Source organism: Eretmochelys imbricata, chromosome 4, assembly GCF_965152235.1.
Source record: "Eretmochelys imbricata isolate rEreImb1 chromosome 4, rEreImb1.hap1, whole genome shotgun sequence".
Taxonomy (NCBI): Eukaryota; Metazoa; Chordata; order Testudines; family Cheloniidae; genus Eretmochelys; species Eretmochelys imbricata.
In genome coordinates this window covers 143872890-143943916 of record NC_135575.1, presented here as the reverse complement: position 1 = coordinate 143943916, position 71027 = coordinate 143872890, and the positions used below count along the sequence as shown (strand labels likewise).

General features: G+C 49.0%; 1 protein-coding gene across 2 annotated transcripts; it reads right to left on the bottom strand.

Moving 5' to 3' along the window:
- Nucleotides 1-38855: 38855 nt before the first annotated feature.
- Nucleotides 38856-59100, bottom strand: LOC144263746 (C-type lectin domain family 4 member F-like). 2 transcript variants are annotated; one of them, XM_077814722.1, is made up of 8 exons: nucleotides 59019-59100; nucleotides 52499-52650; nucleotides 49986-50105; nucleotides 43396-43503; nucleotides 42116-42256; nucleotides 41208-41359; nucleotides 40185-40303; nucleotides 38856-39298 (listed from the first exon to the last, which is right to left on the bottom strand). In XM_077814722.1, the coding sequence occupies exons 2-8, from the start codon at nucleotides 52557-52559 to the stop codon at nucleotides 39148-39150; spliced, it is 852 nt and encodes a 283-aa protein (XP_077670848.1). In that variant the 5' UTR covers nucleotides 52560-52650; nucleotides 59019-59100; the 3' UTR covers nucleotides 38856-39147. The 2 variants fall into 2 exon arrangements, with proteins under 2 accessions (XP_077670848.1, XP_077670849.1); XM_077814723.1 differs by lacking the exon at nucleotides 59019-59100 and having other exon boundaries at nucleotides 52499-52780.
- Between the last annotated feature and the right edge of the window lie 11927 nt (nucleotides 59101-71027).

The window sequence follows — 71027 nt, the reverse complement described above, 5'->3', positions numbered from 1 at the left end:
ACTCAGCTGACTGGAGGAATCCACTTGCATGACTCGTCTTCACGGAGAGGGGATGGGGATAGCAGAGCAACTAAGTCCTTTGTGCTCTTTAATATCCCACTATTGTCTGTCTGGTGTCAATGGACCTTCCCTGTTGGCCAGGACATAACACCTTCTACTGGAGACCAGCCTTTCATACTAAGTAATGTCGCTTTCTTGTCTGGTGATTTACACAGTCACAGGGGCTCACAATACAGCCACTCAAATATTACATAAGAATATAAGAATGGCCATACTGGGTCAAATCAAAGGTCCATCTACAGTATCCTGTCTTCGGGCAGTGGCCGATGCCAGGTGCCCCAGAGGGAATGAACAGAACAGGTGATCATCAAGCAATCCATCCCCTGTCGCCCATTCCCAGCTTCTGGCAAACAGAGGCTAGGGACACCAACCCTGCCCATCCTGGCTAATCGCCATTGATGGACCTATCCTCCATGAATTTATCTAGTTCTTTTTTGAACTCTGTTATAGTTTTGGCCTTGACAACATCCTCTGGCAAAGAGTTCCACAGGTTGACTGTGTTGTGGTAAGAAATCCTTCCTTTTGTGTGTTTTAAACCTGCTGCCTATTAATTTCACTTGATGATTCCTAGTTCTTGTGTTATGGGAAGGAGTCAATGACACTTCCCTATTCACTTTCTCCATCCCAGTCATGATTTTATAGACCTCAATCATATCCCCCCTTAGTCGTCTCTTTTCCAAGCTGAGAAGTCCCAGTTTATTAATCTATCCTCAAATGGAAGCTGTTCCTTACCCCAATCATTTTTGTTGCCCTTTTCTGTACTTTACAATGTGGGATACAGATACTATAAGAGAGATGAATGCCGGCAGCAAATCAAGTATTCAATAAAATCTAAACACCAAACACATTCTTATAATTCTAACACCTATTTTAAAAACACTGACACACAGGTGAGCCAGACTTATTCCAACCAGGAATTTGTCAGTGTTTCATTGAGGGATGGGGACCTTCGCATGAGCTGGCACCTGGTCTGCGAGCATCACACCTGGCACAGTGGGTCCCCAATTCTGCTTGGGGCCTCTGGAATAGGCAACCGAGTGCCTTGAAAGCCGATGGTGCAAGCACCAACCAGTTGATTCACTATGACTCGTGCTGCAGCATCATGAGTCTAGGAAATCCAGTTCTCGAGCGACCATCTTTGCCACAAATAGTGCAGGTATACGGCACAGGACCAGAGGAGGAAGTGGGTGTATTACTAGCTCTTGAGCCCTTTCCTCTTCTCTCTCTTTGCTTCCCTCTCTCTTAACCACCTCTCGCCAGCCTCTTTGATTCCATAGTGCAGTGCAGCCCTCCAGCACGGCCTTTTGCTAACTGCCGCTTCCTAGCTTACCAGGTCAGTGTTGAAAGTTTTCAGGTCCTTGGGGCATTCACAAGTTTTCCATACTGGAGACCCTTTGGAGTGTGTCCATCGTTCATCCAGAGCAGTAATTAAGACAACAATGAAGAAATCTGTGTTTAGTGATGAAATTTGGGGGTTTTGCTTTCTCAAGTTCTTTGTTGCCAGTAAGTTTGGTTTCCAACTTGATATTTAGAAGATGGTGATGACAGCAGGTGTGGATGGAGTTTAGCTTTCTGTTGTGCCTCCTATAGGTGGTCCATCTCTCACCACCATATAGCAGCATGCTCAGAACACTCATCTGGTAGACCCACATTTTGGTGTTCAGAGTTAGTTTCCTGTTATCACACACACACTTGGCCAGTTGGCCGAATGTGCTAGCTGCCTTTCCAATGCAAGAATTAAGCTCATCGGTGATCGAGACAAAGTTATTTGATACAATTGATCCTAGGAAGAAGAACTTGTGTCCAACTTCTAGTGTGGCGTTACCCATTGAAGCATCTGGTGCAGTCAACACACCTTGTGCCAAAATCATTTTCTTCTTTAGATTAACGGTTAGTCCAAAGTCACTGCAAGCTAGCACAAACCTATCGCAAAGTTGCTGGAGCACCTCTTCACTGTGTGCAACAAATGGCCTCTGGACTACCAATTAATTAATTAATAATAATAACAATAACTACAATCGTAATAATTAATTAATTAATAGTTTCCCCTGCTGTTCTATTACCTCATAAAGATGATGAATTTGGGGAGATGGACTGCATGTGAGGAAGACAAGCAGGGTTTAGTCCAGAGGTGGGCAAACTACAGCCCCGGGGCTGCATCCGGCCCTTCAGACCTTTTAATCCAGGTCTCGAGCTCCCGCTGGGGAGCAGGGTCCAGGGCTTGCCCCACTCCAGTGCTCCAACCAGGGAGTGCGGTCGGGGGCTTGCCCCACTCCACACATGCTGTGGCTCCGCGTGGCTCCTGGAAGCAGTGGCATGTCCCCCTTCCGGCTCCTACATGTAGGGGCAGTCATGAGGCCCCAACTCCACCTCTGCAGCTCCCATTGGCCGGGAACTGCAGCCAATGGGAACTGCAGGGGCGGCGCCTGCAGACGAGGCGCAGAACTGCCTGGCCGTGCCTCCACGTAGGAGCCGGAGCGGGGACATGCCGCTGCTTCTGGGAGCTGCTTGAGGTAAGCGCCACCTGGAGCCTACATCCCTGACCCCCTCCCGTGTCCCAACCCTCTGCCCCAGTCCTGATCCCCCTCCCACCCTCCAAACCCCTTGGTCCCAGCCCGGAGCACCCCCAACCCCACCCCACCCCAGAGCCCGCACCCTCAGATGGAGCCACACCCCACTCCACACCCCAACCCCCACCCAAGTCTGAGCCCCCTCCCACACCCTGAAAGCCTCCTTTCTGGCTCCACCCCAGAGCCCACACCCCCCAACTGGAGCCCTCACCCCCTCCCACATCCCAACCCCCAATTTTGTGAGCAGTCATGGCCCGCCACACAATTTCCATTCCCAGATGCAGCCCTGGGGCCAAAAAGTTTGCCCACCCCTGGCTTAGTCCCTGGTGCTGCAATTATAGAGGTTTCCTCTAGTTTTCTGCGAGTAGCCCAAAGCAAGTGGGGATCAGAAGGTTATCTGAGCTGCCTGTTGACTCTTCGTGTTGGTGAAAGCAGCTGGATTGGCATCCCTTGCAAGTAAAGTCCACTTTAGCCACAGACCAGATATAGCACAGCGCTAGCTTCCCCCACACCAATCTAGCTCCCTTTGAGCGTTCTTCGCCTACTAGCTCTTGTCCTTTCTGCACAGTCCATGGCGGGTCTCCTGAACAATTGTGGCAGGTTTTGTGATCTGAACACTTGCCTGTGGAACTGGCCTGTGTCAGTTCGTGCCATAGTTTGTGGCTAACTTGCAGCCTGGCTGATCCCCCTTATCTCTCCCTACACCTGCAGTCGCTCAAAGATCACAGCGGTGTCTGACTTGGCACTCTGTGGTCTGAGCCATTTTGGTTTTGTTGTCCTTGAGACTTTGTAGATCTCATTTCCCATTTTTATTTCTCAGTCACACATTTGGGTGAGAGAGACATTCACAAACCAGTCAGGAAGACCACCTGACATGGACCAGCTGCGAAGTTTTCCACTCACAAAGTGGGCAGGAAAAGAGGAAAATACCTATCAGAATGTGACCAGAGTAATTCCGAGTCGGCAACTTGGGGAAGGTAAGATGCATTCGATCTTTTATTTCATCTTTCCTGGGCTTCCTTTTCTCTGCAGTTCAGCTTTGCTGAGTGGCAGTCACTGGTGGGTATAGAATCATGGAATATCAGGGTTGGAAGAGACCTCAGGAGGTCGTCCAGTCCAACCCCTGCTCAAAGCAGGGTATGGGACGCACAGCCTGCTCTGACAGCTTGAGCTGCACAAGTGGTGCTCAGTCTGTTTCTGAATTTTTCCTCCACCTCAGAGGGGCCAAAGAAAACAACCCCGGCTTGTGTTATGCAGGAGGTCAGCTGGATGGTCCTGATGCTTCTTTCTGGCCCTATGAATCTGTCTGTACAGAAAGACAGCTTGACCAGTTTTTTAAAAGAAAATGATCAGATTTGAGGGGAAGATTCTTATTTTATCTGAATTGGTTCAGCCACTTCCTGCCAGAACTAATTTTTGGAATTTCCAAAATTTCTAGATATTCCCCTTCTCCTGGGGTCTAGTTTGTGTAGTTCATACAGCTTCCCCAAAAGACATCAGACTCTCCCAAAAGCTTAAAGGGACATGCCATGCAATCAGGGTAGGCTAAACACTAGCCACCACTACCTTTAAAGGGACAGACTCTCCCCCTCCCCCACAGCCATATAATTATAGGCCTGCCTGCCTGATGTTGATCCAAAGCAAAATAAAGGGGTGGTTGATATGGGACTCAAATAATAAAGAATTAAAGGAAGTTTATACAATTAATGCCAATCAACATGTGTTTACGTAAAATAGATCTTGTCAAACTAACTTGCTATCTTTCTTGGATGAGATTACAAGTTTGGTTGATCATGGTAATAGTACTGATGTAATATAATTGCAATCTGTAAGGCATTTGACATGGTACCGCCAGGGCCAGATTAATCATTTGTGGGCCCCAGCGCCAGGACCGTAGCCCCGCCTCCCACTTCTCCTGCGCTCTGCCCCAGGCCCCACCCGCACTTGGCCTCTTCCCCCCGAGGCCCTGCGCCCGCTTGGCCTCTTCCCCACAAGAGCCTGCCCCCAATCAGCTTTTCCCCCCTAGGGGGAGGGGTGGAGAGGAGCAAACGGTGGGTGGTGCCTCAGGGGGAAGAGGCCGAGCAGGGGCGGGGCCTCAGGGCAGAGCAGGGGGTGGGGACACAGTCTGGGTGCCCGGGCTCCTTCTGAGTGTGGGCCCGGTGCCACGGCATCATTGGCGCCATTGCAAACCAGGCACTGGTTAAGAAACTAGAATCATTCAACATCAACATGGCCCACATTAAATGGATTTAAAACTGGCTAACTAATTGTAACTGTATATGGGGAATCTCAGAGAACAGGTGTGTTTTTAGTGGTATCCTGCAGGGATCAGTTCTTGTTTTCCTGGAAGAAAACATAAAATCATCACTGACACAATTTGCAGGTGACACAAAGATGGGGGAGTGGCAAATAGTGAAGAGAATGGGTCAGTGAACGAGCTAGACCACTTGGTGAGCTGGGCACAAGCAAACAATTTGCATTTCAATACAGCCAAATGTACAGCCATACATCTAGGAACAAAGAATGGAGCCACACTTACAGGATGGGGGACTCTGTCCTGGGTAGCAGGGACTCTGAAAAAGACATGGGACTCACGGTAATAAACTGAATATGAGCTCCCAGGGAAATGCTGAGGCCACATGGGCTAATGTGATCCTGGGAGGCATAACCAGGGTTTCTTGAGTAGGAGTGAAGAGGGTGTATTACTTTTATGTTGGTCACTGGTGCTACTGCTGCTGGATACTGTGTCCAGCTCCTGCGTCTGCACTTCAAGAAGGATGTTGATAAATTTCAGAGGGTTCAGGAAAGTGCCACCAGAATTATTAAAGTATTAGAAAACCTGTATTACTGAATCATAGAAATGTAGGGCTTGAAGGGACCTCGAGTGGTCATCTAGTCCAGCCCCCTGTGCTGAGGCAGGACCACGTAAACCTAGACCAGCTCTGACAGATGTTTGTCCAACCTGTTCTTAAAAACCTCCAATGACGGTGTGACGGGTTCTCTGGGGTGCAACCTGGAACTGGGATACCGCTGAGCCCTCTGACATACCAACCTGGGCTCCCTCTCACACTGTGATGCTGTGATAAGCTGCAAACCTCTCCAGGTTCTGCACTTACACAGCCATCCACAGGCAGGGACACACGCAGCTGAGTTACATGAATGTTTTCACCAGCCACTCACGAACTAACAATAGAGAGGCTCCAGACTAGGACCCCAAGGCTGTACCCTCCTGCCCTGTTCAGAAGCCTGACCAGTGTAAATTTATTACGCAGTCTGCCCCTCCCTCAACGTGGAGAGGGCATGCACCAGCTTTTGTACAGTGGGCAGATTTCCCAAGCATTTCAACCAAACCACACTGTTTAAGGTAAAATATAAAACAGATTTATTAACTACAGAAAGATAGATTTTAAGGGATTATAAGTAGTAAGAGTACAGTTCAAAGTTGGTTACCTAAGAAATAGAAGTAAAATCACAATCTGAGTTCTATTAACTAGACAGGATTTGAATCAAGCAGTGTCTCATCCTGATGATATAGTTCCTTACTACACAAGCTGGGATTCTCCTTTCCAGGCTGGGACCACCTTCCCCTTGTCAGTCTTTGTTCTCCTTATGTGCTTCCAGGTGTTGAGTTGTGAGGGGAATGTGAGGCCAAGTAATGATGTCACTTCCCCTCTTTTGTGGTTTCTTCCAGCCTGCTGGAAACATCTATGCTTGTGACATGGGTCAAGCAGTCTCCATTGCCTGTGTTCTCTCTGGGAAGTCTCCATTGTACAGGTTCCTGGAACAGTCCTTGTGAGTGTGGATTCCCTTTAATGGGCCATCAGCATGTCTGGCTCCTCCATTGTTGTACCTGATAGGCTGGTTGTGGGTGTTCCCAACCTCACAACATATTTCAGTAATATACACACACACACAGAGCAAAACTTCATAACTCCACATACAATAAGAGCACATAAAATCCAACAGGATATTAATGTTCAACAGATCAAGCCTTTTAAAGTGATACTTCTCAAGGCATACTTTGTACAAAACATATCATAAATATATCACCATGGTAGATGTGGGGGTGCCAGGGTACTGCTTTGGAGCACTGAGTGCCACATACGGGAACTCCGCAACCTCCGTTGGACACCTATTCCGGAGCTTAACTACCCTTAGAGTTAGAAAGTTTTTCTCAATATCTAACCTACATCTCCCTTGCTGCGAACTAAGCTGGTCACTTCTTGTTCTATCTTCAGTGGATATGGAGAACTTATCACCATCCTCTTTATAACAGCCTTTAACATATTTGAAGACTGTTATCAGCTCCCCCTTCAGCCTTCTCTTCTCTAGATTAAAAAAGCCCAATTCTTTCAACCTTTCTTCATCAGTCAGTATAGCAGGATGACCACGTATATAGTGACCCCTCCTGGCCAGGGATGTGTCTGCAGGCTCCTCACCACTGAGTTTTTTTCTTATAAGGGCCCTTTAAGAATTTACAGGGGCTTTCTCTGATTAATAACGCTCTTACCTGGGGCTAGTTTAGTACAGAACCAGTTTACAACAACCCAGAGTCCTAAACGAAAGCCAGTTCCAACCACACAAAGTCCTTGAGTTTTCTCTTGCCCCCAGGGCTCTTCTTCAGGCCCAGTCTGATCTCCCAGGCAGCTCGCCCAGCACTCCCTTGCTGGGACTCTGACATTCAGTCTCAAACACAGTCAGGGTTTCCTGCACCCCAGCTGCCTCCCACTCACTGAGCTATACCCTCCATGCTCTGTGGTGCCGTGGTCCTGCAGCACCCCTTTTTCTCCCTGCAGTATCCTTCAGCATAGCTGCAGCTCCTTGTGCTTCCCTCTTTTCCTGCTCTTTGTAGAGAACTGCCTTATCCCCCTCAGGTAGGGCTCATTCCGTATTCGAGTTGGCTTAGCCCCAGGCTCTCCAGCTGGCAGGGCAAGGCACCCTGTTACAGTCAGGTTTTCTCTTATCATTTTTGTTTTCCTCTGGACTCTCTCCAATTTGTCCACATCTTTCTTAAAGTGCGGTGCCCAGAATTGGACACAAGCCTCCGGAGGAGGCCTCACCAGTGCTGAGCAGAGTGGGACAATTACCTCCTGTGTCTTACATATGACATTCCTGTTAATACAACTCAGAATGACATTTGTCTTTTTCGCAACTGCATCATGTTCGTGACTCATATTCAATTTGTGATCCTCTATAAGCCCCAGATCCTTGTCAGCTGTACGGCTGCCTAACCACTCCCCCCCCATTTTGTGTTTGTCACATTTTTCCTTTCTAAGTGTAGTACTCCACACTGATCTTTATTGAATTTCATCTTATTGATTTCAGACCAATTCTCCAATTTGTCAAGATCATTTTGAACTCTAATCCTATCCTCCAAAGTTCTTGCACTTCCCACTTTGGCGTCATCTGCAAATTTTATAAGCATGCTCTCCACTACACCATCCAAGTCGTTAATGAAAATATTGAATAGTACCAAACTCAGAAAGACCCTTGTGGGACCCTACTGGATACATCCTCCTGGTTTGACAGTGAATCATTGATAACTATTCTTTGAGAATGGTCTTTTAACCAATTGGGCACGCACCTTATAGTAATTTCATCTACACCACATTTCCCTAGTTTGCTTAGGTTGGGATATTAGGAAAAACTTTTTCACTAGGAGGGTGGTGAAACACTGGAATGTGTTATCTAGGGAGGTGGTGGAATTTCCTCCCTTAGATATTTTTAAAACAAGGCTTGACAGAGCCCTGGCTGGGATGATTTAGTTGGGGATTGGTCCTGCTTTGAGCAGGGGGTTGGACTAGATGACCTCCTGAGGTCCCTTCCAACCCTGATACTCTATGATTCTATGATTCTATGAATATCATGTTGGACTGTGTCAAAAGCCCCAATAAAGTGCAGATATATCACATCTACTTCTTCCCTGCTATCCACTAGTAAGAAACTCAAGGAGCTAGTCTATTTAGCTTATGAAAGAGCGGTTAAAGGATGGCTTGATCACAGTTTATAAGTAGCTACATGGGGAACCCAAATTTAATAATACAGGGTTCTTCGGTTTAGCAGACAAAGGCATAACAGTGGTTATGTCTTTGTCAACCTTTTTTCAGTTGTGGACTCCTAAAATTATTGAATGAAGGTGCAAACCCCTTTGGAAATCTTAGATATAGTCTGTGGACCCCCAGTAATGTGTGGACCACAGGTTGAAAACCACTGTTCTGTGGTAACAACAACCTTTCATCGACGTCTTAGACATAGTCTGCAGAGCCCCAGGGATCCACAGACCATAGGTTGAAAACCACTAGTATAACACAATCCCGTGGCTGCAAGTTGAAGCTAGACAAATTCAGACTAGAAATGAGGCACAGATTTTTAGCAGTGAGGGTACTTAATCATTGGAACAACTTATCAAAGGCTGTGGTGGATTCCCCATCACTGGAAATTTAAAAATCAAGACTGGATGTTTTTCCGAAAGGTACACTCTACATCAACCACATTTATTGAACTTGAAGTAGGAATTATCTCAGGGCAGTCCTTTGTCCTGTGTTATGCAGGAAATCAGACTAGATGATCACAATGGTACCTCTGGACTAGAAATCTATGAATCTATGAATTTCTAATGTACACAACCACTTAATAAATTTAAATATTTATAAGACTCTGTGTGTGTGTATTATTTTTATTGTATTAGTATATGATTTTATCTTTATTATAATTAATAGCATTTCAGCCCTTGCAATACAGCTGTAACATTTCCTCTTCTCCTTCAAGGAAGACTACCTGAGACATCTCAGAAGAGAGGGGTCATCATCCGTGCTGTACTTACGCTGCTGAGTCTTTCCCTCAGTGCTTCTTTTGTTACTATGACCATTATGTGTAAGTTCAACTATAGCTATAAACTCAACATTTATGTGAGTTTTGGGGGGTGGAGGTGGGAGGAGGGTAGCAAAAAACTGTTAAGTGTTGAAGGCTGGAATGCCGTTGCCTCGGTAATACTGTTCAGGCTGCTTGAGCCGTTCCAGCTGCTCAGTTCTTCTGTTCTTGGAGCTCCAGTGTTATCTGCAGTGTTACTAGCAGAGAGTGCAGCCTGCTAATTCAACAGACCTTGATGTTACTCATAAAGAAAGACCACTGGCACAGTTCGCTGACAAAGGCACTCGGCCAGGTTTATTGCCCTCAAGGCACATTCCTAGTGTCCCCAAGATGCTACAGATACACTAACACGAGTCCCCCATTGCAAGGAATGGCTCAGTCAGCAGTGGGAATTTCTGCTGTCCCCTCGGCCACACACAGGATTAAGGCGAGGTACCCTGACATTTATAGTCTGAGACAAACAATTTATCTACCCACCTTATGTGTCTCATGACATCTGCTTGTTACCTTGCTCCAGATGTCCTGGGCAAAACATCCCTCTTCCTCATTTCTGTCAAACCCTCTTATCTTGTGCTACGTCAGGATGTATCTGGGCTGATCTTTTGGAATGTGTTCACATACATACCCAGTATCTGTTGCTTCTTAGGAGTGCCTGTGTTTTAGCAAGGCAGTGCCCTTGCCAAGTTCATATATCGGACAGTGAATGTGTAAGCATCTGCTTTCATACATGGCTTGACTTTGCTGACTATGGTTCAGACCTTAGCTCTTACACCAGGCCCAGTGCTCCAGGCTCGCTCACTCTCTGACAAAAAACATCCATTTAATGATAGGGTTTTTTAATATTTAGCTATGTTACAAAAAGAACTTGAAGGTTGCAAGTAGGACCATTCAAAAGTCAGAAAATTCCAAAATTAAATTTGTCCCAAAAACCCTTAAGTCTTCCCCCCCACTTTGACATTGGTTACAAACAGTTTATAAGTACAGGATCACATTTTCTTTGTTCTGCTGGCTCCTTGTCTCATCCAGTGTGAAGGCTGGACAGTGTGCAGGAAATGAGGAATTTGTTCAATATGTATTTTTGTCCTCTCTCGCCCTTGAGGGGATGCCTGCCTAATTTATTACACATCCCTCACTCATTCAGTGACAGCAGTGTCCATTCAGATATATACCATGGTAATTGCCAATAGAATTTGACCAAAAATAAGGCATAGATCCATAAATTTCAGCCCAAAACATGAAAGCTAACAAACGCCTAATCAACTGAAAAGATCCTTTAGAATGGAAATATTGAGGAATTGTAATTATGCCACGTGCCCTATGTCACTCTGTATTCAAACTACAATATATGGAAGGAAGATTTAGGAAAATACCACAGAGTGATCCAGGCTTCCTGCAGCATCAGCATAGACATTCTCTGGCGTGTGCTATGCAGGAGGGCAGACTAGCTGATCTTATGGTCTCTTCTGGCTTTAAAATCTATTAACCTAAGCTTGCAGCGTCTCCTTCAGATGATTTAGTTAAACAGGTGTAATGTCTGTGTGTGAACACTCTTATTTCAGTTTGAGTGTGTTACACTGAAATTGACTTTAAGTGAATCAGTCTGAGGCATTCAGAAACTAAACTATGAGGCTCCCCACAAGGAAGTTGCACCCGTTTAACCAAATCGGTTTATAAACCAATTTAATTTTCTCATGTAGACAAACCCTTAGCACCCACCGGCGTGGGGGAGGGCATTGCAATCCAATTTCTTCTTTCTCCTCTGAAGACAGGGGGCAAAGTGTCGACTCTCCAGTTATTTCTCCCTCCTGTCATCTCTTGTAGATCACCAGGAGCTCAGGAAGAAACACCAAGTTGCAGAAGCGATTCAGAGAATCAAAGACTTTTTGAAGCTTGGCAATGCATCTTATTCACCAGCCCTGGAACAAAATGGCAAGTATTATTATTATATTAGAAAGTATTAGAATCTTGTCTGCTGGCTTTACTGGGGCAAGATTCTAATACTTTCTAATACTTTCTAATACTGGGGCACTGGGCACAAAGAACATTGCGCCCTCAGGGTGTGGGGAGCCCAGGCGGGCCAGAATCAGGGAAGGCATGGGGCCATGCCCCCCCCACACTTTTAAAAGTGGGAGAGCCATGCCCACCCACTTCTTAACATGGGCGTAGTAGCCTCAGGCAGGTGTGGAGAGGCAGTGGCATGAGCTTAGTTTGGGGGCTGCCAAAATCTTAACAACGGGTTCCCTCCTCACCCCACGAGGGGGTCGTTGCCCACCCCGCCCCGGTGGGACTCCTGCCCCATCCAACCCTCTGCGTTCCTTGACGCCCCCCCCCCAGGATCCCTGCTCCATTCACCCCCCTCCCCTGTCCCCTGACTGCCTCCAGAACTGGGCAGGAGGGTCTCAAGGGCCACCGTAGTGGGTGCCCACCTAAGAGCCAGAGGGACCTGCCGGGGGGCGAGGTGGGGAGTCCCGGCGATGCTTACCTAGGGCAGCTCCCAGGAAGCATCCGGCAGGTCCCTCTGGCTCCTAGGGGCAGGGGAGCGTAGCTGTGGGGGAGCAGGGGAGCGGCTGCTCACCCACAGATCACATCAAAAATGGCTCCTTAGGCTCTGACTCCCTGGGTGCTCCGGGGCTGGAGCACCCACGGGGAAAATTTGATGGGTGCAGAGCCCCCACCAGCAGCTCCCCGCCCTGTGCCCGGCCCCAGCTCACCTCCGCTCCGCCTCCGCCCTGAGCGCGCCGCCCCGTGCCCCCCCGTGCCCCCTTCTCTGTGCCCCCCCGGCTTCCCACGAATCAGCTGTTCGTGCAGGAAGCCTGGGAGGGCTGAGAAGCAGGCAGCGGCTTCACACTCAGGCTGAGGGTGGCGAGGGGAGGTGGGGCGGGGAGCAGTTCCCCTGTGCCCCCCTTACCTTCTGTGGCACGGGCGGCCCTCCTCGCGCCCCCCCCTCCAGTATTTCCTGTGCATTACCACGATCACAGTCTTCTTTAGCCGGAAACATTTAATGGCATTACATACTTGGATCCCAGTGGCCCTCACTGTGGCATTTCCAACTTGAAAATGATTCCAGAGCGTCATGGCTGCTCTTTCCTCCGCTGTCCATGCTGCTCTCACTTCGGTGTCCTTGCACTGGAGGGCAGGGGCAGAGCCCTGGGAAATTGGCCTTTCGCAGCCAGGAGTTCGGCAACCACTGCTCATCGTCCCAAACGTGTATTATGACAGGTTTCAGAGTAGCAGCTGGGTTAGTCTGTATTCGCAAAAAGAAAAGGAGTACTTGTGGCACCTTAGAGACTAACCAATTTATTTGAGCATGAGCTTTCGTGAGCTACAGCTCACTTCATCCGATGAAGTACTCCTTTTCTTTTTGTGTATTATGATGTGATCCCACCAGTCAGTGCCCATTTCTCAAGCCCAGAAAAAACAAATTGGTAAAGAAATGATTTCTACTGCTTATGAAAGTCACATAGTAACTACCATAACCAACTCGTTAGAGAACATTTAAAAGAGAGAGAGAAAATTGCCTGACCTAATTACTACGAAACAGGTAACTGGCATTGCCCTCAGTGTGTAACAAAAGCAGTGTGAGCTGGAAATGCGTCAGATTGTAGAGAAAAATTCCCTGTTAGCACCAGTCATGATTTGGGGTCAGTGACAGCAAGTCATAACTGAGTCACACGTTATTCAAAACAGTGTCTGGTTACCAATATTGAATCCTGACACAACAATATTTAATAAATTGGTAACTGTCTATTCAGCAGGTTATCTGGAAGACAGCATCTGTAAGAAACACCTGGATCTATGTCAGCTAGTGATGTATCACAGAGCAACGCAAACCTAAAGAGCATCGCATCATGGCTTGTATGCCAGACATGTTGTTGACTCCGCAACGCTAGTGGGTGGCCAAAATAATTGAGGGTGATCCAAAGGAACAGAGAAGTGAGTCGCTCCTGTCTCCTGCCCAGCTAAGCTTCCCAGATGGTGACAACCAGCAGTAAGGGTTGTGGAACACACTGTAATAATGCCTCTTCCAGTATTTCAGAAAAACTCTTCAGACTGCACCTCTCAACTAAAGTCCTAACATTCCCAGGACCATTGGATGGGACTAAGAGCAATCAGAAAAAGGAAACTGTCCCCAGGTCGTACGAGGGAATGTGCAGACCGTTAGATACTTGGTGCATAAATGTACGGATAGATAAAACAAAATGGCCAAGAAACATTATTTAGCTCGCTGAGTCGTTTTCATTTCATACATTATGCTTTTCCAGGATGATGGAAAAACATCCTAACCATAAAAAGACAAAAAGCAGGGAATCATGAGCTAGGACTGCTCCTGGCTTAGATAAAAGCGGTGTATTCTTCTTAAGTGTGGTGCTTGTTCCAGGGGCTAACTCTCACCCCCTAACACACCCCAGGGAAGGAAGGTTAGTGTTTGTGTCGAGGCATGTGGCTGGGACCCGGGACTTGAGACCCCTTCCCCAGCTCTGGGTATCCCTCCCATCTGACACTCTGTTCTATTACTTACACAATTTAGGGCTCCCGCCCCCTAGGCCTGGGGTGCAATGTCCCCCTAAACTCTCAAGGGTACTCAGGGCATAAGGGACCCACCTCTATGGGTCTGCAGGATTTTTTCCCAGTGAAAGAGCCTTGCACAGTAATATCCTTAACCTATATTTATTAACAATTAATTAACAGAATACACTTGCTAAGCATACAATGCTCACCACGCCCAATAAGGCAGACGAGCTTCTCCCAATGGCCAATCAGAATCAGATCTTCTGGGGGCTCTGGTTTCAGCTTCTGCATGGAATGGTTATGCAGATTATCGAGTTCTGGCAGCTTTGACTTTGGACTGTGTCCTGGAGTTAGGTTCCAAAGAACTTCCTTTTAAACCCCAGATTATATAGCTAAACTTAGGACCTGTTTATCTGTACTTTAACCAACCATTTTTACTAAAGTATTACAGAACAATTCTTTAACCAATCCTAGCACATTACCTTCTACATACAAGAGTCAATTCAGATGCTGTGAAGCCAGTTACTCAAGAGACAGAAATAACGAAAGACCAGACAGAAACAAATGAAGGTAAAATGAGAAGTATATATATTTATATATATTCCTCACCTGAAACTGCTCATAAGGGGTTTTTCCAGAGAGAGTGTTATCTTGCAAAGTTTTCCTTTAAACATCTTAATGTCTGTCTGTTGATCTGATCACTGTTGGTGTTACACTTCCTTAGGGCTGGAATGCTTTCTTAACAACCTCATATTCTACTCTTTTGTACAATTTAGGTGTGACGTGACTCCGCACTTTTAGGTAATGGCTGCTGCTGCTACTTTTTACTGCAAAAAGTCCTCAGTCCACAATTCCCCTCCTTAATTCCCCACCTTAATCATGGAGCAGGTCCTCAAGGAATCAATTCTGAAGCACTTAGAGGAGAGGAAAGTGATCAGAAACAGTCAGCCTGGATTCACCAAGGGCAAGTCATGCCTGACTAATCTAATTGCCTTCTATGATGAGATAACTGGCTCTGTGGATGAGGGGAAAGCAGTGGACGTGTTGTTCCTTGACTTTAGCAAAGCTTTTGACACGATCTCCCACAGTATTCTTGCCAGCAAGTTAAAGAAGTATGGGCTGGATGAAAGGATGATAAGTTGGCTAGATCGTTGGGCTCCGTGGGTAGTGATCAATGGCTCCATGTCTAGTTGGCAGCCGGTATCAAGTGGAGTGCCCCAAGGGTCGGTCCTGGGGCCGATTTTGTTCAATATCTTCATTAATGATCTGGAGGATGAGGTTCAACAAGGACAAGTGCAGAGTCCTGCACTAAGGACGGAAGAATCCCAGGCACCGCTACAGACTAGGGACCGAATGGCTCGGCAGCAGTTCTGCAGAAAAGGACCTAGATGTTACAGTGGACGAGAAGCTGGATAGGAGTCAACAGTGTGCCCTTGTTGCCAGGAAGGCTAAGGGCATTTTGGGATGTATAAGTAGGGGCATTGCCAGCAAATCGAGGGACGTGATCGTTTCCCTCTATTTGACATTGGTGAGGCCTCATCTGGAGTCCTGTGTCCAGTTTGGGGCCCCACACTACAAGGAGGATGTGGAAAAATTGGAAAGTGTCCAGCGGAGGGCAAGAAAAATGATTAGGTGACTGGAGCACATGACTTATGAGGAGAGGCTGAGGGAAGTGGGATTGTTTAGTCTGCAGAAGAGAAGAATGAGGGGGGATTTGATAGCTGCTTTCCACTACCTGAAAGGGGGTTCCAAAGAGGATGGATCTAGACTGTTCTCAGTGGTAGCAGATGACAGAACAAGGTGTAATGGTCTCAAGTTGCAGTGGGGGAGTTTTAGGTTGGATATTAGGAAAAACTTTTTCACTAGGAGGGTGGTGAAACACTGGAATGCATTACCTAGGGAGGTGGTGGAATCTCCTTCCTTTGAGATTTTTAAGGTCAGGCTTGACAAAGCCCTGGCTAGAATGATTTAGTTGGGGATTGGTCCTGCTTTGAGAAGGGGGTTGGACTAGATGACCTCCTGAGGTCCCTTCCAACCCTGATATTCTATGAATGACACTTTAACCAAAGTCGTGGTTACTATTACAGGAGTCCAATACTCGGACCTTCTCAGACAGTAAGATTAACAAGGGCTTATTTGACATTGTATGTCAGCCTCCTGTATTTTCTGAACAGTTCTTTTCATCCAGCAAGCAAAGCTATCCTACCTACCAGTAAAGCAAATCGGATTCCAATGATCACCACAGTGAGGTGAGTCATTATGTTTAGCATTCCAGTCACAGAAGGCGACCACCCTAATAGTTTTTCCCACCAAGAGTGATGTCCTGTGTCTGAAATAGTTTTCAGCACTTGGGTGATTTCTGCATTACCGTGTGGTACTTCAGTACGTATTTGCTCTCCTGTCTGAGAAATATATTGTAGATGCGTGATGGGGCGTCCGCCCCACACTGGCAGAGAAGGGGTTATAAGCAGCCTAAAGAGGCTGTGCAGGGAGCAGCCCATCTGACAGAGGATGCGAGAAGCAGACAATCAGGGCCCAGCAGGCCCATATAAAAGAGCTGCAGGGGCAGAGGTGGTCAGTTGCTGCAGGGATCCCAGGAAAGAGGACGGGGTTCCTAGAGGGCTGCAGGAGGGCAGCACCTCAGACAGGGCAGCTGCTAGCAGGGACGGAAGGATCTAGAGAGAGCTCCTGGCTGGCTACTGGGGCTTGCAGGCTCAAGGCCCTGGGAATAGGGTGAAGAAAGTGCTGGGGCTGCAGGGAAATGGCCCAGGGAATTTGAAGCAGCACTGATGAGAAATTAAAGAGCTGCAGGGTCCAGGCCTGGACCCAGAGTAGTGGGCAGGGCTGGGACCCGGAGTAAGGGGCAGGCTCAGGTCTCTTAATGCTCAGTCCAGCTGAACCAGGCAGCCCCTGGGAAGCTCCTCAAGGTGTTCCGCTAGCGTAGGCTCAGATGTGAAAAGCCCGTGAAAGTTCATCAGCTGTTGCAAGAAGTCTGAAAAGGAAGCGCAGTGGTGGGTCTCTACCTTTCCACACCATCTCCATTTTGGCAGCTTTCCATCCGCCCCCTTTTGCATAATGTCCAGCAATTCAGTTTCATTTTCACAGGTGTACTGTTGTGGCAGGGTGTCCATTGCGAAATTGTTTCCTTTCTTTTATTTTTGGCTGGGGAGCATTAGGACTGTGTGTGTGCGCTGTGACAGGGTCAGGCCAGATGGCTACAGGAGAGTGATCGAAGGCAGATATATTAGCCCCAGGTTAAGTAGGTCCCTTTTCCTTGGGTAAGATAACAGGGAAGGTTCCAGAACAATCAGGAACTTTCTGGAAACAATTAAGGCAGACAGGCTGATTAGAACACCTGCAGCCAATCAAGAAGCTGCCAGAATCAATTAAGACAGGCAGGCTAATCAGGGCACCTGGGTTTAAAAAGCTCACTTCACTTTGTGGTGTGCATGCGAGGAGCTGGGAGCAAGATGCGCAAGAAGCTGAGAGTGAGAAGGCATACGACTGGAAGATTGAGAAGTATAAGCAATATCAGACATCAGGAGGAAGGTCCTGTGGTGAGGATAAAGAAGGTGTTGGGAGGAGGCCATGGAGAAGTAGCCCAGGGAGTTGTAGCTGTCACACAGCTGTTACAGGAGCCACTATAGACAGTTGCAATCCACAGGGCCCTGGGCTGGAGTAGAGGGCGGGCCCAGGTTCCCCCCAAACCTCCATTCCCCCAACTCCCTACTTGATACCGGAGGAGTTGACCTGGACTGTGGGTTCCACTAGAGGGGAAGGTCTCTGGCCTGTTCCTCGATCCACTAGGTGGATCAGCAGAGACTGCGGGGATTGTTCTTCTTCCTTTCCCCATGCTAGCCAGTGATGAGGCTAACTGAGTGAATGGCAGATTCGAGCCATGAAAATGGCCAAACTGAGGACTGCCGTGAACCTCTGAGGCGAGCAAATCTGCCAGTAAGCGCAGGACCCACCAAGGCAGAGGAGGAACTTTGTCACAGCGTGTGTGTGTTGGTGCGTTTTCCTCTTTACAGCCATGTGAAAATTTGGAAGGTTAGCCGAAGGAAAAGTGTTTTTACTAGAAGAAAGTCGTCTTTTTCCACATGTAGGGCCTTTTGACGTACAGGTTGACCACTTCCATGGATCTGAATGGGATTTCTACAGTGCCACAATAGCCTCTGCAAAACGGTGAGTATGCGTGTTTGCCTGGGGATACTAGACTCCCGTGCCTGTGTCTTCCCTGCGTCCCAGGGAGGGATCTTCTGAGACCCAAAGAATTGGGGAGGAAATGGGTAGAAGAGAAAGCAAAGGAAGCTGACGTGGAGGGCTGGTGCCCCTTGGGAGAGTGCTCCTCCTGATCCTTCCTGTGTGAGCTATGTGGGGCAGTGTGTGGTCCGTGCATTGGGAGGCTGTGATCCAGGGAAGCCCAAGCCCGACCTGGCCCAGGCCGACTCTTAAGCCTCTGGCCTAGCTGGAGGTAGCGACTGTGATGTTGCATTCCATATGTTTTATGGAAATATGCTTATGGGTGTGAATATGATGTAACTGGAATTTGCTTTATGCAAAAGGTCTCTTGTAAGGTATCATAACAAAGGTTAAGACTACTTGTGGTACCTTAGAGATTAACGAATTTATTTGAGCGTGAGCTTTCGTGAGCTACGGCTTCATGCTCAAATAAATGGGTCAGTCTCTAAGGTGCCACAAGTCCTCCTGTTCTTTGTGCGAATACCGACTAACACGGCTGCTACTCTGAAACATAACAAAGGTTATAACCTACTGAATATATTCCTCCTATTTGTATGAATGTATCATTCTTGTATCTGAAGCTAGAAATATGAAGTCTAACTCTGAGGTCCTATTGTAATTATGCAAAGTGTGGGCTATTAATGGTGGTTTAGAATCTTGATGGCTCCCGTTGACTAGGACAATTGGTTGTAAATGGCTCTGTTTACTTGCAAGCCTTCCTGCGTATGTGTAAGCCAGCCCAGGAAGAATGGAGGCTGGGGTCTCACAGTACGTATGATCAGGTCAACTGATAATGCAATCTATCTTAAATCTGGTACTTTTCCATTTAGAAGGAGAGGGGGGAACCCAGAGAGACAAAAGATTCCCGCCTTGTGCCAAAGCTATAAAAGGGGGTGGAACAGAACAAAGGGGGGTTTCCAGACATGAGAAAGCCCCTGTTTTCCACCTAAGATGTCTGCTGGAACTAACAAGGACTATACCAGGGGAAAGGATCAGGCCCACACTAGGAAGGGATCTAGTCTGTGAAAGAAGCTGATTGGAACATCTCTGAGGGCGAGATATTATCTGTAATCAGTTTCTTAATGTGTTAGGCTTAGACTTGTTTTGCTTTATTTTGCTTGGTGATTTACTTTGTTCTGTCTGTTATTACTTGAAATCACATAAGTCCTACTTTTTATACTTAATAAAATCACTTTTGTTTATTAATGAACTCAGAGTAAATTATTAATACCTGGGGGAGCAAACAGCTGTGCATAGCTCTCTATCAGTGTTATAGAGGGCGGACAATTTGAGTTTACCCTGTATAAGCTTTATACAGAGTAAAATGGATTTATTTGGGGTTTGGATCCCACTGGGAGCTGGGTGTCCGGGTCCTGGAGACAGGTGGCCTGCTGAGCAGGTTTTGGTTAAAGTCTGCAACTTTGGGGGCGTGGTCCAGACCTGGGTCTGGGTTGCAGCAGGCTAGTGCGTCTGGCTCAACAAGGCAGGGTTCTGGAGTCCCAAGCTGGCAGGGAAAATGGGCTCAGAGGTGATCTCAGCACATCAGGTGACAGTCCCAAGTTGGTCTCTGTGACTGAACCTGTCACAGCAACTATAAGTCTTCCTCTGTGGCTTGGGCTGGAGGGCCTGCCCCCCTGTAGGGTGCATTTGGGTGGACATTGCAGGCGGCAAGAATTTGGGCTATCAGGTCAACCCAGGACAATGGGGTCGAGATGACAGCCCTGTGATATGCACCTTCTCCTGCAAGTGGAGCAGGCAGCTGGCCAGGCTTTGCCCCGGGTCCTAGTCCCTTTCAACCACCAGATCAGGGAACTAGCTGGGAGAGGGGAGGAAAGGAGGTGGCCAGAGCCACCTCCCCGCAGGCTGGCAACTTGCAGTGCCTATGCCAGTTGGACCCTCCTCCCACCAGGACTCTTGCCTGCTCCCTACCAGCCGCTCAGCCCATTTCCTTTTCTGGCCTCCCTGCCCAGAGCAGTCAGCTAAAGAAAGACAAGACAAGAGAACCCCCTCCACCTGTGGAGTGGTCAGCATGGGGCTCGAACCCACCACCTTGGCGTTATTCGCACCATGCTCTAACCAGCTGAGCGAGCCAGCCCACAGGGAGCTAGTTTATAAGTAGCCCTTTTGGAAAGGAGCCACAGGGACATTGTGGCCTCCAGAATGAGATGGGTGGCTCAGGGCAGCTGGGGACTTGCAGGGGAATTAGCTGACATGGCAGAGTTCTAGTTTACAATACAACCAGCAATAGGAATGATGCCTGCATTCTCCAGTGGCAGGGGCATCCCCTTCTTTTTCGAAGGCACTGCCAGCCGGGGGGCACCTCCAGTGGCCCCCTCCCTTTCCCTACTTGGCCTCCCAAAAAGCCGGCCCTTGCGGGGCAGAGAAATGCTGGGCTCTGGCCCTCCTTTGCCTGGCAGTGTCAGGAGCACAGGAGACAGGCTCCAGCTTGGGGGAATTAGCTCAAATGAAAGCGTGCTCGCTTTGCAGGTGAAAGGTAGAAGGATCAATACCCGAGTGCTCCAGCCTGCTCTCTGGTAGTGAGGGATTGGCCCCTTTCTTGCTGAGCTGGCATAAGAGCGCCAGCCCTTTCCCCCTCCCTCCATGCTCCTCCGCACAAAGCCGATTGGCTAGGAGGGAGTGCCACTCACGGACAGAATGGCTCCGATCCCTGGGATGCACTGAGTGAATGAGCAGACTGGCGGGAGGCGCCCGATGCCGTCAGAGCTGTAGGTCACGTAACCCAACCTGCCTCCTGTGCTCAGCCCATGGTGGAAGCACACAGAGAGCTTGGCCTGAGCCAAAGCAGGGAAGGGCTGTGTGTGGCCATATGTCTGTGGGTGTCCCGCCAGGCTGAAGGGAGGGGTGTTTAGCTGTGTGCTGTGCCAGGGAGTCTGTGTAAGCCTGGTTGGGGATCCTGAGCTGGGTCTGCTCCTGTAAATTTGTTGGGTTAGCTAAAAAGTGGTTTTCTCTTAAGTGTGGTGCTTGTTCCAGGGGCTAACTCTCATCCCCTTGTCATAAATATAAAGGGAAGGGTAAACACCTTTAAATCCCTCCTGGCCAGAGGAAAAACACTTTCACCTGTAAAGGGTTAAGAAGCTAAGATAACCTCGCTGGCACCTGACCAAAATGACCAATGAGGAGACAAGATACTTTCAAAGCTGGAGGCGGGTGAGAAACAAAGTGTCTCTCTGTCTGTGGGTTGCTTTTCATAGAATCATAGAATCATAGAATATCAGGGTTGGAAGGGACCCCTGAAGGTCATCTAGTCCAACCCCCTGCTCGAAGCAGGACCAATTCCCAGTTAAATCATCCCAGCCAGGGCTTTGTCAAGCCTGACCTTAAAAACTTCCAAGGTAGGAGATTCCACCACCTCCCTAGGCAACGCATTCCAGTGTTTCACCACCCTCTTAGTGAAAAAGTTTTTCCTAATATCCAATCTAAACCTCCCCCACTGTAACTTGAGACCATTACTCCTCGTTCTGTCATCTGCTACCATTGAGAACAGTCTAGAGCCATCCTCTTTGGAACCCCCTTTCAGGTACTTGAAAGCAGCTATCAAATCCCCCCTCATTCTTCTCTTCTGCAGGCTAAACAATCCCAGCTCCCTCAGCCTCTCCTCATAAGTCATGTGTTCTAGACCCCTAATCATTTTTGTTGCCCTTCGCTGGACTCTCTCCAATTTATCCACATCCTTCTTGTAGTGTGGGGCCCAAAACTGGACACAGTACTCCAGATGAGGCCTCACCAATGTCGAATAGAGGGGGACGATCACGTCCCTCTATCTGCTCGCTATGCCCCTACTTATACATCCCAAAATGCCATTGGCCTTCTTGGCAACAAGGGCACACTGCTGACTCATATCCAGCTTCTCCTCCACTGTCACCCCTAGGTCCTTTTCCGCAGAACTGCTGCCTAGCCATTCGGTCCCTAGTCTGTAGCGGTGCATTGGATTCTTCCGTCCTAAGTGCAGGACCCTGCACTTATCCTTATTGAACCTCATCAGATTTCTTTTGGCCCAATCCTCCAATTTGTCTAGGTCCTTCTGTATCCTATCCCTCCCCTCCAGCGTATCTACCACTCCTCCCAGTTTAGTATCGTGCGCAAATTTGCTGAGAGTGCAATCCACACCATCCTCCAGATCATTTATGAAGATATTGAACAAAACCGGCCCCAGGACAGACCCCTGGGGCACTCCACTTGACACCGGCTGCCAACTAGACATGGAGCCATTGATCACTACCCGTTGAGCCCGACAATCTAGCCAGCTTTCTACCCACCCTATAGTGCATTCATCCAGCCCATACTTCCTTAACTTGCTGACAAGAATACTGTGGGAGACCGTGTCAAAAGCTTTGCTAAAGTCAAGAAACAATACATCCACTGCTTTCCCTTCATCCACAGAACCAGTAATCTCATGATAAAAGGCGATTAGATTAGTCAGGCATGACCTTCCCTTGGTGAATCCATGCTGGCTGTTCCTGATCACTTTCCTCTCATGCAAGTACTTCAAGATTGATTCTTTGAGGACCTGCTCCATGATTTTTCCAGGGACTGAGGTGAGGCTGACTGGCCTGTAGTTCCCAGGATCCTCCTTCTTCCCTTTTTTAAAGATTGGCACTACATTAGCCTTTTTCCAGTCATCCGGGACTTCCCCGGTTCGCCACGAGTTTTCAAAGATAATGGCCAATGGCTCTGCAATCACAGCCGCCAATTCCTTCAGCACTCTCGGATGCAACTCGTCCGGCCCCATGGACTTGTGCACGTCCAGCTTTTCTAAATAGTCCCTAACCACCTCTATCTCCACAGAGGGCTGGCCATCTCTTCCCCATTTTGTGATGCCCAGCGCAGCAGTCTGGGAGCTGACCTTGTTAGTGAAAACAGAGGCAAAAAAAGCATTGAGTACATTAGCTTTTTCCACATCCTCTGTCACTAGGTTGCCTCCCTCATTCAGTAAGGGGCCCACACTTTCCTTGGCTTTCTTCTTGTTGCCAACATACCTGAAAAAACCCTTCTTGTTACTCTTGACATCTCTCGCTAGCTGCAGCTCCAGGTGCAATTTGGCTCTCCTGATTTCATTCCTACATGCCCGAGCAATATTTTTATACTTTTCCCTGGTCATATGTCCAACCTTCCACTTCTTGTAAGCTTCTTTTTTATGTTTAAGATCCGCTAGGATTTCACCATTAAGCCAAGCTGGTCGCCTGCCATATTTACTATTCTTTCAACTCATTGGGATGGTTTGTCCCTGTAACCTCAACAGGGATTCCTTGAAATACAGCCAGCTCTCCTGGACTCCTTTCCCCTTCAAGTTAGTCCCCCAGGGGATCCTGGCCATCCGTTCCCTGAGGGAGTCGAAGTCTGCTTTCCTGAAGTCCAGGGTCCGTATCCTGCTGCTTACCTTTCTTCCCTGCGTCAGGATCCTGAACTCAACCAACTCATGGTCACTGCCTCCCAGATTCCCATCCACTTTTGCTTCCCCCACTAATTCTACCCGGTTTGTGAGCAGCAGGTCAAGAAAAGCGCCCCCCCTAGTTGGCTCCTCTAGCACTTGCACCAGGAAATTGTCCCCTACGCTTTCCAAAAACTTCCTGGATTGTCTATGCACCGCAGTATTGCTCTCCCAGCAGATATCAGGAAAATTAAAGTCACCCATGAGAATCAGGGCATGCGATCTAGTAGCTTCCGTGAGCTGCCAGAAGAAAGCCTCATCTACCTCATCCCCCTGGTCCGGTGGTCTATAGCAGACTCCCACCACTACATCACTCTTGTTGCACACACTTCTAAACTTAATCCAGAGACACTCAGGTTTTTCTACAGTTTCGTACCGGAGCTCTGAGCAGTCATACTGCTCCCTTACATACAGTGCTACTCCCCCACCTTTTCTGCCCTGCCTGTCCTTCCTGAACAGTTTATAACCATCCATGACAGTACTCCAGTCATGTGAGTTATCCCACCAAGTCTCTGTGATTCCAATCACATCATAGTTCCTTGACATTACCAGGACCTCCAGTTCTCCCTGCTTGTTTCCAAGGCTTTGTGCATTCGTATATAAGCACTTGAGATAACCTGTTGATCGCCCCTCATTCCCAGTGTGAGGCAGGAGCCCTCCCCTCACAGACATTTCTGCCTGTGCTTCCTCCCGGTATCCCTCTTTCCCACTTACCTCAGGGCTTTGGTCTCCTTCCCCCGGTGAACCTAGTTTAAAGCCCTCCTCACTAGGTTAGCCAGCCTGCTGGCAAAGATGCTCTTCCCTCTCTTCGTAAGATGGAGCCCGTCTCTGCCCAGCACTCCTCCTTCATGGAACACCATCCCATGGTCAAAGAATCCAAAGCCTTCTCTCCGACACCACCTGCGTAGCCATTCGTTGACTTCCACGATTCGACGGTCCCTACCCAGGCCTTTTCCTTCCACGGGGAGGATGGACGAGAACACCACTTGCGCCTCAAACTCCTTTATCCTTCTTCCCAGAGCCACGTAGTCCGCAGTGATCCGCTCAAGGTCATTCTTGGCAGTATCATTGGTGCCCACGTGGAGAAGCAGGAAGGGGTAGCGATCCGAGGGCTTGATGAGTCTCGGCAGTCTCTCCGTCACATTGCGAATCTTAGCCCCCGGCAAGCAGCAGACTTCTCGGTTTTCCCTGTCAGGGCGGCAGATAGATGACTCAGTCCCCCGGAGGAGAGAGTCCCCGACCACCACCACCCGCCTTCTCCTCTTGGGAGTGGTGGTCGTGGAACCCCCAACCTCAGGACATCGCATCTCATGCCTTCCAACCAGCGGAGTCTCCTTCTGCTTTCTCGCCCCAGACATATCATCTGGTCCACTCTCCGCAACGGTACCTGTGGAGAGAACATGAAAGCGGTTAGTTACCTGTGTCTGTGTTACTGGAACCCGGACATTCCGCTTACCTCTTCTGGAGGTCACATGTTGCCAAGCTTCTTCACTGGCCTCTTGGCTCCTCTGTGCAACCTGCTCTATATCTTTAGAGCTTTGTGCCCCTAGAAGCCTATCCTGAGTTTTGTCTAGAAAATCCTCAGTTTCTCGTATGCAACGCAGGGTCGTTATCTGTTGCTCCAGACCTTCAATCTTCTCTTCCAATATGGAGACCAGCTTGCACTTTGTACAGACAAAGTCGCTTCTGTCCTGTGGAAGAAAGACAAACATGGCACATCCAGTGCAGGTCACAACAGCTGAACCCCGCCCTTCCATATCACCTTCCTACTACGAGCTTCCTCAGAGCAGTTTGCAAGACGTAAGCCTCACTGGGCTCACTCCAGGCGAACTCCCAGGCAAACTCCTGCTGTGAGCTGCTCTGCTGTCCCCCGCTGCTCAGCTGGTTCCGGAAGCTCTGGCTATTTTTAAACAGCCAGGCTTCCCTGACCCAAACAGACAGACACCCTAATGCCCGCCCCCTGCAGGCTAGCAGCCAATCAGACACTCACTCAGGCTCTCACACTGCCCTCCCAGCAAACACACGCTCGGATACTTCCTCAGCAAGCAAACACACACACACTCGGATACTTACCAGTCCCAGGCAAACTCCTGCTGTGAGCTGCTCTGCTGTCCCCGCTGCTCAGCTGGTTCGCTGCCGCCTTTTGCTGGGGCCAGAGCAGGAATGCAGGTCAGAACTCCTGTAAAGGGCTAATAAGCAATCTAGTTAGATATGCGTTAAATTCTGTTTTGTTTAAATGGCTGATAAAATAAGTTGTGCTGAATGGAATGGATATTCCTGTTTTTGTGTCTTTTTGTAACTTAAAGTTTTACCTAGAGGGATTCTCTATGTTTTGAATCTGATTACCCTGTAAGGTATTTACCATCCTGATTTTACAGAGGTGATTCTTTTACTTTTTCTTTAATTAAAATTCTCTTTTAAGAACCTGATTGTTTTTTCATTGTCCTTAAGATCCAAGGGTTTGGGTCTGTGTTCACCTGTGCAAATTGGTGAGGATTTTTATCAAGCCTTCCCCAGGAAAGGGGGTGTAGGGCTTGGTGGGATATTTTGGGGGGGAGACGTTTCCAAGTGGGCACTTCCCCTGTTCTTTGTGGAATACTTTGGTGGTGGCAGCGTTTAACCTAAGCTGGTAAGAATAAGCTTTGGGGATCTTTCATGCAGGTCCCCACATCTGTACCCTAGAATGGGGGTGGAAGTGTGGGGAAGGAACCTTGACACCCTCCAACACACTTCAGGCAGGGAGCGTTTGTCTTTGTGCCAAGGTGCGTGGCTGGGACCTGTAATGACACTACATCCCGTATTCTTCACAGTAATGTTGTTATTATTATTATATGATTATGACATAACCATAATGTATTTTATTCAAGATAGGCCATGTGAGTATCATTGGAAAGGTTACGATTTACTGAATATCATTATCCTATTTGTTTGCATGTATCTTTTGGGATCATAAGTTAGGAATATTGACTCTGTATCTGTATTTCCTGTAAAAAGAAAAGGAGGACTTGGGGCACCTTAGAGACTAACCAATTTCTTTGAGCATAAGCTTTCGTGAGCTACAGCTCACTTCATCCGAGGCATGCAGTGGAAAATACAGTGAGGAGATTTTATATACACAGAGAACAGGAAACAATGGGTATTACCATACACACTGTAACAAGAGTGATCAGGGAAGGTGAGCTATTACCAGCAGGAGAGTGGTGTGGGGCGGGGGGGCGGGGGGAACCTTTTGTAGTGATAATCAAGGTGGGCCATTTCCAGCAGTTAACAGGAACGTGCGGGGGGGCGGGGGGAGGAAATAAACATGGGGAAATAGTTTTACTTTGTGTAATGACCCATCCACTCCCAGTCTCTATTCAAGCCTAAGTTAATTGTATCCAGTTTGCAAATTAATTCCGATTCAGCAGTCTCTTGTTGGAGTCTGGTTTTGAAGTTTTTTTGTTGAAGGATTAGAACTCTTTTGGCTAACTTAGAACAACGCATCCTCAGCTCTCGTCCCCTAATGCCCCTACTCTACTTGCGCTACACTGATGATATTCAAGTTGCCTGGCCCATTAGAGAGACACTTAGCTCACAACGGACTGTGGAAGACACCCGTCTACATCTCAAGGGCTTTCCTGTAAACGTTCTACCTAAAGTATGGGTATTGGCTTCTGCTACGACTAAGTGAAGCAGGCATGGGCATGTGACTTTACAGGGACATGTGACTAGGTCACCTGGTACTGGACTCCATCTTGGGATAGACTCATAGGACTGGAAGGAAGAGACCTCGAGAGGTCTCCTTGTCCACTCCCCTCCACTCATGGCAGGACTAAGTATTACCTAGACCATCCCTGACAGGTGTTTATCCAACCTGCTCTTAAAAATCTCCAATGATGTTAGATGGGGTGGGATCTGAGTTACTACAGAAAATTCTTTCCTGGGTGTCTGGCTGGTGAATCTTGCCCATATGCTCAGGGTTTAGCTGATCGCCCGCCATATTTGGGGTCAGGAAGGAATTTTCCTCCAGGGCAGATTGGAAGAGGCCCTGGAGGTTTTTCGCCTTCCTCTGTAGCATGGGGCACAGGTCACTTGCTGGAGGATTCCCTGCTCCTTAAAGTCTTTAAACCACGATTTGAGGACTTCAATAGCTTAGACATAGGTGAGAGGTTTTTCGCAGGAGTGGGTGGGTGAGATTCTGTGGCCTACGTTGTGCAGGAGGTCGGACTAGATAATCATAATGGTCCTTCTGCCCCTAATATCTATGAGTCTATGCAGATTCCACAACTCCCTGGGCAATTTATTCCAGTGCTTAACGACCCTGACAGTTAGGAAGTTTTTCCTTATGTCTAACCTAAACCTCCCTTGCAGCAATTTAAGCCCATTGCTTCTTGTCTTATCCTCAGAGGTTAAGAAGAATAACTTCTCTCTCCCCCCTCCTTGTAACAACCTTTTATGTACTAGAAAACTGTTCTCATGTCCCCTCTCAGTTTTCTCTTTTCCAGAGTAAACAAACCCAATTTTTTCCATCTTCCCTCATAGGTCATGTTTTCTAGACCTTTAATCATTTTTGTTGCTCTTCTCTGGACTTTCTCCAGTTTGTCCACATCTTTCCTGAAATGTGGTGCCCAGAACTGGACACAATACTCCAGTTGAGGCCTAATCAGCGCGGACCAGAGCAGAAGAATTACTTCTCGTGTCTTGGTTACAATACTCCTGCTAATACAGCCCAGAACGATGTTTGCTTTTTTTGCAACAGCGTTACACTGTTGACTCATATTTAGCTTGTGGTACACTATGACCCCCGGATCCCTTTCAGCAGGACTGCTTCCTAGGCAGTCATTTCCCATTTTGTATGTCTGCAACTCATTGTTCCTTCCTAAGTGGAGAACTTTGCATTTGTCCCGATTGAATTTTATCTTATTTACTTCAGACCATTTCTCCAGTTTGTCCAGATCATTTTGAATTTTAATCCTATCCTCCAAAGCACTTGCAACTCCTCCCAGCTTGGTATTGTCTGCAAACTTTATAAGTGTACTCTCTATGCCATTATCTAAATCATTGATGAAGATATTGAACAGAATCAGATCCAGAACTGATCCCTGCAGGACCCACTCATTATGCCCTTCCAGAATGATTGTGAACCAGGTCAGACTAGATGATCATAATGGTCCCTTCTGACCTAAATATCTATGAATCTATGAAACCACTGATAATGGGAATAGTTTTCCCATTATCTCTGGGAATAGTTTTCCAACCAGTTTTGCACCCACCTTATAGTGGCTCCATCTAGGTTGCATTTCCCTAGTTTGTTTATGAGAAGGTCATGTGGAACAGTATCAAAAGCTTTACTAAAGTCAAGATATGCCGCATCTACTTCCCCCCTATCCACAAGGCTTGTTACCCTGTCAAAGAAAGCTAGCGGGTTGGTTTGACACAATTTGTTCTTGACAAATCTATGCTGACTGTTACTTATCGCCTTATTAAATTCTAGATATTTGCAAATTGATTGCTTAATTGTTTGCTCCCTTATCTTTCCGGGTACAGAAGTTAAGCTGACTGGTCTGTAATTCCCCAGGTTGTCCTTATTTCCCTTTTTATAGGTGGGCACTAGATTTGCCCTTTTCCAGTCTTCTCAATCTCTCCCATCTTCCATGACTTCTCAAAGATAATCGCTAATGGCTCAGATACATCCTCAGTCAGCTCCTTGAACAGTACATTCTAGGGTGTATTTCATCGGGCCCTGGTGACTTAAAGACCTCTAATTTCTCTAAGGCATTTTTAACATGTTCTTTCCCCATTTTAGCCTCTGAGCCTACCTCATTTCCATGGACATTCATTGTGTTAGATGTCCCATCACCGCCAACCTTCTTGATGAAAACTGAAACAAAGTCATTAAGCACCTCTGCCATTTCCACATTTTCTGTTATTATTCCCCCACCCACCTGCCTGCCCACCAGCCCATTGAGTAATGGGCCTACCCTGTCCTTGGTCTTCCTCTTGCTTCCAATGTATTTGCAGAATGTTTTCTTGTTACCCTTCATGTCTCTAGCTAGTTTGATCTCATTTTGTGCATTGGCCTTTCTAATTTTGCCCCTACATACTTGTATTATTTGTTTATATTCATCCTTTGAAATTTGACCAAGTTTTCTCTTTTTATAGGACTCTTTTTTGATTTTTAGATCATTGAAGATCACCTGTTTCATCCAGAAGAAAGAACGAGGAGTACTTGTGGCACCTTAGAGACTAACAAATTTATTTGAGCATAAGCTTTTGTGGGCTAAAACCCACTTCATCAGATGCATGCAGTGGAAAATACAGTAGGAAGATATATACACAGAGAACATGAAAAAAATGGGTGTTGCCATACCAACTCTAACAAGACTAAACAATTAAGGTGGGTTATTATCAGCGGGAGAAAAAAACTTTTGTTGTGATAATCAGGATGGCCCATTTCAAACAGTTGACAAAAAGGTATGAGTAACAGTAGGGGGAAAATTAGCATGGGGAAATAGTTTTTAGTTTGTGTAATGACCCATCCATCCCAGTCTTTATTCAAGCCTAATATCATGGTGTCCAGTTTGCAAATTAATTCCAGTTCTGCAGTTTCTCGTTGGAGTCTGTTTTTGAAGTTTTTTTGTTGAAGAATTGCCACTTCTAGGTCTGTAATCGAGTAACCATAGAGATTGAAGTGTTCTCCGGTTGGTTTTTGAATGTTATAATTCTTGACGTCTGATTTGTGTCCATTTATTCTTTTGCGTAGAGACTGTCTGTCTGGTTTGGTCAATGTACATGGCAGAGGGGCATTGCTGGCACATGATGGCATATATCACATTGGTAGATGTGCAGGTGAACGAGCCTCTGATAGTGTGACTGATGTGATTACGTCCTATGATGGTGTCCCTTGAATAGATATGTGGACAGAGTTAACAACGGGCTTTGTTGCAAGGATAGGTTCCTGGGTCAGTGTTTTTGTTGTGTGGTGTGTGGTTGCTGGTGAGTATTTGCTTCAGGTTGGGGGGCTGTCTGTAAGCGAGGACTGGCCTGTCTCCCAAGATCTGTGAGAGTGATGGGTCGTCCTTTAGGATAGGTTGTAGATCCTTGATGATGCGTTGGAGAGGTTTTAGTTGGGGGCTGGAGGTAACGGCTAGTGGCATTCTGTTACTTTCTTTGTTGGGCCTGTCCTGTAGTAGGTGACATCTGGGTACTCTTCTGGCTCTATCAATCTGTTTCTTCACTTCCGCAGGTGGGTATTGTAGTTGTAAGAACGCTTGATAGAGATCCTGTAGGTATTTGTCTCTGTCTGAGGGGTTGGAGCAAATACGGTTGTATCATAGAGCTTGGCTGTAGACAATGGATCGTGTGGTGTGGTCTGGATGAAAGTTGGAGGCATGTAGGTAAGTATAGTGGTCAGTAGGTTTCCGGTATAGGGTGGTGTTTATGTGACCACCGTTTATTAGCACCGTAGTGTCCAGGAAGTGGATCTCTTGTGTGGACTGGACCAGGCTGAGCTTGAGGGTGGGATGGAAATTTTTGAAATCATGGTGGAATTCCTCAAGGGCTTCTTTTCCATGGGTCCAGATGATGAAGATGTCATCAATATAGCGCAAATAAAGTAGGGGCGTTAGGGGACGAGAGCTGAAGAAGCGTTGTTCTAAGTCAGCCATAAAAATGTTGGCATACTGTGGGGCCATGCAGGTACCCATAGCAGTGCCGCTGATCTAAAGGTATACTTTGTCCCCAAATGTAAAATAGTTATGGGTGAGGACAAAGTCACAAAGTTCAGCCACCAGGTTAGCCGTGACATTATCGGGGATAGTGTTCCTGGCGGCTTGTAGTCCATCTTTGTGTGGAATGTTGGTGTAGAGGGCTTCTACATCCATAGTGGCCAGGATGGTGTTTTCAGGAAGATCACCAATGGATTGTAGTTTCCTCAGGAAGTCAGTGGTGTCTCGAAGGTAGCTGGGAGTGCTGGTAGCGTAGGGCCTGAGGAGGGAGTCTACATAGCCAGACAATCCTGCTGTCAGGGTGCCAATGCCTGAGATGATGGGGCGCCCAGGATTTCCAGGTTTATAGCTCTTGGGTAGCAGATAGAATACCCCTGGTCGGGGTTCCAGGGGTGTGTCTGTGCGGACTTGTTCTTTTCAGGGAGTTTCTTGAGAAAATGCTGTAGTTTCTTTTGGTAACCCTGTGATGAAGTGGGACTGTTCTTAATGGTTCCTCTGAATAGTGTGGGGGGGTGCCTCAGTTTCCCCTATGCCGTTCTTAAGTCTCTAGGTGGTGGGATAAGGGTGTACGGTCATTGCAGAGCCCTAGAGGGCAGGTGTGTGCAGGGGTCTGGACACAGAGAATGGCCAACACCCTGTTTCCTGGCAACTGATGGCCTGGGCCCTTCCCCCCTGCAAGGTGAGAGCTAAAGGGCTGGAGAACAAAGGAATCAGGTGACCTCCTGGCCCGGGAAAGGGGAAAGCCCAGAAGAGGAAGGGCTGGAGGGAGTTTCAGTTTGGGGCTGGCTGGAGACATGGAGTGAAATGCAGACATGGATGTCTGGCTCACTGCCCCCCAAAATGGACCCGGCTGAGGGGTTCTGTTCTCTGCACCTACAAGCTCTGTGTTAGACCATGTCCCTATCGTCTAATAAACCTATGTTTTACTGGCTGGCTGAGAGTCACGTCTGACTGCGGAGTTGGGGTGCAGGACCCTCTGGCTTGCCCAGGAGCCCGCCTGAGCGGACTCGCTGTGGAAAGTGCACGGAGGGGCAGAGGATGCTGAATGCTCCGAGGTCAGACCCAGGAAGGTGGAAGCCGGGTGAGCTGTGTGTCCTGCAGACAGGCTGCTCCCCGAGAGGAGACTTCCCCAGAGTCCTGCCTGGCTTCATGGGGAGCAGTTCCAGAGCATTGCCCAGGGACTCCGTGACAAACCCTCAGTGGGATCAGAGGGTAATGGCTTGTAGAAAGTGGTGTTGGAGAGCTGCCTAGCAGCCTCTCATTCATATTCCGACCTATTCATGATGACGACCGCACCTCCTTTGTCAGCCTTTTTGATTATGATGTGAGAGCTGTTTCTGAGGCTGTGGATGGCATTGTGTTCTGCACGGCTGAGGTTATGGGGCAAGTGATGCTGCTTTTCCACAATTTCAGCCCGTGCACGTCGGCAGAAGCACTCTATGTAGAAGTCCAGTCTGTTGTTTCAACCTTCAGGAGGAGTCCACCTAGAATCCTTCTTTTTGTAGTGTTGCTAGGAAGGTCTCTGTGGGTTAGTACGTTGTTCAGAGGTGTGTTGGAAATATTCCTTGAGTAGAAGACGTCGAAAATAGGATTCTAGGTCACCGCAGAACTGTATCATGTTCGTGGGGGTGGAGGGGCAGAAGGAGAGGCCCCAAGATAGGACAGCTGCTTCTGCTGGGCTAAGAGTACAGCTGGGTAGATTAACAATATCATTGAGTGGGTTAAGAGAACCACTGTTTTGGCCCCTTGTGGCATGTAGGAGTTTAGATAGTGTAGTGTCCTTTTTCCTGTGTAGAGAAGCAAAGTGTGTGTTGTAAATGGCTTGTCTAGTTTTTGTAAAGTCCAGCCACGAGGAAGTTTTTGTGGAAGGTTGGGTTTTTCATGAGAGTATCCAGTTTGAGAGCTCATTCTTAATCTTTCCCTGTTTGCTGTATACATAACACAAAATAAAACTATTTCCCCATGCTTATTTCCCCTCCCTCCCCCCCCCCCCCCCACTGTTACTCACACTTTCTTGTCAACTGTTGGAAATGGGCCATCCTAATTATCACGACAAAAGTTTTTCTTCTCCTGCTGAGAATAGCTCACCTTAGCTGATCACTCTCGTTATAGTGGGTATGGCAACACCCATTGTTTCATGTTCTCTGTGTATATATCTTCCTACTGTATTTTCCACTGCATGCATCCGATGAAGTGGGTTTTAGCCCACGAAAGCTTATGCTCAAATAAATTTGTTAGTCTCTAGGGTGCCTCAAGTACTCCTCGTTCTTTTTGCTGATACAGACTAACATAGCTACCCCTCTGAAACCTTTTTAAGCCAGATTAGTCTCTTGCCATACTTTCTATCTTTTCTAGTTTGCACTTGTGCCCTTAATAATATCTCTTTGAAAAACTGCCAACTGTCTTCAGCTGTTTTTCCCCTTAGACTTGCTTCCCATGGGATCTTACCTACCAACTCCCTGAGTTTGCTAAAGTCTGCCTTCTTGAAATCCAGTGTCTTTATTTTGTTGTTCTCCCTCCTACCATCCCTTAGAATCGTGAACTCTGTCATTTCATGATCACTTTCAGCCAAGCTGGCTTTCAGTTTCTCAACCAGTTCCTCCCAATTTGTCACAATCAAATCTAGAACAGCCTCTCCCCTAGTAGCTTTATCCACCTTCTGAAATAAAACATTGTCTCCAATACATGACCCACAAACAAGATCCATGTTCATTTCAGGCTCCATTCAGTTCATGGGGCGATGAAAAAGTGTTTCCAAATGGAAGGGAACAAACTAAATGGTGGGGGGAAAGTAGGCAGGTTAGTCCTTTCATCAGCATATTATCAATGACGATGTAGAACATAGAAGGGAACAACCAAAAACTGCATATTCACTATGCAGAGAAATATGAAGGTTTCTACCTGGGTGCAGTACAATCTAATTTCTAGTACAGAAAGTCACTCAAAATACAACCCATTTGCAATTTAATTCCTGGCCCTTTTTGGAAACTAGCCCCTCCCATGTCCTGAAGAAAAGCTGCAGCTCTGAGCACATCCTCAAGAAACATTCCAAGGCGTGCAGGAGACTCCCTCTGCTGTCAAGACACAGTCATAACAGCTTTGGAACTGGGACAGTTCTTTACCTGAGACGCAAATCCGAGCCTAAAAGAGTATAAACCCAGTTTAGTTCTCCCCCATCTAACTACCGCCTGCAGTTAGGGTTGCAACCTCTAGAAGTGTGTCATGATATTGCAACATCAAAGAACTATGGGGTTGCTTTTAATGGCCTTCGGTCTATTCACCTAGTTTATGGGCAGTGTTAGAGGGCTTTCCCTCCGCCCTCCCACTTCCCTGGTTCTTGTCACACAAGCAGCAAAAGACCAGAAGTCCGAAGGGCAGACAATGTGATGTTTATTGGGGTTAATTTCCAGCAAGCATGATTCCAGTTTCCTGTTTGACCCCAGTTTATATAGTAATATTCCCAGCTATACCCTAACCAGTCATTTTACTGAAATCTATCTAACCAATCCTAACGTATTGTAACGTAATTCTCTAACCAATTATATCGCACTACCCTAATTAACTTACACCTAGCAAAGTTAATTATACAGTAGACAGAAACAATTAGACAACCAGACAGATTAACAATAGAAAAGTGGGGGCCATAAAGATAAAACATACAGAAATGCGGGTTTCACAACCACAACCATTGAGAAGGGATTTCTCACCAGACAGGATGCTATCAAACTAAGTTTTCTTTAACCATCTTTATCTGGTGGTGATGGGCACTATCAGGATAGGATTGTATTCCTAAGAGCCCAATACCACCTTGTTTCAATGTGACTAGTTTGGAATGTGAGGAGGTGACCGGTCGCTTCCCAGCTTATGGCTGCCCCTGCTGCTTAGCCAGAGATCTTAGCCTAAGAATAAGGCCTCAGACTATCCGAGGGAGAAAAGGCCCATACATGGGCAGACTGATTTTGATTATTTGTTTTAGACCTCTATAACTAGCTAAGTGATAAAAATACACCTAAGTTCTTAAAGCAGAGGTGGGCAAACTACGGCCCATGAGCTGTTTTAAGACAGCCTGTGAGCTCCTGCTGGGGAGCAAGGTTTGGGGCTTGCCACACTCCCAAGCTACATCTGTGGCATTGGGTCAGGGGCCACACCGTGTGGCTCCCAGAAGTCATGGCATGGCCCCGCTCTGGCTCCTATGTGCTCCAATGGCCCCCTCGTGCGCTGCAATGGGAGCTGCAGGGGCGGTGCCTGCGGATGAGGCAGCGTGCAGAGCCGCCTGGCCACACCTCCGCATATGAGCTGGAGAAGAGACATGCCACTGCTTCCGGGAGACTCTTGAGGTAAGCGCCTCTCGAAGCCTGCACACCTGAGCCTCTCCCCACGCCCCAACCCCCTGCCTCAGCCTTGATCCCGCTCCCGCTCTCCAAACCCCTCAATCCCAACTAGGAGCACCCTCCTGCACCCCAAACCTCTCATCCCCGGAACCTGAACCCCTTCTCACACCCCTGCCTCAGCCCTGATCCCCCTCCCACCCTCCAAACCCCTCAGTCCCAGCCCAGAGCACCCTCCAAACCCCAAACCTCCAAACTCCTCATCCCAAGCCCTACCCCAGAGCCCACACCCCCAACCAGAGCCCTTACCCCCTCCCACATCCCAACCCCAATTTTGCGAGCATTCATGGCCCACCACACAATTTCTATTCCCAGATGTGGCCCTCAGGCCAAAAAGTTTGCCCAACCCTGTCTTAAAGTATAGGCCTTTACAGGCAGGCCTGCATATCTATATTCTAGAAGGCAGACTCTGTATATCTGGTATGGGGGTCAACCCAGTTTAGAATTAGTTTTTTTCCTTTCAAAGGTGTCTGAAATGGGCAATTCTTCATTTCTTTATTGGGCAGTTTTTGGTACCTGTGCTGTCTACATCACTTGCTGTTCTGTTTTCCTTTCATATGGACACAATAGCAAAAATGTGTGAGTACTTTAAAGAACTCTGACTCCAGGTCTGTCATCTCAGAGCTTAGTTAATGCTTAATATTGAGAAGCAATTAACCATTGGAACAACTTACTGAGGAATGTGGTGGATTCTCCATCTCTTGATGTCTTTAAATCAAGATTGGATGGCTTTTTAGAATTCATGCTGTATCTCAACCACAAGCTATGGGCTCGATGCATGGGTAACTGGGTGACCGTCTCTGGCCGGTGTTATACAGGAGGACAGACTAGATGATCACAGTGATTCTAGCCTTGGGATCTACGTAAAACACATTACCAAGAGCAGGGCGACTAACCCAGGGCCAGGCTACTTTGAGCAAGTGGTAACTGACTCGAGCATTTCACATCTAGGTCAACAATTTAAATCCACTCCAGCGGGTAGTGGCTGAAGGTTGTTGCCAGCTGGTTGCTGTTCATCACCTTCTGTGGAAATAATTTTGTGGTCCCGGTAGAGAGGTGCCCCCAAACCAGCAACATGATTGGTAGCTTATTTGTTAAGAACTGAGTGGGTCTCAGAGATGGAGCTACCCCATCTCCGGTGAGGAGGCTGGGTGTTGGTAGAAGTCCATCAGCAGAGCTACTTGCTGTAGAGATCAATCCTAAGAGCTGTCATCTTTCTCCCAGTATTAAATGCCCTTGGAAATAAATATTACACGTCTTTGAAAGACGAGCAGCCTGAGACGCAGAAAAACAACCTATTGGGTCCTTCCAAGGAAGTGACAGTTTTGGGAGGGACTGCTCCTGTCGGGTTGGAAGGGACAGACACATTTTGATCTAGGGGTAGGATTTTATATTTGTATTAAAGGCCATAGTTTATCCTGCCAGGCACCCTTTTTGAATAGCAGAAAGGAATGACCCTCTGGGGCATTGGTAGAAACGCATCTGACAGACTGCCAGTGTCTGTGCTGATGTTCAGGCAGGGACAGACCAGAACAGTCCTTATGACTGATGATGGTCACCCTTTGTTTTAGGATAAGTTGTATTATAAAAGATGGGGTCTTGCTTCCTATATGCATTATACACGTCCCTCTAGTCATTTCTTTGTTTTAAGATTTAGTGAGTAAAAGACAGGGTGAGTGTGTTAATTAGTGTAGAGGAACGCTGAAGGCCCGAGCCACAGTGTGAACTGTTTAGCAGGACAGTGGGGTGGGAGGAGGTATTGTTTCATATTCTCTGTGTATATATAAAGTCTGCTGCAGTTTCCACAGTATGCATCCGATGAAGTGAGCTGTGGCTCACGAAAGCTCATGCTCAAATAAATTGGTTAGTCTCTAAGGTGCCACAAGTCCTCCTTTTCTTTTTGCGAATACAGACTAACACGGCTGTTACTCTGAAACCTGTTTTGATTACAAGATTCAGTGAGGTTTAATTTCTAATTCCTTTCTTGCTAAATATAAACCACTGCTGTTTGTAAACCTTTGAAGGTCTCTGTAAAAGACTGTTCGTGTGAATGAGGAGTGCATGCATCAGGAAAAGATAAGGTCTGAAGGCCATTGTCGGAGCCAGATGATCAAGGGAGGAGGAGTGAAGAAATTTAACAGACTTATCAACACCAGAGAACCATCAATGCACATCCATGACTGAGGGAAGGCAGATTAACGACCCTGAAGTGGAGGCTGGCACCCCTAAAGACAAGATAATTGATTAAATCAAAAGGACAGGATGGCCCTCTCAGAGGTGCTTTGGAATGTTAACATCAGAAGGTAACACTAATTAAGAAGTAACCGGTTACAAACTGACACAGCAAAATCCATAGACTTCAACAGAGAAAAAAGACTATAAGAACAGGGTGCTTTGCCATGGGACTTTGGGTTCGTCTTGCCACAACTCCAGGAGCATCAGATCGCAATCGACAGAGCCCAGCTTCCCTCTGCGACCAATCTGGCTGGCCACAAGATTGATCCAGACTCTGGACTGGTAACTATAAACATCAACTGGCAGCACTGTGTGCATGGGGGGGGGGGGGTGTGACTGAAAAGCATATGCTAACTGCTGTATTCTTAATAAATGCAGCATGCTGCCTTCTCCCCTGTAAAAGATCTCCTGTGCTTTTTTAAGCATAACATTTTTGGTGGAGAATTTGGGCAGTTAAGTGCCAATAGAAACCCCTTATGTTCTTTCAGTGAATTTGACTAAATTGCTCATAGTCAAATGACTTAAATCAGACTGTCTCTTTGCCTAGCTTATTTACAGATATTCCTTTGGAAGGGGCCCATTTTTCCTTCAGAATGGGTGCAAAGAAACCAAGAATTCATGGCACAGCAGCGCAGGGATTGGAGAATTCGAACAGCTCTTGAAACCAATCTCCCAGTTGAGAATGAATTTATCTCCTCGGTGGCCCAAACATGTTTGGCGACATACCTTCCTTACCATACACAATTGGGCATTTTAAATGTGTATATAGATGGTTCTGACATCATCATGACATCTGATCAAAAGGTGCAAAAATTAGAAATTCAAGTCAAGCAAATAATTATTTATTGGCTGATTATGAAACAATAACTCTATGATCCAAGGACTTTATTTTGTGACAGACCTGGAAACAGACAAATTACAGAGCCATGCATACTGAGAGGCATAAGGGCAGCTGTCTCTGCTACAGTCAGAAATATCACACCAAGACAAAGCATCCCTGCAATGCACATGCCAAGCGGCCCCCGCCAGTGCACAGGGCTCCTCATCAGCAGGTGGCTAGAAAACATGCTCCATAGCTTGGAAATTAAGGCACTTTCTGAGGTGCTGGGACCTGCATGTCACAGCCCAGCCTGTCCATGGGCCTGCTTACAAATCCACCTAGAAAGCAGAGTGCAGTTGGCATCATTCCACCTTGGGCGGATCTCCACACAGTCTTCTCTGCCTCCTGTCCCCTGATGCCAGTTGTCTGGCTGATTCTCCTCCCAGAACCTACAGATCAGAGTGTTAATGTCTCAGTGGAGAACCACAGCCAATTCCTGAGCTCAGTTCTGCTCTGTGGACTCTGTTGTTGGCAGGGGACCACGACACCCAGAAATGACGCGGTGACCCCTCAGAGTTCTCCACAGCACTCGTGGCCATGGTAACGAAGGGATTCTGAGGACAAGGGGTAGCAACTGCCCTGCGCCTGATGGGCCAGCAAAGAGCCAAAGTCAGTTTGTGGCTCCAAATGCTGAGCAGCAGCAGCTCAGATCTCAGTGCCCAGAACCAAAGCACGTGGCCCAGCACGTCCCAGGAACACCCCGAGGTGGGAACGCAGGAACAGAGAGAGAGGGCAGCAGGGGTCATTCATTAACTTCTCCATGGCCCTGGTTATGGGACTCGTCCACAGCCCACTGAGGTCATTGCACCGACTGCAGCTGGCTCCGGCCAGGCCCCCGGGCCCTACAGCCTCCCCTTCCCCAGCCAGAGAGAGGGGAGAGCACAGAGCAATCCCAAGGAGAGCGCTGAACCCTGCCACTCACGCCAGACTGACCTGGCTGTACTGAGTTGACTTGGGGCCAGATCCTCAGCTGGTGTAAATGGATGTGGTTCATTCAAGTCAATGCCAAGTTACCCCAGGTGAGGCTCTGGCCCTTGGTCTCAGTGGGCACTGAACACACACTCCGTGTTTAGGCTCCTGCTCTAAGCAAAGGGGCATTAGTAGAAATTCCTGAGAGGATTAATTGCTGTTGGGTGACAGCGCCCAGGGGCCTCCCTCAGGATCGGGCCCACTGTGCCGGGTGCTGCATAGACGCAAGGGGCCGTACAGACGCTGCCTGAAAGAGCTGGTGACCAAACGTGTAATAAATAATCACGTATCTGCAGCTTTACTCACCCCCTGCTTGCATCCGCTCTGAATTCTGTGCCATTCACCCAGTGCCAGCTGCCTTCTGTCCCCCGGTCGGTGAGGCCAATCCAGTGACTTTGTCCCTTGCTCTCGCTGGAGAGAAACTCCTGCACGACACAGTTTGCAGCGTGTCCAGGTCACTCAAGAGAGGCTGCAGGATGCAGCCACAGCTGCCTGGGCTGAGCAGATTTTGGGCGAGAGGAAAGGGCGTCCGGTGATGTGAACAGGGCAGTGGGCAGCGGGAGACATGGTGTCCAGCCCCAAACGCTGAAAGTGACTAGCTGGGAGACCCCGAGGGAGTCCTGGAGCAGCTCTGTGTCTGTGTCTGCATCTGTATCCGAATGGGGCTAACAACAGCGACCTGTCTCAGAACGCTCCCCACCACGGCCGCCTCAGAGCTGGGTGCGGCAGTTACTGACGGGCACCTTAGAGTTCACATTGGTCCCCTGCCTTTGGAGGCAGCAAAGTTAGGAGCAGAGAACTGGGTGCAAAGTCTGGCCCTGCAGGAGGGTGGGATTTTCCTCCTCAGAAAGTGCCCCAGAGTCCTGGGGTGAGGGCTACCGTGGGCACATGGGGAGAGAGGATTCTCTGAGAGGTGCATGGCCCCTTGCTCACAAGCCTTCCAGATACAGGCTTCTAGATTGTCCAGCAGGAGCTCAGGACTGGGAGGAGGGATCAAAGAGGGTCCTCACTGGGAAAGGTCAGTGGGTTTTCAGGAAATGCTACATTGGAAGTAGGGAAAATCAGAAATGAGCCTGACCCCAAATCCCCCTCTCCCGGCACCCCAGACTATGGGAAGTCCAGATTCTGGCACTGTTCCTCTGCCCATCTCTGCTTTTAAACTGATGGGTGAATCCCCTGAGTCAGGTTCCAAGGCTTGGCATCCTCTCCGATGGTTTGCCACAAGGCATGTTGCAGATTTGCTACCTCAGCTGCCACCTTCCACCTCCTTCTGGTACGAAACAAGGCACTGACCCATTATCCAAGCCCCGAGGAGGTTCCCTCACTCACCTGTTCCGCCTGGGAGGAGACAGAGGTCAGGTGCGAGTCCTGAGACACACAGAACCGCTCGGCCTCGTCCCACGGCTTTTTTTCTTGTGAAAAGTAATAGAGGTTCCCACTATAAAACCTCCAGCCTCTGGAGAGCTTTGTCAGCACATAACCTAGGAGCAGAGACTGAGGTGAGAAACCTGGGCTAAAGTCACAGGGACACACGCAGGGAGCTCAGGGATTCTAGTGCTGCATTCCCCTTCAACTGCCCCAAGCTCAGGGAACTTCTGAATCCTGATTCTCCAGCACCACAGTGGATAACTTTCATGGCCCTAGGAAGGATCCCAAAGAGCACTGCAGAAAGCAGACACCACGGGGTGCAGCTGCATCTGGGGTGGACTATGGGCACTGGTCCCAGTGCAGAGCAGCAGGGCTGTAATGGGAAAGGGGAGATTCATTGTTCAGCTGAGCTGGCAGGGGGAATTCAGGAGCGGGAATGTAGCTGCCCAAGGTGGAACACCCCCTGGTTCTGTATCAACAATTTTCAGTGATTGTAAGTGGTGAAGGTCTCGGGTCTTTCGCACTTGGGCACCTCCCCCCACACCCTGCAGGGGGCGCTGGCTTGGTGAAAGTAACGCCCCATACACTGAAATGCCAGCACCACTTTTCGCCTGTGACCGGACAGGTTTGGAGCATCTAAGAAGGGCTGGTAGCTGGGTGCTCCCGTTAGGCTAACGAGGCCCAGGGCGTAAGTGAACGGCACCCTGATCACCACGGTGTGGGCACAAGTGCAGCCACAGGTGATGTTCAATGAACGAGAACTCGGTGCTGGTGGAAGGCGCTGCGCTCACAGCCTTGGAGCTGAAATGCTCCGTTCATCCTCAGCACCAGGAGAGACGGCACCAGCCGGCTCTGCAGCTAGTACTTACTGCAGCGACCTTGCCCTGCTGCTTGCGCTGCGCTGACGTTGTCCAGACGGGTCTGGATTTCTCCATACGCTGCACTGACGTTACCCAGCTGGTCTTTCAGCATCCGGACTCCTGCCAGCGCTTCATCCAGGAGCTGCAGACCTAGCAGAAAGTCACAGCGACTTCAGTGGAGATGCAGAACTCTTGATTACCAGCACATGTAGCAGAGCAGCACCTGCAGGCCCCTGTGTGCCAGGCGCTGTACAGACAGGAGGGGACAGTCCCTGCTCTCAACAGCTCACAGTCAAAGTAGACTCTAGGTGGGAGAAATAAAATAAAGGATGATTTTCCTGCTGGGAAACTGAGGTGCAGGGAGCCCAAGATCACACAGGAAGTTTGCAGCAGAGCGGGGAATTGAACCCAGCTCTCCTGAACTCTAGCCCTGTACCCCCGATCTACCCAGCCTCCTCCTCCCCATTCGCTCCTACCTTGTGAGCTGTGAGTGGGTCGCATGTGGCAGAGCTGGGGCTGCAGGAACATCCACGGACCTGAGCCATGGCACTGGGCTCCAGGCCGGGATTTTCAACAGCCCAGCTTTGGGGTGTGCTCTGTGCCGGGGTTTTAGTTCAGGCCCATCTTCTGATTGGACGCTGAATAACCTGATCCATAGCCCGGTTTGTATGTCCAGCCCTGTGCCCGATAGACAGACAGTTGTGACACGTGGCCACAAGAGGGCGCCCTGCCTCCAGCAATGAGACTGTGGCAGTTACCCGAATTATGGTAGCTGCATGGGAAGGGCTCGGGGACTGGGGTAGGGGACACGTTGAGACCCACGAGTACAGCTCCACGGGCGTCCTGCTTACCCCAGGGACTGAACTGGGCCCTGTGTGTCTCATGAGCTGCATCTGTCTTTCCCGCGAATGCAGTCCTGACAGTACGGGGGCCCTGGTGAAAACTATGGAGCGAAGGAAGCAACAGGGACAGGACGGAAGACGTTGACCACTAGGCAAACTGCTTAGGAGCATGGGACGGATGCAGCCAGCCTGCCACGGCCAGGGAGGGCGCTAGGAGGGAACCTGGAGCAGCCCCCCACCCCTGGGAACAGAGCCTCTGTTGGCAGAGGAATGTGCAGAGCAGCAGCTCATTAGACAGGGGGACGGGACCACCTGGCAGGGAAGTATATGGAGGGGAGTAGGAGGATGCCAGGCACCCACCATACCTCTCGGCAGAAGAGTGCTCAGCTTCCAGGCCAAGGGAAGGGAGCCGACCCTGATGTCTGAGACCCTCGTCCTGCGACTTACTGTCCGATTCCTTTGCTGACGTATCCGAGGCGTTGTCAGGTCGCAGAGAGACTTGGAGCTTCTGCACCGCTTCTTCAACCGCTTGCAGCTTGCTCTGTGCCCGGAAATCTAGAAATCACATGTCTGCAGGTCAGCGACCGAACTGAACTGTGGCTGGAGACCAGCCATATCCAGAGAAGGAATATGCTCCGAGTGCGAGCCTGTTCTCTAGGACTTCTTTTATTTTAATCTTGGAAAGCTTCCCTCCCGAGGAGGGACACGGGCAAAGCCAAGGCCCCGTTTGGGGCTCTCTCCTGGTGTATGTTACACCGTCTTAACGTAGGGCATCAGCTCTCTGGAGCAGGGAGCTACAAACTCCAGCATCGCAGATTGAGATTAAATCTCAGGACAAACTTCCTGACTGTGAGACCAGCAGGACGATGGAACGGACGCCTAGGGGGGTTATGGAAGCTCCTTCATGGGAGGTTTCCAAAAGGAGGGATGGGTCGGACACAACAGCTCCTGCATCTTGGAAGGGGGTTAGACTGGAGGCCCTTGCGGTCCCTTCTGACCTTATGGTTCTGTGATTCTATGACCTCATTTTACTGTGTGTTTTTGCAGACCTAGCGCTATGGAAAGCAGGACCTGGGTGCAGCTTCAGGGCACTGGCAGTCCAAGTGCTTATTAACAATCCTGACCGCTCTGCTCCTGGTGTTTCTCAGGGGCCTGTCTGCTAACTTTAGGCCCAGACCCTTCAAGGTGTTCAAGCAAAAAACTCCCAGGGATTTCAATGGAAACCAGAAGCCCAAATGCCTCTGAGGATCTGGGCTTGCAAGACTGATGGCCAGCTGCTCAGATGGTGTAAATCTGACTTCAGAGGAGCTCCTTCAATTTACACCTGCAGAGCATCTGTCCCTTAAAATCAGCCTTTCACTCCCTGAGAGCTGCAGGGCCAACACAGCGATGCCCCAGGGAACCAGCTTCTCTCCCAGCTCGTGCATCAACAGACTTGTGACCTAAGTGCTGTCTACAGAATCTTTCCTGCAATCCATCGTACGTCTCTGGCTCCTTTCACTGCAGTATCTGAGCACCCCACAGTCTTTACTATATTATTTAATGTCACACAACACCCCTGTGAAGTTGGGAAGTCTCCTCCCCCAATTTTACAGGTGGAGAACTGAGGCAGAGACAGGTCTCAAAGACCTTACAGCCAGAAGGGCCCATCATGATCATAATCTGACCTCCTGCAGACTACAGAACCTCACCCACCCATTCCTGTAATAGGCCCTTAACCTCTGCCTGAGTTACTGATTTAAAGACTTCAAGTTGCAGAGAATCCATCATTTACACTAGTTCAAACCTGCAAGTGACCCGTGTCCCATGCTGCAGAGGACGGCAAAAAACCTCAGGGTCTCTGCCAATCTGATTTGGAGGAAAATTCCTTCCCGACCCCATTGAAAGGTGGATCAGGACCCAGTTAAATGGGAGACTACAACGGGTCATGCTCAAAGGTGAACTGTCAGGCCGGACGGAGGTTACTAGTGGAGTTCCTCAGGAATTGGTCTTGGGACAAATCTTATTTAACGTTTTCATTAAAGACCTTGGCACAAAAAGCGGGAGTGCGCTAATGAAATCTGCAGATGACACCAAGTTGGGAGGTATTGCCATGGTGGAGGAGCACCGGAATATCCTACGAGTGGAGCTGGACAACCTTGAAACCTGGAGTAGCAGAAATGGGATGACATTCAGTAGTGCAAAGTGCAAGGTCATGCACGTAGGGATTAACAGGAATATTAATCCCCATCTTCTCCAATTTGACTCATAATTCCCCACGTGGAACTGTATCAAATGCCACTGAAATCCAGATAGATGAGATCTACTGCATTTCCTTTCTCTAAAAAATCAGTCCTCTTCTCAAAGAAAGAGAAGGCTGATCTGGCATGATCTATTTTTTGAAAAACCGTGTTGTATTTTATCCCAATTACCGTTAACCTCTATGCCCCTAACTACTTTCTCCTTCCACATTCGTTCGAAGACCTAGCAGACAATTGAGGTCAAACTAAAAGGTCTGTAGTTTCCCAGATCACTTTTTTCCTCTTTCTGAAAAATAGGAACTCCATTAGCAATTCTCCAGTCACAGGGTCTGACCCCTGAGTTTATGGATTCACTAAAGATCCTTGCTGGTGGGCTTGCAATTTCACGTGCCAGTTCCTTTAATATTCTTGGATGGAGATTATCCAGGCCCCCCCGTTTGGTCCTATTAAGCTGTTCGAGTTTGACTTCCACCTCAGGTGTGGGAATTTCTACTTCCATATCCTCACTCCCATTAGTCAGCCTGCCACTACCCCTAAACTCCTAATTCCATTTATTAAAAATGGAGTCAAAGTATATGTTTAGGCATTTGCCCATGCCTAGATTATCTTCAGTCTCCAACACATCCTCCGTCTTTGGCAGTCCCTTCTTGTTTATATGCCTATAGAACCATTTGCAGTTGGTTTTAATTCCCTTTGCAAGGTCCAGATCTGCTTGGCTCTTGGCAGTTCTCTTTTCCCTGCACTTTCTGATCTCCAAGAGGTAGTTTTCCTTGCTGATCCATCCCATCTTCTATTCCTTGCAGGATTTTTGCTTTCTCTTAATCACCTGTGTGAGACGCTTCTTCATCCAGTCTGGGCTGCAACCCTTCCCGAGGAAGTTTTCCCCTTGCTTGGGATGCAGGCTTCAGAGAGCTTCTGCAACTTTGACTTAAAGTAATGCCAAGCCTCCCCCACTTTCAGGTCCTTGAGTTCTTCAGCCCAGTCCACTCCCCTAGTTAATTGCCTTAATATTTTAAAGTTTGCCCTTTTGAAATCAAGGCCCCTAGTTGCAGACCTAGTTTTGTTTATCCTTCCATTTAGTTGAAACTGAATTAGCTCATGATCACGCGAACCAAGGTTGTCCCCTACAACCAGTTCTTCTCTGGATGTCCTCCCTACTCGCCAACACTCAATCTAAAATGGCATCACCTCCTCTTGGTTTGGTGACTATTTGGTGGAGAAAGCTGTCAGCTCTCACAGCCAGGAAAGCATGGGCCCTACCATTATGATTAGCACTTGTCCTCCGATCTATACCTGGGAAATTAAAGTCCCTCCTAATCACACCGCTCCCAGGAGTATATATGTCATGACAGGTATTCCGGAGGTCTCTATCGATATCCAGATAGGATGCTGGGGGTCTGTAGCAGACCCCAAGCACTATCTGAGGGGAGCCTCTGGTAGCTTTCTTCCCCAAAGTGATTGTGACCCAAACAGACTCTGTTTTATCTGTTCCAGCACTTCTAATTTCTTTACAGTCAGTCTACCTCAGCATTAATGTACAATGCTACAGCACCGCCTTTACCTGCATTTCTCTCTTTCCTGAATGGCACATACTCTTCCTCGCCTGCACTCCAGGCCTGGCTTCTATTCCGCCTGTTCCTGTTCTCCCTGTAACACCTGGTTTCATTTCCTGCACCAGTAGATCCACTTCCTCCATTTTGTCCCCGGGCTCCTTGCGCTGGGGTGCAGACACCTGCGGTGTTTCCGCTCGGCTCCGCCAGGGTTCCTCACGCGGTTAGGTAGAGTCATGCTACTGTATCACCTCCTACTTGGGTGTTAGCGTCATTGGTATGGGAACTGTCTTTCCTCTTGATGTCCATTCATCTCCCCTCTGCTGTTCCTTTCTCCATCGCTGCATCTGCTCTTACTTCTTTTTCTCCTGCTCAGGATTAGAATCAGAAGTGGGGATTGCATGAGCATCTCTCAACTGCCCCCCCTGAATTCCAAGCTTAACGCTCTGTTAATCAGTTGTGCCACCCTCCTTTCCAGAATCTATTTCCCTCCCTACTCAGGTGGAGTCTGTCCCATGAGAACAGTCCTGTGTCCGTGAATGACTCCCAGTGGTCGGTCATCCCAGAGACCTCCTTACAGCTCCGCTGCCTGAGCCGTGGGTTGATCATCATCATCATCTTGTCTCACCTCCATTCTCCTCCTCTAGGGACAGGTAGAATCCCCTTGAAGATCACCTGAGCCTCCATTTCTTTAAGTGTCTTCCCCAGCCTGGCATCATCTCCCTTGGTACGTTCCAGCAAGAATCTAGCAGTATCATTTGTTCCCACATGAAGGACAATCAGTGGATTCTTTCCTGCTCCCATTAGGATCCTCTTCAGCCTCAGGTCCACATCCCATAACTTAGCTCCTGGCAGACAGCACGCCCTTGTGTTCTCTGGATCAGCTCTGGTGCCAGACCTGTCCATTCTTCTTAGTAAGGAGTCACCAATCACATAGACCTGCCTCTTCCTGGTGTTGGTGCCATTCTCCAGCCTTCCTCCCATTCCTTCTGCATACAAGTCCTCTTGTCTTTTGCTTTCCCTTGCGATCTACTGCAAGTCATCCTCTGTCCTCCTGGGGCTCCGACCTCTGGGTATCTACATTGACTCTTCCCCTCTTCTTGTAGGACTAGCTGCTCTTCTCTTCTGCCTGGCCCTCCCACCTTCGGCTACTCCCTGCCACAAGTCTTCTTCATTTTCCAATTCAGCAAACCTATTCCTGAGCTCTACTTCTCCTTCTGCCCAGTTCTCATAATCACATTTCCACTGGCCACTTTACTCACCCAGCAGTGTCCCCTCCCAGTTCTCCAGTCCAGCTTGGATCTGCCAATCTTGAGTTTTCCCTTCAGCCTCCTCTCGCCTTCCCTCCATCATCTGCTCAAATCCCCTTCCAAACTCAACCATACTTTCCACCTGCATCTCCAAACCTCAGCTCTTCTCTTCCATCAGCTCTCTCAGCTGGCACTTCATACAAACAAGCTCTTTTCAGGTACCCACTCCAGGATCATGTACCTCCTGCAGCTTCCACATCTGGTCATCTTCATTGTCTCTTCTAATGCTTGGGTCACTACCACTGCTGCCTCTGTGTCTGTCACACCCTTCCCGCCCAAGCGCCAGTCAAGGAGAAAGAAAACCCCACACGACACAAAAACAGAACGCCACCGCCCGTCCCACAAACTCTCCTTACAACCGTGCACTCTAACTCCCCTGTCTCCAGTTGTTTGCTGACTTCTTTGCCACTCCATTGCTTGCATTTATAGGCCTCCTAGTCAGGGAAGCCCCGCCCTGATCTGATCTGATCAAAGGCTCTGCATCTCTCAGCGCACTGCCCGTACCAGCCTCTGCAAAGTGAACGCAACACACCAGCCAGCAAACTCTCAAGAACCCACTCTCCAGAGGCGACGCACAGGGGTGTGTGTGCAGGGTGAAGCACCCCCAAGATTTCTGCTTGGCATGCCGGGGGTGGGGAGGAGGAAGAGGGGCTCTGTCCTTCTCCTGCTGATACTGACCCCAGCGCGATCGGCCCAGTCCCTGGCAGCCAGGCCCGGGCAGGGAGTGGAAGGGGCAGGACCAGCCACTTCTCATGTCGGCCGCTCGGGGTCACTGCTCTGTGCGGCGCAGCATCTGCCTGAGACAGCCTGGTTGGGGAGGTGGCGGGGCTGCCCCACCAAGGCCAGGCTACCAGGGACAGGGGTCGAGCAAGCTGGAGTCCCCTCTCCCCCTGGCACGTTTCCGGCTCCCTCGGCGCCTGTCCCCAGCAGCCAGGCCATGGTGGGGGCGGCCTGGCGCCAGGCCCCCAGCCAGGTTCTCTCAGGCAGCTGCTGCACTGCCCAGAGCAGTGACCTGGAGCGACCAGCTTCAGCCGCATGAGAGGCGGCTCCCTCCTGCTCCCCGCCTGGGCCCGGGTGCCAGGGAGAGCGGCCGAATGTGCTGGCGGGAGGGGAGAGGCGCAGCGTGAAAAGGACAGACCCCCCCCACAGGTAACTCTGGTGGGGTGGGGACTGCAGGGAGGCCCTGGGCTGGGCGCAGGGGTCGCTGGGCAGAGGAGACACGTGGGGGGTCACGTGTCCTCCCCTTTAGATTGTGGACCCCCAGCATGGGGAGGCACCAGTCGTCGATGCCACTCACTGCCCCTAAGGAACAGGGGCTTGTCTCCCCTCTCCTCCAAGAGCTCTCCACTCAAACTCCCCTGTTTTCAGCTCTGTTTGCTGGCTCCAGGGCAGGGAATTAAACCCAGCAATCGGAGCCCCAGACAAGTGCCCGAAGCTCTGGGCCGTCCAGTCTCTCCGTAGGGCAGGCATTTCAATTGTGCCATGAGGACGCCGGGGGCTGAGGCTCATGCTGGTGCTATGTGGTCAGGAAAGGACCCAGCTTGACCCTCAGAGCGCAGGGTGAGCATGTGGGGCTGACACATGGGATCTGAAGTCACAGGGGTGAAGTTCAGGCAGGATGAAGTACACCTAGACCATCCCTGACAGGTGGTTGTCTAACCTCTTCTTAAAATCTCCAGTGATGGGGATTCCCTAGGTGACCTGGGCCAGTGCTTGACCATCGTTAGACTTGGAAGGTTTGTGCTCATATCAAACCAGTAGGGCAAGATCTTTCAACTCCATTCGAACTCCCTGGAGTAGGAGATTTATTTGGAGGGACAGACTGGAAACACAGTCGACATTCTGCTGAAATGTGGGGGTGCCCCGCCCCGCAGTTGAGCCAGCTGGCCTGTATGGAAGTTGGCCAACGTGGGCCTTGGAGCCGCAGCTGAACTTACATAGAAGCGTCACAGCAAGGAGGGAGCTGGCCAGGGCCACAAGCATCAGGAGCAGAAGGACAGCAATGACAATCCGCTCCGCCCCGCGCCGCCAAGGGACCGATGTCTCGGTAGGATTTCCTTGAAGGAGAAGAAGAAACATATCCGTGGAAAGTGACAGCTCAAATGCCAGTGACCACGGAAACTCCATCCCCCAAATCTAATCACTGTTCAGCCTCCTGTTCCCTGACTGTGGTTAACAGCAACAGCAGAATCAGGCCAAATAAGGTCAGAACCGACCTGAACTTGAGTCTGAAAAGCCACCCTCCCTACATCAGGGTGACGGTAGCGCCAGGCAGGCGTCCTGTGAGAGAGAACTGGAAGCAGGCTTTTCCCCTGCCTCAGCCTTTCTTGAGAGGGAAGTTTAGGGCTTGTGAAGTCCATGCCCAAAGGAGAATTTTTAAATGAGAAAAGGAACCTGAAACAACTTACGAAATATCAAAACAAGGAGGCAGTGAAATGAGGGGAAATGATTCTTTGCAGGAGAAAAGTGGGGCTGACAGCAGCAGTGTGCTCAGAAGGGCCTTTCTACAGCATCCCTGTCTAATAACCCATCTCCAGGATGCTGGGCTCCTCACTGCAAGGCAGCCAAGGGGTGGCCCACAGGGCAAAGCCAGAAGACTGTGTCTCCCCTGCACATTAAAGGGAGAAGACTAGAGCTGCATTCGAGCCGGGATCTATGTGTCGACAGAAGTAAGTGTGCGCTGTGTGGTCTGGATTTGGTCTCCCCAAGCTGAACAGCAGCTGCTTGGAGACACAAGACTGTCAGATTCTCCTCTCCCTGAAAGTCTCAGCCTTCGGCACCCCCTCCCTGTCTGTGGGCCTCAGCCATTCGCTCGCAGTGCTCCCCCATGGGGTGTGGTTCCTGGAACCAGAAGACAACACTCAGGTGCCCAGATAATCCCCTTACATTGCAGAAGTGGCTTTTCTCACTCTAACCAAAGGGTGAAGCTGCCTCTCACTAATGTGCTAAGTTTACAGTTCTCAGCCTTTACTGAAACAGATTCTGGGAGGAGCTTCTCTGTCACCTAGCACAAGCTACATTTCCCCTTGGGTTTTCCTTTGCCGCTGCGGAGAGCCTAGCTGAGCTCGGTGGCTAGCTGCAGCTGCATATTGAACCTCACGTCCTCACCAGCACCCTCCACTTCCATCAGCCCCGTATCCCTGCCTGTCTCTAGACCATTCCTGGGCTTCTTTCATGTGTTCAAAACCAGAACAGCTGGCACATGGCATCTGGATTGCACTGAGACCAAAGGGGATAAGAAAGCCCCGGAGGAGGCCCTTGTTCAGCTGACACCTGTACCACCAAATAGAAGAACATGAGAATGGCCAGATTGGGTCAGACCAAGGGTCATATCCCCCCTTAGTCGTCTCTCTTCCAAGCTGAATAATCCCAGTTTTATTAATCTGTCCTCATACGGCAGCCGTTCTGTACCCCTAATCATTTTTGTTGCCCTTTTTTGAGATGGGGTGACCACATCTGCACACAGTATTCGAGATGTGGGCGTAGCATGGATTTATACAGAGGGAATACGATATTTTCTGTCTTCTTATCTCTCCCTTTCTTAATGATGCCCAACATTCTGTTTGCTTTTCTGACGGCCGCTGCACAGTGAGTGGATGTTTTCAGAGAACTCCCCACACTGACCCAAGATCTCTTGCTTGAGTGGTAACAGCTAATTTAGACCCCATCATTTTATAGGTATAATTGGGATTGTTTTCCAAGGTGCATCACTTTGCATTTATCAAGACTGAATTTCATCTGCCATTTTGTTGCCCAGTCACCCAGTTTTGTGAGATCCCTTTGTAGCTCTTCGCAGTCTGCCTGTGCTGGGAGCTTTAGGAAAACAGCTTGGTCCTTATCTCAGAACTTCCAGCTCCATTTGCTCCTTGGAGGTCCTTGGAGGAACAGGTTCCCTTCCCCCTGTCCCCGAGCCCTGGGGAAAACCCTTCTCTGCTAACACACCTAGCATCTCCCTATCCCTGCTCCTGGATAGAAGCACGTGCTCCGGCAGGCAAGGGGCAGAGGGTAAGGAAAGGAGGTGTCACTGTGAAATGGGGGGGATGAGAGGGAGCTGGTCCCCAGAAACGGGGGCTGTGAAGATTTGACCCAGGCGATCTCCTCCTGCGAGAGGCTGATGGTGGCAGTGGGCTGGGGTCGGGGAGCCTGGATGGCTTTTATGGCCAGCCCATGCCACTGCTCTGCCCAGCAGGAGGTTGGGATGCTGTGCAGGGACTCCCATCTCTCCTCCCTGTGCCCTTCTCCCGTTGGGGACTGGCAGGGGAGAGAATGACTGGGAAGGACTGACCGAGTACCCTCGCCCACTGCCCGTGGTGCCGTCCAGCCAGCACAAGGCTGAGCTCTGGGGACGTGGTCAGTGGAGCGATCGCTGCCCAGAATGCTGATGCAGAGACCACAAAGCCAAGGAAAGGCCAGCGGGAGTCCAGGGTCCGGTGCAGCCTCTTGTGCTTACCTTTTGGCTGGGGAGCAGCTTCCATCACCTCCAGGTTCTCATAGATATTCTCCCTCTCCATTCTCCTGCCTTCGCGCTGAGCCAAGCCCCGATCGCTGGCAGGTAGATCCTTTCAGCAGCCTGCTGGGTTAGAGCCGCCCTCTGACGCAGCCCTGGCCCAGAAATAGAAATGGGGAGGAGGCCTGGTGGTGAGAGCCACCCTGTCACCAGCTGGGCCATGTGTGGTCAGGCCTCGTGGTGGAAGTGAGACTTCAGCTAACGGGCTCGAGCTGGGTCCAGCATGGGCAGCATCCAGGAAATGGGCCCAGGGTCAGAAGCCAAATGCCAGAGCCAGGGTTGGGGTACAGCAGAGTCCTCAGCCAGAGGTGGAGCCCGGGATCAGTACCAGAGAGACAGAAGCCGAAGCCAGAAGTGAGGGGCCAAGCAGTGAGTGAGGCAGAGGCAGGGCTGGGCATCAAACCAGACGTCTGAAGCCGAAGGGGAGCAGGGGCTGGAGCAGAGCAGGAGCAGGGCCTGGAAGCCGGCTGGAGCAGGGACTGGATGACAGGGAAGCACAGCTGCCATGGGCAAGATACACATTGAGCAGCCAGTGAGCTCATCTGGGTGCCAGGCGCCTAAGCAGGCCTGGTGAGCCGGCAGCCAGCCAGTGCTGTGGCTCCTCCAGCAGGTCCCAGGAACAGCAGGTGGCCTTATAGGTTGTCTAGCAGGGAGGTTATTCAGAGAGCCAGCCAGCCGCTGTCCCTGCTGGTCTGGTCCCTGACAAGACCTGGCAATAGGGACTCCTGGTTTCTATTCCTTCCTCTACTCCTGACTCACTGGGAGACCTTGGGCAAGTTACCTCACCTGTCTGTGCCTCAGTTTCCCGCATGTATTTACCATTTTAAGGAAATAGGAGGGGGATCAGGGTGGATCAGGGCTTTGAGCCTTTCACCTCAAGGCAGATGGGTAAAAGCCAACCAAAGTTGCCAAGTCTCACGAGATAAATATGCGACCCTGCCTTTCAAAAACAAGCCCAAGCCACCCCAAAACAAGCAGGTCGGTAAGAGGTGACTTGAGCTCCCCCAGGGTTGGCCAGCAACCCCCGCAGGTTCCTGGTCCATCTTCCCTGCTCAGCCAGCATCCCCTGTTGTTCTCCTCTGACAGCCCTGCACCCCCACCCTTTCGAGAACCATGGGGGAGGGGCAGAAGATGAGGTGAGGAAGGGTGGGAAGGATGTGGAGGAAGGATGTGGGTGTAGGGTAGAGGCAGTTGGAGGGGGAAGAAGTGGGTGTGGGAGGGGCGGTTGGAGGGGGAAGGAGAGGGAGGGAGTGGAGGGGAGAGGCGGTTGGTTGGAGAAGGAGGTGGTTGGAGGGGGAAGGAGGGGGAGGGGAGGTAATTGGATGGGGGAAGGAGGGGGAAGGGAGGGAAGGGGTGGAGGGGAGAGGCGGTTGGATGGGGAAGCGGGGAGGGGAGGTGTCATAAATATAAAGGGAAGAGTAAACTCCTTTAAAATCCCTCCTGGCCAGAGGAAAAACACTTTCGCCTGTAAAGGGGTAAGAAGGTGGGATAATCTCGCTGGCACCTGACCACAATGACCAATGAGGAGACAAGATACTTTCAAAAGCTGGAGGGGGCGAGAAACAAAGTCTCTCTCTGTCTGTGTGATGCTTTTGCCGGGGTCATAACAGGAATGGAGTCTGAGAACTTAGTAAGCAATCTAGCTAGATCTGTGTTAGATTCTGTTTTGTTTAAATGGCTGAGAAAATAAGTTGTGCTGAATGGAATGTAGATTCCTGTTTTTGTGTCTTTTTGTAACTTAAGGGATTCTCTATGTTTTGAATCTAATTACCCTGTAAGGTATTTATCATCCTGAATTTACAGAGGTGATTCTTTTACTTTTTCTTTAATTAAAATTCTTCTTTTAAGAACCTGATTCCTTTTTCATTGTTCTTAAGATCCAAGGGTTTGGGTCTGTGTTCACCTATGCAAATTGGTGAGGATTTTTATCAAGCCTTCCCCAGGAAAGGGGGTATAGGGTTTGGGGAGGATTCTGGGGGGAAAGACATTTCCAAGCGGGCTCTTTCCCGGTTATATATCTGTTAGACGTTTGGTGGTGGCAGCGATAAAGTACAAGGGCAAAAGGTAAAATAGTTTGTACCTTGGGGAAGTTTTAACCTAAGCTGGTAAAAGTAAGCTTAGGGGGGTTTTCATGCAGGTCCCCACATCTGTACCCTAGAGTTCAGAGTGGGGAAGGAACCTTGACAGGAGGTGATAGGAGGGGGAAGAGAGGGGAATGGTGGTTGGAGGGGAAAGGACGGGGGGAGTCGAGAGATGGGTGGATGGAGAAGGAGGGGGACAGGGAGGGAGTGGAGAGGAGAGGTGGTTCGATGTGGGGAGGAGGTGTGAGGAAAGAGGAAGACAGCGCTCTGGGGCTGGATCTAGGGGGGCTGCCGCACCCCCTGGCTGGAAGCGGTTTCCATCACATGCAGGGTTTACAGTTGGGTCCAGTGGCTCTCAGCCCCCCACTATACACATTGTTCCTGCACAGCGTCGCGTGTGCAGTTGGCTGTCGGAGGTCATGCAGCGGCGGGGCTGGGCCTGGGGAAGCCTGTGCCCTCTCCCCTCCTGGGATGCCCTCAGTTCCACCCCAGCCATGGCAGTCCTGCTCTGTGTCCTGGCCCCGCTTGTGTTGTGGGGCCTCCAGCGTCATCCCGCTGAAGCATGGTGAGGGGCAGGCTGGGGGCAGTGTGGGGGCCAGGCCTGTGTCCTGCTCCTTGACTCCGGACCGTGGCGCCCTGGGCAGTCACCCATGCCACCCGCCCGAAGGCCGGCCCCATCCTATGGGCATCCACGACTGTTCACATCTGCATATTTTCCCTGTGTGTGATCATCCACAGGTGGGAGTTCTGCTGTCAAAAGAGACAGAACCTGCTCGCTGCTCCTGCGGTAACATGGGCTGACGGGGGCACTTGTGGAATCAAAGTTTAGTGGGTTACACAAGCACTCTGGTGAGTGTGAGCAGCACTGATGCAAGCAGCCAAGTGGGCACATGCCCAGCCATACACAAACCTTGGTGGCTGAACGCTGACATAACTTTGTAGCGGAGACACGGCCTTGGTAACCATCTCTGAGGCTGTACGGGAAGTTTCAGGAAGGGCAAGCAGCCTTGCAGGTTCCACACATTCCCCGAGAGCTGAGCCGGTCAGAGCTCAGGGGGGAAAGGTTCAGACCTGGGAGCTAGGGGCAGCCCTGGGGGCTTGGTGGCTGATCCATGCGGGACCAAGAGCTGTGAAGGCTGCATCCCAGTTCCCGAACCACCCTGGAAACGGGCTCCGGATTCCCCATCTCACTGAACGACGAGGAGACGGCTGTCTGGTTGTCTGTTAGCCGTGGGGCGGGAAGTGCTGCTGGCCGCACGCATCTTTGGACTGGTGTTTGCTGAGGAGATTCCGAGGCGCTGGGCGGGGATGGAGAGGCCGCCATTCTCCTCAGGCCCCGGAGACTCCCGCGGGGGGACAGATGCGTTTGGAGCCCCCCGCCCCCCCGGCCCCAGAGACTGAGAAATAATCTGCGAGAGCTCGGAGGGGAATGCTCTGAAGGTGTGGCCGAAACTACACAAGCGAGTGTTGTGCTGTAACCTTGCACTGAAACACACGTAACAGCAACAGCACCGGGAGTCTCCGTAAGGAACCCCGCAGATTTATTGCCTACCCGTGCTGCTGAAGGGACTGAAGAGTATCCCAAATCCTGCCTGCGAGGGTCTGTGTGTGTGTTAAACCTTCGCTCCCTAAGAAATTGTCTGGGACTCTCTGAGCTGACTGGCCGCTGTCGTTAACCCCTTTAGGCAGGGGCTGCTCTGTGCAATACTTTTCTTTTTTGAAGTCCTGAGAAGACAGAGATCAGGCCAGCGCTTCAGCAGGGAGTTGTGCTGCGGGGGAGGGAAGGGGGTGTCACAGTTACACATAATCTGCTTCCACCCCTCCCCTAGCCCATTGCATCTCTGTGCACTGCCCCAGCATCACCCCGGTACAGCACTGCCTGACTCCTGGCAGCGGCTTCCCCATCACCTGCCAGGTGGGTGCTGTCACGGGGTGGGCTGGCCCTTTTAGGGGATTTGGGCTCAGCCCCATCAATGTGCCATTAGCCCCCACCTCTCCCCCACCCCCAAGTGATGGGTTTGGGATGCTGGCTGCATCAGACATCACATGATGGTAGCCTGGGGTAGGGGCAGGTCTGCTTGTAAAATGGAGCCTGCTGTATCACAGAGGGGAGACAAGGGGCTCAGAATCATAGAATCATGGAATATCAGAGTTGGAAGGGACCTCAGGAGGTCATCTAGTCCAACCCCCTGCTCAAAGCAGGACCAATCCCCAATTAAATCATCCCAGCCAGGGCTTTGTCAAGCCTGACCTTAAAAACTTCTAAGGAAGGAGATTCCATCACCTCCCTAGGTAACGCATTCCAGTGTTTCACCACCCTCCGTGTGAAAAAGTTTTTCCTAATATCCAATCTAAACCTCCCCCACTGCAACTTGAGACCATTACTCCTCGTTCTGTCATCTGCTACCACTGAGAACCGTCTAGATCCATCCTCTTTGGAACCCCCTTTCAGGTAGTTGAAAGCAGCTATCAAATCTCCCCTCATTCTTCTCTTCTGTAGACTAAACAATCCCACTTCCGTCAGCCTCTCCTCGTAAATCATGTGTTCCACTCCCCTAATCATTTTTGTTGCCCACCGCTGGACTCTCTCGAATTTTTCCACATCCTTCTTGTCGTGTGGGGCCCAAAACTGGACACAGTACTCCAGATGAGGCCTCACCAATGTCGAATAGAGGGGAACGATCACGTCCCTCGATCTGCTGGCAATGCCCCTACTTATACAGCCCAAAATGCCATTGGCCTTCTTGGCAACAAGGGCACACTGTTGACTCATATCCAGCTTCTCGTCCACTGTAACCCCTACGTCCTTTTCTGCACAACTGCTGCCTAGCCATTCGGTCCCTAGTCTGTAGCGGTGCATTGGATTCTTCCATCCTAAGTGCAGGACTCTGCACTTGTCTTTGTTGAACTTCATCAGATTTCTTTTGGCCCAATCCTCCCATTTGTCTAGGTCCCTCTGTATCCTATCCCTACCCTCCAGTGTATCTACCACTCCTCCCAGTTAAGTGTCATACTAAAAAAGAAAGACATAGGGGGCTGGTGGGAGAGGCTCAGAGTCTTGCAAGGGGCTGGTAGAGCTCCCTCGCTCTGGGAGAGCTGGTGCCTGTGGCCCTGATAGAAGGGTAAAGGGCAGAAAGAGACCTGTGGAAGATCCAGAGAGGATCCAGGGTCAGGGAGGCATCAGGAAGCATCCTACCCCACACCAGTCAGAGGGAAAGGCCTGGCTGTAGCTACCTGAGTGAAGGCCAGGAGCCAACCCTTACGGCCTTGTTGTCACTGCAGAAGAGGGATGTTAACTCATAGAATCATAGAACCATCAAGTTAGAAGGGGCCGCAAGGGTCATCTAGTCTAACCCCTGCCAAGATGCCAGATTTACTGTGTCTAAACCATCCCAGACAGTCGGCTAGCCCTTGAAACCCTCCAGTGAAGGAGCTTCCACAACCTCCCTAGGCATCTGTTCCATTGTCCTACTGCTCTTACAGTTGGGAAGTTTGTCCTGAGATTTAATCTGAATCTGCTGTGCTGTAGTTTGAACTCATCGCCTCTCGTCCTGCCGTCTGTGGCAAAAGAGAACAACTTTTCTCCATCTTTTTTAAGTCAACCTTTCAAGTGTTTGAAGACAGCTGTCATGTCCCCCTGTAGTCTTCTCTTTTCCAAATCAAAATACCCAGTTCCTTCAGTCTTTGCTCAGACGCCTTGCGTTGCATTCCATCCCTCGGATCATCTGTGTCCACGTCTGGATACTGTCCAGTTTCTTTACATCCTTTCTATACATTGGTGACCAAAACTGGACACAGTACTTCAGCTGACGCCTACCCAGCACCGAGTAGAACAGTACTGTCACCTCCTGTGACTTGCATGTTATGCCTCTGTTAATGCAACCAAAAATTGCATTTGCTTTTTCTGCAACACCATCGCATTGCTGACTCATGTGGAGGTTGGGATCCACCACAACTCCCAGATCCTTCTCAGCCGTGCTGCTGCCAAGCCAGTTATCCCCCATTCTGTATTTGTGCATTTTGTTGTTCTTCCCTATGTGTAGCACCTTAGATTTGTCTTTGTTGAATTTCATGTTGTTGTCTATAGCCCAGTTCTCCAATTTAGCAAGATCCCTCTGAATTTTAGCTTTATCCTCCAAAGTGCTGCAACCCTCCCCTCCTAGTTTTGTGTCGTCTACAAACTTGATCAGTATGCTCTCCATACCTACGCCCAGGTCATTACTGAAGATGTTAAAGAACACTGGACCTAGAACTTGAGTTAACTAACTTGAGGTAAAATCCTAGCGAAGACAAGGCAGTGTGTAGTTTTCACATGAGTTGTTAGCAGGTCAAGTTAAAGCCTGTGGAGGAGCCTAACAAGTAATGTGAAAAATATGACCTACCTTGTCTCCACGAGGTTTTAGCTTGTGTTAAGGGCGAACCTTTCTCCCCATCCAGACGAGGCCACCCGGCACTTAGGAGCACAGCAGGGGACTGCTTAGCATGGAGAAAAAGACTTTCAATTAAAATTAGAATCTTTTGGTTAATCCCAAATGACAAAATCTCCTGCCACACAGAGTACAAAGGGAGCCTGAATGCATGTTCTCTTGAGGTTAACGCTAGGCTGGGGTGTAACTTGGTTTTAACAGGAAACTCCCCTTTCCTCCGCTGAAAATGTTGTTTTTCACATTGGCTGAGTATGGAAGCTAGCTTACAAAAACCTCCTGATGCAGTAGGGCTGGGTTCTGCCATGCTAATCCACACTGGGTTATACCTTCCTCCACAAGCAGGTTCATTCATTCAAGGGGACCAGCTGCAAATTAAGGTATTTGTCATAGTGAGTAAAAGTGGCAGCATCTCACCCTCTGGCTTGGTCTACACTACAGAGTTAGGTCAACGTAAGCTGCCTTACGTTGACCTATTCATGTCAGTGTACACACCAGAGCTTTGGTCCCACCGATGTAAGTGCCCTACTACACTGACATAATAACTCCGGGCATAGGCCTTATGTCGGTGTAGTCAGGGCAATACATTGTCTGTGTAGACGCTGTGGGTTACTTACCTCGGCTCATTCATGGAGCCATGAAATTGAGAAGAACACCGGGATGTGTGGGGAGCTCCAGCCTGAGTTCGGCTACGCCCTAGGCTCTTGGCTCCCTGCTCCCTGCTCCCAGCCAAGCTGCTGCCCAGGTTCCCCAGCGGGGCCGGCCTACAACATTTTGGCACCTGAGGCGGGGAGCTCAAATGACGCCCCCATGCCTCCTTGCTTGGGCCAAAACTTTGAAACTTCTCAATTCTGCCTTCTTCCTGTTCTACTCCTCTCATGATACTGCTCTGCTACCTACCCCAATAAAGGAGAACTAACAACTTAAAATGCCTTGTTCAAAAATTTTAAGTAACATTTAACTTTCAAAAACCTGAACTTTCCTTGTCTGCATGGTAAACACTGGCATTTGTATCTGTTTGAATAATCAAAGTGGTGCTTTCCGTGCCTTCTTGGTTGCAAAGATTTGAACTGCTTCCTGAAGGTCCACAGTCTGGGCCAGCTCATGCTCTATTGAGATGGTTACAAGGCCGACCAGCCTCTCCTGTGTCATTGTGGAGTGCAGATGTGTTTTTATTAACTTCAGCTTGGAGAAGCTGCATTCTCCATTGGCAACTGTTCCAGGAAGTGTTAGACGTATGTGCAGAGCAAGAAAAGCATTTGGAAAGAGGGTGGTCATCTTATTTGTGCACATAATATTCCAGAACAGCCTTTGGAGTTGATCCTGATGAAATGTATCTTGAAAGGGCTTTCAGTTCATCACCTAAATCACTCGCATCAATATCGCGCATGTCATCATGTGTCAACACTGTCTCTAGTGCCCTGCATTGCTGGTATAGGTCTTCTTCAGGTATAGTGAGGAGTTTTGGAATATCATACAACATCCCAAATATACTGCTGTGTTCCTTGAGCTGCATGAAACGTTCTTCAACTGACTGTATTGCACAATCTAGCAGCTGGTTCAAGAATTCAACTTTGAATTGTTGGTTGGGGTCTCTTATGGGATTATCCCCGTGCCTCGTATTCAAAATGTCTTCTTCTTTGGTGACTCTTGTATTCTTGAATGGGTAGGAAAATAGCTTCAGTGTGAAGTTCCTCTGCCAACTTCTGTGCACTCTTCAGAACGTTTTGAAATCCCTCATCTGACCGGTAAGACTGTAGGTATGACTTTGCTTTGTCCAGTTGTTCCATTGCTCCAGATATATCAAGGTCAACACCTTGGAGTCTCCGGCTTACAACATTTTTTTTGCCTCTGTTTTCACTAACAAGGACAGCTCCCAGACTGCTACGCTGGGCATCACAGCATGGGGAGTAGATGGCCAGCCCTCTGTGGAGATAGAGGTGGTTAGGGACTATTTAGAAAAGCTGGACGTGCACAAGTCCATGGGGCCGGACGAGTTGCATCCGAGAGTGCTGAAGGAATTGGCGGCTGTGATTGCAGAGCCATTGGCCATTATCTTTGAAAACTCGTGGCGAACCGGGGAAGTCCCGGATGACTGGAAAAAGGCTAATGTAGTGCCAATCTTTAAAAAAGGGAAGAAGGAGGATCCTGGGAACTACAGGCCAGTCAGCCTCACCTCAGTCCCTGGAAAAATCATGGAGCAGGTCCTCAAAGAATCAATCTTGAAGTACTTGCATGAAAGGAAAGTGATCAGGAACAGCCAGCATGGATTCACCAAGGGAAGGTCATGCCTGACTAATCTAATCGCCTTTTATCATGAGATTACTGGTTCTGTGGATGAAGGGAAAGCAGTGGATGTATTGTTTCTTGACTTTAGCAAAGCTTTTGACACGGTCTCCCACAGTATTCTTGTCAGCAAGTTAAGGAAGTATGGGCTGGATGAATGCACTATAGGGTGGGTAGAAAGCTGGCTAGATTGTCGGGCTCAACGGGTAGTGATCAATGGCTCCATGTCTAGTTGGCAGCCGGTGTCAAGTGGAGTGCCCCAGGGGTCGGTCCTGGGGCCGGTTTTGTTCAATATCTTCATAAATGATCTGGAGGATGGTGTGGATTGCACTCTCAGCAAATTTGCGGACGATACTAAACTGGGAGGAGTGGTAGATACGCTGGAGGGGAGGGATAGGATACAGAAGGACCTAGACAAATTGGAGGATTGGGCCAAAAGAAATCTGATGAGGTTCAATAAGGATAAGTGCAGGGTCCTGCACTTAGGACGGAAGAATCCAATGCACCGCTACAGACTAGGGACCGAATGGCTAGGCAGCAGTTCTGCGGAAAAGGACCTAGGGGTGACAGTGGACGAGAAGCTGGATATGAGTCAGCAGTGTGCCCTTGTTGCCAAGAAGGCCAATGGCATTTTGGGATGTATACGTAGGGGCATAGCGAGCAGATCGAGGGACGTGATCGTCCCCCTCTATTCGACATTGGTGAGGCCTCATCTGGAGTACTGTGTCCAGTTTTGGGCCCCACACTACAAGAAGGATGTGGATAAATTGGAGAGAGTCCAGCGAAGGGCAACAAAAATGATTAGGGGTCTAGAACACATGACTTATGAGGAGAGGCTGAGGGAGCTGGGATTGTTTAGCCTGCAGAAGAGAAGAATGAGGGGGGATTTGATAGCTGCTTTCAACTACCTGAAAGGGGGTTCCAAAGAGGATGGCTCTAGACTGTTCTCAATGGTAGCAGATGACAGAACGAGGAGTAATGGCTTCAAGTTGCAGTGGGGGAGGTTTAGATTGGATATTAGGAAAAACTTTTTCACTAAGAGGGTGGTGAAACACTGGAATGCGTTGCCTAGGGAGGTGGTGGAATCTCCTTCCTTGGAAGTTTTTAAGGTCAGGCTTGACAAAGCCCTGGCTGGGATGATTTAACTGGGAATTGGTCCTGCTTCGAGCAGGGGGTTGGACTAGATGACCTTCAGGGGTCCCTTCCAACCCTGATATTCTATGATTCTATGATTCTATGATTCTATGATTCTATGATTTATTTCAAACAGTATGTCATGCCACAACACTAAGCCACACAGAAATTTGAAGTTATGTATGTTTCTGGTGATTCCATTTCCCTCTGCCACTGTTCTCCCACGAACAGTTCCTGTCATAGCACTGTCCTCCATAATGGCAACTGTGGCATCATCTATCTTCCCAATTTGGTGTTTGATAGGCTTTATCGCCTCCACTCGACTTTCCCATCCTGTGGCACTCAGTGGTTTCAGTGTCAGGGAGGATGTTCCCAGATGTTCTCTAGAAGCTGATGCTGCACCACTGACCACCAAGTTCAATGAATGAGAACTGCATGGGACAAAAAAAGCTCGAGGGTTTAACTCTCAGATCCGTGTCTGCACTCCTCAGTTCTTTCCTCTCATGTTAGCACCATTATCGTAGCCCTGACCTCTCATGTCAGCGATCGCAGTTCCCGTATCTTCCAGCTGTTTAAGAAACACATTTGTCATACCAGGTCCTGTCGTATCATCAATGTCGATAAATTCTAGAAAATGCTCTCTGACAGTCACCATTGCAGGGACATTTTCACTAGGTTCTGTTGTTGTTACAAAATGCACCATTAAAGTCATTTGTTCCGTATGGCTGATGTCAGGTGTGCAGTCCAGAATAACAGAGGAATATCTTGCTGACTTCAGACCTGCCACAATCTTCTGTTTGACTTTTGTTGCCGGGAACTGTCTGATCTCATTTTGAATGGTTTTTCCAAGGTAGTGGTGTGTGTACCACGACTTGGGTGGTGACTCTTCTTAGATGCTCCTGGAGCACAGCACCAAACTCAGCCGTCAGCTCCACTGTTTGAAGGAAGTTTCCATTGTTTGTCACAAACAGCTGATCTGAAGTGCCACGGAGTGCTAGGTTTTGGGTAGCAAGCATTCTCACCATGGGAATGAGCCTTTTCAGAACATTTTGCCAGTAAAGAGACTCTGATGCTATCTTCTCTTGATGCTGATCCTCTATGGTGGCCTTTAACCTTAGTCTCATCTCAAGCTCTTTCCACCGATGGAATGCTCTCTGGTGATTTGCTGCCTTCTCATGGCATGCCAGATTTCTAGCCAGATTTTTCCAGTCCTTTGTTCCTGTAGAACCCAGTGTGGCTGGAACATTAGACTGGAAGAGTTTGCCACAAAAACAGTATGCAGCATTCTGGGTTTTTGAGTACATAAGCCAGTCCTCTCCACTTTGGCACCACTGGGGACTTCACGCCAGTAATGGGTTGGATGGAAACTTCTACTTTCATTGTCTTTGGGGAACATGAAGTTTTTCACTTGCTGTGGCTCGTGCAGTACAAGGAAGTCCCTCAGGCTACTGCTCAAGTGGGTCCACAGTCCTGGATCATCTAGACTTAACGAACTAAACTCAGCAGCAGCTGTTTCTTGCGCCTCCACCACCCTCTCCTCTGATCTACACTGTTCTTCAGGACTGTGCATGGCTACATCCATTTGTGGTGGAGATACGGATGCTGCAGTAGCTGCCAGGTCACCTGCCCTCTGACTGACTGGAAGATCAGGCATCTCCGCACCACTCACTCCTCCCTGGGGCCAGAAGGCTGACCGTGAACATTTGTGTCTATGTATCTCAGGATAGTTCCTTCCTGCTTAGATAGAAAAGCTTCCTTTGCTTGCTTGCTTTTTCTGAATGCTGCCCCAGGGGGGCGTTTTCTTCTTTCACTCGTGACTGCTGTTCTGTGCCAGCTAAAGTGGCTCTCAACACTCAGTTGAAGGGGACAAATAAGCAGGCTGGTAGCAGGGCCTGAGCGAGGGAAGAGATCAGAGTCTTAAGGGCCTAACTGGCTCCTACTACTTCAGCTGACGGCCTGTTCTCCTCAAGTGGGTTCAGGGAAGCAGCAGGAAACAGGAAGCTCCCTGAGAAGCTGGGGTTAATCAGTCCAGGCCCTGGGGGTGCTAGAGGGGTACATAAGAGGCTCCTCCTCCTCTGTCTCCCTGCAGCTCCTGCTGCGTTCTGTGATTCCCTCTCCCCTTTTCTCCTGCCTGCCTGTTCTGTCTCTTGTGCCCTCCTTCCTCCAGCCCAGCGCTCCCCCATCTCTGTGCATCTAGAGCAGAGAGAATACAGATGCACCAGCAGCAGACACAATTTTCTACACTCTGGGTCCTAGTGCCCCCCCCCCAGCCCCCAGTCTTGCACCTGAGGCAGCCACCTCAGTTCACCTCAGGGTAAGGCCAGCCCTGCTCCCCAGTCCCAGCTGGGCTGCACCTGCCCAGCTCCCCACTCCATGCTGAAAGAGGGGCTACCCCCTGGGTCCTGGCTCCCCGCTGCCTGCTCCAAGTTGAGCTGTGCTCACCCAGCTCCCCACTGGGAGCCTGGCTGCCTGGAGTTTCCGGCTCCTCGCTCTCTGCTGTGCCCCTGGTGGGGAGTGGGGAGCCGAGAGCCCAGGGAGCAGCCAGCCTCCCAGCGGGGAGACGGAAGTGAGGAGCCCGGACTTTCACCCACACTGCCCCTCTTCAGTCAGAAGAAGGGTACCATGGACATGGACCACTGCAAGAAATACTGCGGTGGCTGCAAGGCGACCTAACACAGGTCGATGTAAGTTTGTAGTGGAGACATTCCCTTCTAGTGTTTTTAACAAGTGTGATCGGACTCAGAAAATTGACTCTTGGGGACCTCCAGATTAATTCTCTCAGGGTGATTTCCCAGTTGGATACAATACTGCCAGCTAAATAAATCTGAGAATTTTTGTTTCATTTTTTGAAATTCATTTTCTCTTTGTTTGCCGCCATTCACCTTCTGTGCTCACTATCTACCCCCAATTTTTACATTAAAACTTTTATTGAACAGCAAATGAAAGTTTTTTACTCATTTGTGATTTTACAAAGTTTTAAAATCTCTTGTTCTTGCTGGGAAAAAATGAATTTCGATTCAAATGAAATTTTTCCTGCAAAAAAATAATTTTGGTCAAAAAGCCACTTTTCAGTGGAAAAATGTTTCAATAACAACATTTAACCAGCTCCTGCAGAGATTGTAGCAAATGAGTGTACTCAGAGAAATGTTGATAGAGAGAAAAACATTTATACAAAGGTTAGAAGACATTAACTGAAATAGAATATCAAATGGATACACACAAATATTTGCACCAGAGTTCTGATTCTAAGAGTTTCATTCATTCTGAGAACACAAGGATACCATGTGACCTATTTATCCCCTCAAACTTAAGCGACTGAGTGTGAACTTTAAAGATGGAACATTCACAACCCTCTGCAAGTGAACAATCTGCAGACAAAGGAAATATTCAGCAAGTAGTTTTGAATAAAGAGTATTTACTGGATCAGGGCCCCATTCTAGTGCCCATTTCTGGAAAACATGCCTAGTCAGGACAGCACTTAAGCATGAGCTTAACCTTAAGCTTGCATGCTTAAGTGTTGTCCTGAATTGGAATTAATTTAAACTTGTGCTTAAGTGTTTTCCTAAATCAGGGCTTTTATTAGGTACTTGTGACGCAGGCAGACCAGATGCCAGCTCAAGCCAAAGTCCCCATGTCTCAATGGAACACTGACAAATGCATGGCTGGGATCCGCGTGGCTCACCTGAGTTATAGTAGGGTTATACAGGTCTTAGGTGTATAAAAACTTGTTTAGTACTTAGATTTCATTGAATACTTGTGAATTGCTGCCTGCATTTGTCCGCCTTGTAACACCTGTATGCCATATTGTAAGATACTATTTGAGTGGTTGTATTGTGAGCCTCTGTGACGGTGTAAACCACCAGACAGGAGAGGGACACTGAGAGGAAAGGTCCATCGACACCAGACGGACTGTTGTGGGATGTGAAAGAGGATAAGATACGGTGGGATTGTTCTGCCCTTCCCCTGGGAAGATGAGTTATGCAAGTGGATTCTTCCATCAGCTGGGTTTGCAGCTCAGAGCACATGGCAAGAGAAGGATAAAACCCTCTAACAAGAAGGAACTGTGTCTCTATGCTGCTCGAACTCTGGGGGTAAAGTTTTCTAGGCATAAGCAAAAGATCCCCAGTGCTTAGCATGAGTTAGCCTTAAAGGTGTTTACCTGCTTTATCCTTGTAAATATCTCTCTTGTTTCCTTTTCCTATTTAATACATCTGTATTTAGTTTATTACAAGATTGGCTACAACCGCAGTCTTTGGTGTGAGAATTAAGGTGCTCCTCCTGACACTGGGATAAGCAATTCATTCTTTGGCACTGGGAATACCCAGAATATTGCTGTGATTCTTTGGGACCACCTATCACAGAGGCAGCTCACCTGGGTGGCAAAACAGATCGGAGCACCCAAGGGACTGGGATTTGCAGATGATACCAAACTACTCAAGATAGTTAGGTCCCAGGCAGACTGTGAAGAGCTACAGAAGGATCTCACAAAACTGGGTGACTGGGCAACAAAATGGCAGATGAAATTGAATGTTGATAAATGCAAAGTAATGCACATTGGAAAACATAATCCTAACTCTACATATACAGTGATGGGGGTCTAAATTAGCTGTTACCACTCAAGAAAGAGATCTTGGAGTCACTGTGGATAGTTCTCTGAAATCATCCACTCAATGTGCAGCGGCTGTCAGAAAAGCAAGCAGAATGTTGTGAATCATCAAGGGATAGCTAATAAGACAGAAAATATCATGTTGCCTCTGTATAAATCCATGGTACGCCCACACCTTGAATACTGTGTGCAGATGTGGTCGCCCCATCTCAAAAAAGATATATTGGAATTGGAAAAGGTTCAGAAAAGGGCAACAAAAATTATTAGGGGTCTGGAACGGCTTCCGTATGAGGCGAGATTAATAAGACTGGGACTTTTCAGCTTGGAAAAGAGGCGACTAAGGGGGGATATGATAGAGGTCTATAAAATCATGAGTGGTATAGAGAAAGTAAATAAGGAAGTGTTATTTACTCCTTCTCATAATACAAGAACTAGGGGCCACCAAATGAAATTAATAGGCAGCAGGTTTAAAACAAACACAAGAAAGTATTTTTTCATGCAACACACTGTCAACCTCTGGAACTCCTTGCCAGAGGGTGTTGTGAAGGCCAATACTATAATGGGATTCAAAAGGGAGCTAGATAGATTCATGGAGGAGAGGTCCACCAATGGCTATTAGCCAGGATGGGCAGGGATGGTGTCCCTAGCCTCTGTTTGCCAGAAGCTGGGAATGGGTGACGGGGAAGGATCACTTGGTGATTCCCTGTTCTGTTCATTCCCTTTGGGGCATCTGCCATTGGCCACTGTCAGAGGACAGGATACTGGGTTTGGATGAACCTTTGGTCTGACCTAGTGTGGCCGTTCTTATGTTCTCATGACTGGCTGTGACTCCATGTTGAGGCTGTTATGGTGCCTGAGGAGTTTACACTTGAGAATTGGTTGGTGAAATCTATGTATAGAACTCACAGCCTGTCTGGGGTTTGTGCCCGGCTCCCTAACAGCCTGCCCTGAGATTGGTACCATGCTCCTGGGTCACCGCAGGAAGCTTTGCAGAACCACCACCTAGAATGACACCAGGCCTGGCCCAAACAGCAACAGGATTTCATGTATAGCATTCATTTAAAATTGATTAAATTATCTGTTGATTATTAAATGTTGATTTATTTTCTTAGTGTAAATATTTATTTAATTCATTATCAGAATGTATAATTGACTAATAGAGGCCCCAAATCAAAGATCCGTTGCACCTGACACAGCAAGTGAGTATGACAGATGGCGGAACGGACGGGGAATGGAAGGACCACAGCAATGAAGATGGGATTAAATGGCTACAGAGGAAGCTATTGAACCACTCGATCCCTTCTGACGGTTCCATGTCGTGTGAAAGATTAACAATAAAGAGAGAGAGAATAAACTCCACCCTTGTGTCCTGCCACTTGGTTCAGAGAGCTCTCAGCTTCTCTCTAAATCCAAGCATCCCAGTTGATTAATTATCTGTCCCCTGCCACCCGTCATCAGTTCTGTGCCCCCTCAGTTCTGCAGCAGGTGATTTTGTGCATCACCCCAGCTCTGCCATGTGCCCCAACCCCACATCAATTCTTCCCCCTGCAGCCCAACCTCTGCCTGTTCCCCCAGGCGTCCCTCTGCTCCCCCTCCCAAACACCTTGACTCCTGGGGGTTGGGGGGAGGGAGAGAGCTCATCTGGCCTGTGCTGCAGCTCTGATTGGCTGCTCTTTCCCAGCAGGCCGGGCAGTGTGGTAGGCAGCCAATCAGAGGAAACTTTCCCATGGGCTGGGCAGGGCTCAAGGCTGGTGTTTCTAGCATTGTGGCGAAAGCAGCTCCAGCAGAGGCCAGGTCAGGGCTGGATTTACACCTTCCGCACCCCGCCGCTTACCGCCGACCTTCGTGTTTGCTGTAAAAAGTGAAATGAAAAGAAATATAAACGATAATTTAAATACAGTAGAACCTCAAAGATACGAGCACCAGTTATGGACTGACTGGTCAACCAAGCACCCTGTGGAAATGGAAGTCCTCAATCAGGCAACAACAACAAAAAAAGCCAGTACTGTACTGGCTTCAGTCACAGGGGCCCTGGGGCTGCAGCCGCGGGATGGAGGGGTCAGGGCTCCAGGCTTCAGGGCTTTAGACAAGGGGGAGTGCTGGGGCTTGGGGCTTGAGTTCCACAGTTAGAGAGACTCTGGACCTGCCTTCCTCAAAGCTAGAGGGAGTGCGGCCCCAGAGCCCTGGTTCCAATCCATCTGTCAGAGAAGAGCCAGAGCTGCAGAGTTTGGGTCTGGGTATGAAGTTCCCCACAGCCTGGGGGATTCAGGATGGCAGGTCTGGCTAAGGTCCATCTCCACACTACCATGTCTTCTCTCTCACCATGCTGCTGGCTGCATGACTGTTTCCTTAGGGCCACACCACGGCCAGCCCTGCAAGGGTGTGACAGGTGGAGGGCACAATGTTCTTCCCCCAGGGTCTGCTCCAGAAGCAGGTCCTGGCCAGAATCTCATCCGGGAATGCAGTCCTTGCTCCTTGCTAGCACGTCCATGGGCGGTAGCTGGAAGTGAGCTGAGAGCTCACCGGACCCTGCCGGAGGCTGGTGGAGCTAGTCCTTGGCCACATGCACCCTGGAAGCCACTAGAAGAAATTCTGGCTGAGTCATCCAGGATTCCTCCTGGGGGCTCTCCCTGCAACGCCAGTCCCACATGGCTGCCTCCAGTGCAGAGGGCTCTGCATCAGCAGGCGGTTGCGAAATAGTCTAGCTTGGAAATTAAGGTGCTTTCTGAGGTCCTGGGACTTTTTAACAAATACAAGTGAAAGTTCTATTAAGTTTTGGAAAGGAATAAACACTTTAAAAGACAAACCTATCTGAAGACACATCCCTTTATTTAACATTTTTACAGGTGTGTTTCAATAAAATAGAGCATGCAGAAACACCTCAGGTTTAAAACCACAGGTCCTTAGTAACAGCCAGTTTATATTTTCCTTATTCTGTAAACCAGTGGATCAGAGAGAAGAAGTTTGTTTCTTCCCCCACTTTTTAACAAATACAAGTGAAAGTTATATTAAGTTTTGTAAAGGAATAAACACTTTAAAAGACAAGCCTATCTGAATACACATTCCTTCATTTAGCACTTTTGCATATGCATTTCAATAAAAAGTGAGAATGCAGAAACATCCCAGGGTTACAAACACAGAGAACCTGTTTATGGAAGTAATTTATAGTGATAAAACAGTTTTCCCCTATGTTTTAGACTAACATTAGTCATTTTTAGTGAGGACAATTTGAAGCAGCGTGCTTTTGCAGCAAAGCCCCTGTTAGCAAAAACAGCCTTTTTGAACCAATGGATCAGAGATAAGATAAGATAAGGAGGAGTTTCTGTTTAAACGGGTCTGATGATTAAAAATGGCTGCACCTAGAAGGCCCTGGCTAACACCGGCAGTCAAGCCTCTCATGAAGAGTTTCATAGATTCATAGATTCATAGATATTTAGGTCAGAAGGGACCATTATGATCATCTAGTCTGACCTCCTGCACAACGCAGGCCACAGAATTTCACCCACCACTCCTACAAAAAAACCTCACACCTATATCTGTGCTATTGAAGTCCTCAAATTGTAGTTTAAAGACCTCAAGGAGCAGAGAATCCTCCAGCAAGTGACCCGTGCCCCATGCTACAGAGGAAGGCGAAAAACCTCCAGGGCCTCTTCCAATCTGCCCTGGAGGAAAATTCCTTCCCGACCCCAAATATGGCGATCAGCTAAACCCTGAGCATATGGGCAAGATTCATCAGCCAGATACTACAGAAAATTCTTTCCCGGGTAACTTGGATCTTACCCCATCTAAAACCCATCACAGGCCATTGGGCCTATTTACCATGAATATTTAATTACCAAAACCATGTTATCCCATCATACCATCTCCTCCATAAACTTATCGAGTTTAATCTTAAAGCAAGATAGATCTTTTGCCCCCACTACTTCCCTCGGAAGGCTATT

Bases quoted from the DNA above. Each gene is read 5' to 3' on its own strand.
- LOC144263746 (XM_077814722.1), bottom strand. From the start codon at position 52,559: ATGGAGAGGGAGAATATCTATGAGAACCTGGAGGTGATGGAAGCTGCT. The intron at 50,106-52,498 runs GTAAGCACAAGA...TTCTCCTTCAAG, and splicing joins AGCTGCTCCCCAGCCAAAAG to GAAATCCTACCGAGACATCG. The intron at 40,304-41,207 runs GTGAGTGAGGGA...TGTGTCGTGCAG, and splicing joins TCTCCTCCCAGGCGGAACAG to GAGTTTCTCTCCAGCGAGAG.